General features: G+C 49.7%; 1 long non-coding RNA gene across 1 annotated transcript; it reads left to right on the top strand.

Annotated features, from left to right (window-relative positions):
• Nucleotides 1-17,493: 17,493 nt before the first annotated feature.
• LOC132384017 (uncharacterized) lies at nt 17,494-56,984 on the top strand. The gene is made up of 4 exons (XR_009508829.1): nt 17,494-17,569; nt 38,229-38,310; nt 39,078-39,173; nt 54,627-56,984. It is a non-coding gene; the product is annotated as an uncharacterized LOC132384017 (long non-coding RNA).
• Nucleotides 56,985-72,089: the final 15,105 nt, after the last annotated feature.

Below are 72,089 nucleotides of genomic sequence, written 5' to 3'. Positions count from 1 at the left end.
TGACAATACCGAACCTGCCTCTACCACTTCTACTGGAAGCTCATTCCACACAGCTACCACTCTCTGAGTAAAGAAATTCCCCCTCGTGTTACCCCTAAACTTTTGCCCCTAACTCTCAACTCATGTCCTCTTGTTTGAATCTCCCCTACTCTCAATGGAAAAAGCCTATCCACGTCAACTCTATCTATCCCCCTCATAATTTTAAATACCTCTATCAAGTCCCCCCTCAACCTTCTACGTTCCAAAGAATAAAGATCTAACTTGTTCAACCTTTCTCTGTAACTTAGGTGCTGAAACCCAGGTAACATTCTAGTAAATCTCCTCTGTACTCTCTCTATTTTGTTGACATCTTTCCTATAATTCAGTGACCAGAACTGTACACAATACTCCAAATTCAGCCTTGTACAAATTTAACATTACATCCCAACTCCTGTACTCAATGCTCTGATCTATAAAGGCCAGCATACCAAAAGCTTTCTTCACCACCCTATCCACATGAGATTCCACCTTCAGGGAACTATGCAACAATATTCCTAGATCACTCTGTTCTACTGCATTGCTCAATGCCCTACCATTTACCATGTATGTCCTATTTTGATTAGCCCTACCATAATGTATCACCTCACACTTATCAGCATTAAACTCCATCTGCCATCTTTCAGCCCACTCTTCTAACTGGCCTAAATCTCTCTGCAAGCTTTGAAAAACCTACTTCGTTATCCACAACGCCACCTACCTTAGTATCATATAACCATATCACAATCACAGCACGGAAACAGGCCATCTCAGCCCTTCTAGTCCGTGCCGAACTCTTAATCTCACCTAGTCCCACCTACCCGCACTCAGCCCATAACCCTCCACTCCTTTCCTGTCCATATACCTATCCAATTTTACCTTAAATGACACAACTGAACTGGCCTCTACTACTTCTACAGGAAGCTCATTCCACACAGCTATCACTCTCTGAGTAAAGAAATACCCCCTCGTGTTTCCCTTAAACTTCTGCCCCCTAACTCTCAAATCATGTCCTCTCGTTTGAATCTCCCCTACTCTCAATGGAAACAGCCTGTTCACGTCAACTCTATCTATCCCTCTCAAAATTTTAAATACCTCGATCAAATCCCCCCTCAACCTTCTACGCTCCAATGAATAGAGACCTAACTTGTTCAACCTTTCTCTGTAACTTAAGTGCTGAAACCCAGGTAACATCCTAGTAAATCGTCTCTGCATTCTCTCTAATTTATTGATATCTTTCCTATAATTCGGTGACCAGAACTGTACACAATATTCCAAATTTGGCCTTACCAATGCCTTGTACAATTTTAACATTACAACCCAACTCCTATACTCAATGCTTTGATTTATAAAGGCCAGCATTCCAAAAGCCTTCTTCACCACCCTATCTACATGAGATTCCACCTTCAGGGAACTATGCACTGTTATTCCTAGATCTCTCTGTTCCTCTGCATTCCTCAATGCCCTACCATTTGGACTGATATCCTCCGCCATCAGCTTCCAGGGAGCTCACGTCCGCATCTGTGCTCCTTCCTGGGCCAGTGGCTCATTTCTCTAATCGTTCAGCTGAGCGTCGGAATCGGTAATTTGCAGAAACAAACCCCTGGTGTGGCCACGTGTTGATTAGCATTTTAAGTGCAAGTCCCTGTCATATTCCCAATATTCTGCTGATTCATGAATATGAATGCGCTTGTCCTGTGCTGCTTTGTGGCGTCTCTGCACATTGATAATTTTCAGAGAGCGGAGAGAGAAGTAGCTTAGGTAACAATGGCCCTGGTAAATGAATTGGAATAGAGGTAAGCAGGACCAGCATTTTAATCTGCAATTTCTGGCAGTCGTGAACTGCAGATCAAAGTATTCAGTCCCCGACCTCATTAGCAATCCCTTTGTCTCATTTCCAATGGAAGGAACTCTGCATAAGCTGTAGATACGAACCAATCCATCGGGGTAACGCCCTCCCCACCATTGAGCACACCTGCAGGTACAGCAGGCAGTGAAGAAAGCTTCATAACAAGGGCAATTGAGTACCGGAGCAAAAAGGTCCTTCTGCAGCTGTACAGGGCCCTGGTGAGACCCCACCTGGAGTATGGTGTGCAGTTTTGGTCTCCAAATTTGAGGAAGGACATTCTTGCTATTGAGGGAGTGCAGCGTAGGTTCACGAGGTTAATTCCTGGGATGGCGGGACTGTAATATGTTGAAAGATTGGAGAGACTGGGCTTGTATACCCTGGAATTTAGAAGGATGAGAGGGGTTCTGATTGAAACATATAAGATTATTAAGGAATTGGACACTCTGGAGGCAGGAAACATTTTCCCGATGTTGGGGGAGTCCAGAACCAGAGGCCACAGTTTAAGAATAAGGGGTAGGCCATTTAGAGAGGAAAAACTTTTTCACCCAGAGAGTTGTGGATCTATGGAATGCTCTGCCTCAGAAGGCAGTGGAGGCCAATTTTCTGGATGCTTTCAAGAGAGAGTTAGATAGAGCTCTTAAAGATGGCGGAGTCAAGGGATATGGGGAGAGGGCAGGAACGGGGTACTGATTGTGGATGATCAGCAATGATCACAGTGAATGGCGGTGCTGGCTTGAAGGGCCGAATGGCCTACTCCTGCACCTATTGACCATTGACAGGAGAAGACAATGTCCATCATCGGGGACCCTCGCCATCCACGCGCTTCCTTCTTCTCACTGCTGCCATCAGGTGGGGGGGGGGGTAAGGCGCCAGACCACCAGGTTCAGGAATGACTATTACCCTATAACTACACAGAACCGAGCGCTACCATTACAGGGGAAGTGCAAGGCTGGTGGATATCGAGGGAGAACTTTAGGTCGGAGGTTCACCTTTTTTGGCGCGAGGGGACCGTTGATAGAATCTGCCCTCGAGCCTGGCGGTTCGCGCTTTCGGGCTTCGGCACCTTCTGCCCGATGGGAGGGAGGGGGAGAATGGGATGCCTGGGTTTGATTACACTGGCTGCTTTACTGAGGCAGCGAGAAGGGCCGACAGAGTTCACGGGCAGGGCGGGGGGCTGGCTTCTGTGATGTGTGCGCGACTCCCTGCAGTTGTTTTGAAGATGCGATGCCCCAGGATAGGGCATGCCTTCTGTGGCGCGCCGATGGAAGTGTATTTTTTTTTATTGAGATAAAGCGGGGAATCGGCCCTCCTGCTCTTCGAGCTGTCCCTCAATTCAATCCTCGCCTAATCACGGGGCAGTTTACAACCACCAGGCTCCTGAACCGGTGTGGATAACTTCTCTCGCCTCAACTCTGAACTCAATCCGCAACTGACGGACTCATTTTCAAGGACTCGACAACTCACCTCCTCGCAACTTTTCTTTCCTTTTTCTGGGACCTGCCTGGCAAGCCTGTTAGATTCCTTTGAGGAGATTACGTGCAGGACAGATAAAGGGGGCGCAGTGGATGTTGTATACTTGGACTTTCAGAAGGCCTTTGGTGAGGCTGCTTAGCAAGATAAGAATCCCTCCCTATCTGACATTCCAGGAAAGTTATCTGCATGGTTAGGGCGTTGGTTGATTAGTAGGAAGCAGCACAGTTATTTCCCATGGTTGGGGAGTCTAGGACAAGAGGGCACAACTTCAGGATTGAAGGCCGTCCATTTAGAACTGAGATGCGGAGAAATTACTTCAGTCAGAGGGTGGTAAATCTGAGGAATTTGTTGCCACGAGTGGCCGCGGAGGCCAAGCCATTGGGTGCATTTAAGGCAGAGATAGATAGGTTCTTGATTAGCCAGGATATCAAAGGGTATGGGGTGAAGGCAGGGGAGTGGGGATAGCTGGAAGAATTGGATTAGCCCATGCTTGAATGGCAGAGCAGACTCGATGGGCCGAACGGCCTACTTCTGCTCCTATATCTATGGTCTTATGGTCTTATGTGATCATACCCTGCTTCACATAAGAACTTAAGAAATAGGAGCAGGAGTTGGCCATCCGGCCCATCGAGCCTGCCCCGCCATTCAATAAGATCATTGCTGATACATAGAAGTGTAGAAGCATAGAAAAACTACAGCACAATACAGGCCCTTCAACCCACAATACTGTGCTGAACACGTACTTATTTTAGATCTAGCCATAGACTCATCTCCACCCTCCTGCCTTTTCCCCATAACCCTTAATCCCGCTACTATGCAAAAATCTATCCAGCCTTGTCTTAAATATATTTACCGAGGCAGCCTCCACTGCTTCACTGGGCAGAGAATTCCACGGATTCCCCACTCTCTGGGAAAAGCAGTTCCTCCTCATCTCCGTCCTAAATCTACTCCCCCAAATTTGAGACTATGTCCCCTAGTTCTAGTCTCACCGACCAGCGAAAACAATTTTCCTGCCTCTATCTTATCCATCTCTTTCATAATTTTATATGTTTCTATAAGATCCCCTCTCATTCTTCTAAATTACAGAGAGTAATTTCTTCTAAATTACGACCCAGGTGACTCAATCTCTCCTCATAGGTTAACCCCGTCATCTCTGGAATCAACCTGGTGAACCTCCTCTGCACCGCCTCCAAAGCCAGTATATCCTTCCTCGAGTAAGGAGACCAGAACTGCACACGGTACTCCGGGTGCGGCCTCACCAGTACCCTGTATAGTTGCAGTACCCTGTACAATTACTCTGTACTCCCTGCTCTTAAATTCAATCCCTCCAGACATTTCATTTACCTTCCTGATAGCTTGCTGTAGCTGCAAGGAAACAAAGGCAGTACACAATATTCCAGGTGTGATCACACCCTGCTCCATTGCGTTTTACTAGTTCAATTTAACATCAGAGAATTTATACAGTATACAACCTGAAATTCTTACTCTTCACGGACATCCGCAAAGCAGAACAAAACCCCAAAGAATGAATGACAGAGAAACATTAAAACCCCAAAGGACCCCTCCCCCTTCCCACACGCAAATGGCAGCAAAGCACCAACTCTCCCCCCCCCCCCACCACCTGCCTCGGTAAAAGCATCAGCCCCCTCCCTCACCACCATGCAAGCATTAGCTCCCGGAGAGACCACGATCGCAAGTCCATCAAAAACCTCCATTCATCCCAGCACTTCGACATGCCGCAGGCTCTCTCTCGCTAACAAGGGAGAGGTATCACCTCTGCCACAGCGACGCTACGGCCTGCAGCGTTGCTAACTTCGACAGCCGCGTACACCGCAGTCGAGATGTCTCGATCTCCTGCGACGCTTCGGCGAGGAACTGGGTCGCCCGCACGGCCGCGGGGCCGCACCCTGAGGGTCCGCTACCTTCCAGGCCGCTCCCGGAGATATCGAATATGCTGGGCTGCTCCGAGAGTGGGAACCCGCCGCCTCAAAGTGAACAGCCTCACTTTGAGAGCAGCTGTAGATCACGGACTCCGACGGGACCCCCGCCACCTTGGAAAGGAAAGGAGAGATAGTACAGAGAAGAACTTAAACTGTTCCACGGATGAACTGGAAGAAGTCACCCTCTGGCCCCATTTTTAAGCTCCTCCCACTTTAAGACATAAAACAGACAGTGGGCCTAATCCGGGAATACCTTCAGTATCACCTTCACCACACAGAAAGCAGTGGTTCAAGGCAAAAGCCAATGCCACCTCCTCAAGGGTAGGTCCACGTGGGCCAGCCTCATAGCGTTGCCATGGCTCCCAAGGACACATTATCAGCACTGGGGAAAGGAGCTGGATAATTCAAGTTTCAAGATTCAGATTTCTTAATCAGATCTCCATCGCTACGTAGAGTGAAATGCGTCATTTGTGTTGACCACCTACAGAGTCTAAGGAGCTGCTGGGAGCACTGTTCCCTCTGGGCTGGGCAGGTGCATGGCCGCGCAGTTACCGCAATACCCCCACGCACATCGCCTTCGTTGCCAAGCAGCTGGTGCTCTCCTTTATGCAATGTTCACCTAACTTTGAAATTACACTCATATAATTTGAAATCTATGCTAATATATTTGTGAAATAGCAAATCATTTATTATGTGTTAAAGAATATAATCCATGCCGTTTATTGGAGTGACAAAGTGGAAGATCAGCTTGCATCGATAAGTACTGATGTCGATACTGCTCCTATTACTCGATTCATTCAACCTGTGTGTAATCACTTGGATAATAGATTTCCTGACGATGAGTTAAGAGAATGACAAGCTTTTGACCCTGTTTTGCAAACGCAACCAATTTTGAATCTGGAAAAGAAACTGTTGTACAACTGACAAAAATGCTCAGCTACTATTACGGACTATGACGGGAGAGTGTCGCAGCAATACTGTGATTTCAAATTTGTTGCTTCTGAGAAAGTCAAGACTGGTTCGATTAAGATGTTCGCTGATATTTTGTGAAGAATGTCCTCAGAAATGAAAGAGTTGAAGAACCATCAATTCTTGGTGCCAGTGTTGGAACATTTCAAGCTTCCAGTGCTGACTGCAAACGTGAGTTCAGTCTTATGAATTCAACCAAATGGAAATCCAGAAACAGACAAGAAGTGGAACATTTGGATGAACTAACGAAGATTAAGGTGTATCTTGCATCTGGATGTGAAATTAATCTGGATTTTTTTACAGGCAATGAATTTATAATAAAAACCGAGACATGAAAGATTTTCTCTGTTGTACTATATTTCATTATACTCTTTAATTAATAAATAAAATCAAAAGTATGCGATTTTTCGGGTTTCAGTCAAAATATTTGTAGCATGCATATTACAAAAAAAAAGATATTTAAAGTGCCATGCGGTTTTCAGGCCATATAAAAATTTCCGACTCAGAGCAATGGTTGGTCCGTGCAGCTGTGAAAAAAACTTAGAGGGAACGTTGGTTGGGGTCTTAATAAAGACAGGTCGTGTGGGTAAACAGACGAACATTTTATTTATAGAATGGCTTCAGTTCAACACCAAGCGTGTGCGACCAGCTTACCATCATCATTTCCGGTTCCGGGTTGCCCACTAGGAATGGAAGTTCTTTATTATGAATGTCGACGGCTCCTCAGTAGAGATCGTTAAGAGCACCAAATTTCTTGGTGTTCTTTTGACGGAGAATCTCACCTGGTCCCTCAACACCAGCTCCATAGCAAAGAAAGCCCAGCAGCGTCTCTACTTTTTGCGAAGGCTGAGGAAAGTCCATCTCCCACCCCCCCATCCTCATCACATTCTACAGGGGTTGTATCGAGAGCATCCCGAGCAGCTGCATCACTGCCTGGTTCGGAAATTGCACCGCCTCGGATCGCAAGACCCTGCAGTGGATAGTGAGGTCAGCTGAGAAGATCATCAGGGTCTCTCTTCCTGCCATCACGGACATTTACACTACACGCTGCATCCGCAAAGCAAACAGCATTATGAAGGACCCCACGCACCCCTCATACAAACTCTTCTCCCTCCTGCCATCTGGGTAAAGTCTCCGAAGCATTCATGCTCTCACGACCAGACTATATAACAGTTTCTTCCCCCAAGCTATCAGACTCCTCAATACCCAAAGCCTGGACTGACACCTTACCCTGTTTATTATTTATTGTAATGCCTGCACTGTTTTTGTGCACTTTACGCAGTCCTGTGTAGGTCTGTAGTCTAGTGTAGCTTTCACTGTTTTTTTTATTACCTAGTTCAATCTGGTTTTTTGTACTGTGTCATGTAAACCATGGTCCTGAAAAACGTTGTCTCATTTTTACTATGCACTGCACCAGCAGTTATGGTCAAAATGACAATACAAGTTGACTTGACTTGACTTGACACGTCCCCCTTTAAAAAAAAACAAACACAATACTATGCCTTTGAAACCCAAAAGGAACAACAATCCTTTCCAACAAAGACATCTGCATTAACTTCAATTGTAATGTGCAAATACAGTCCTTTATTCACTTCTAAACTTTCAATCAGTCTCTGAGGTGGCTTGATAATCCTTGTTGGTCTGCTATTTGTTTCCACAGATGTATTGCTTTCATTAATATTAGTGTCTCTCGAATCTCCAAACTCACAGGACTTACTCGGTGTGCTGAATCTCCTTGTTTCTGGTCACTGGAAGAGAACTTAACTCTCTTAAACATGATGCTTTTACTTGGGACAAAATACTCCTCCCTTTCAATTTTTCGTCAGCCCTTCCCACTCTGCTAGCCACTAAATAAATATTAACTCACTTTTTGAAGCATTATCAGTGTTACGATCCGGCAACAATGAATATAGAATTGAGGCAGGTTTTTTATTAACAAAGAAACATTTATTTAAACTCAGCTCAACAACAAATGAAAAGTAAACAAACCACTGACTTAACTGGAAGTTAACTGCTATACAGCAACTCCAACAGTTCTTAAAGTGATAAATGTGAACACAGTCTTAAAGTGATCAATGGGATAGTCCAAGTGATTTAAACAGTCAATTAAGAGAGACTTTCCTGAAGTAACAAGTTCCTCGACGGTATGACGTTACTGCTGATCCCAGCCGAAATATGCCTTGCCTGAAGGATTTACGACGAAGGAAATAAAAACGGCCTAAAGGAACTGACCTTTTCCCTGGCGAATAACACTGAGCCCAACCTTTTCTGCTTTCACAATGCAGGGGCTATCTCAGATGCAGGTTACTAATTCCTGAGCGAAGATTCAACAAGGTCAATCCTGTATTACCGCCGACGACACCAACTTTACTCGATCCTTCAAGTGGCCGCACTTCGGCAAATCTTCACTCTCCAATACTTAGACTTTAAAATTAAAATCAAAGATACATTAAGCACAACTGGCAATGAGTTTAAAAACTGCCGGTACAACTTGCAGTGGAAAGTAAAACTCCACTTTAAAACAAAACTACATCATGAGGTGAATACGCAGCATAACAGAGTAACTGACGAATTAAACAGCGAACTAGCCTGCGTCACAGCAAGTTGGAACAGGTCATCACATGACCTCAAACTGGCAGGAAATTACATCACCCCACCGTCACAAGCCCATTACATCATCTCAATTACATCATGGTCATAAGACAGCCACAAGATACCATCAGTTAGACTGCCAGTAAGCTGTATCGCTATGGGAGGACTCAGATTATCTGTGATGGGAATTTTTGGCCTCTCACCTGAATTTGTTTTGGGTAATTCGGGAACAGCGTTCTCTTTTACCTCACTGGCTGTCTTTCCTTCCACCATGCGAGCTAGCGTCTCTTTTCAGTTGCTCACGGTATTCATTTACGCTGTGTTTAGACCTCACACCAGGTTATGTTTGTTCTTAATAAAGACAAACAGCGTGGGCAAACTCTAGAACATTTTACTTACAGAACGGCTCCAGCTCGACGCCGAGCACATGCGACCAGCTAACCCCAACGTCATTTCCAGTTCCGGGTGAACCACCCGCATTGACCTCTGGGAAATGAAGTTCTTTGTTATGAACGCACATAATCACACAAGTCGCCGCACAATCTGGCCCCAGCAGCATACCCACTATGCTCGGCTGGACGGAATGCTGCAGCCCACAGCAAAAATGAGCAAAACACGCCTCATTCCTCCCTCCCACCCACCCACCCATTCAGATGCACAGTCCTCCACCAAGCCAGCTTCAGCCTCCAGACCCAGTGGGCCTTCGATGTCTCCAGCGAACTCACAGAGATTTGTAGGCTTGGATCTCCGGCCGTTGGCCTCCAGAATTCCTATCGACCTTTGGTGTCAATCCCAGGACTTGCCCATCACCGAACGTCGGACCTAAACCTGTGGGCTCGCAGAGGACGGAACCCCAAAAACTAGGCCTCAAACTCCGGTCTCACCAAGTTGTGTACCTGGGGATCACCGGCCCTCGTCTCCCCCTGCCCACACCGATCTCCGAATTGTCTTCTGCTGAAGAACTTCATTCCAAAAGGGAAAACTAGAAGGGAAAAAGTACCATGTTGTTAAAAGGCTCGTTGTAAAAGCACAATTGTTGAAGGGAGTGGCATGGTGAAGGGGCCAGCAGTCCAGGTGTTGAAATTTGAGCCCTGACAGTTCTCCTATTAGCGTGGGTGTAACCAGGTTAGCCGCGATAGATTCTGAAGCTGCTTACAGCATTCTTCCAGACAAACACGCATCGATTTGTTTCTCATGAGGATAGTTCCTTCCTGGTATCGATGGCTTTGAAACTGAATGGGAGATAAATCTGCCTTGCAACTCTCGGTAGAACGCTTAGTGAGATAAGTGGATATCCTTCGAACTTGTTTTTAAAGCTGTTCCGTCCACTGAGATTGCTCGGCAGGGGAAAACTCTTACAAAGCGCCTCCAGCTTTGTGAGGACTCGCAGGCAGCGGGACTTGGCCTTCCCCAGCAGGCTCGTGGAGAGTCTCGGGTCTCGGGCCAAATGGCAGCCCGATACTCTCTGATCTCTCCAGTCCTGATGAAGGCTCTCGGCCCGAAACCGTTTATTCCTCTCCCATAGAAGCTGCCTGACCTGCTGAGTTCCTCCAACATTTTGAGCGTGTTCCAAGATCTCGTGGGCTTTCGATTTCTTTTTTTTTTGATTGAGAAGTAGTGTGGGATGGCCCCCTCGGGGCCTCCGAGCCGCACCGCCCACCAATCCCCTGATTTAATCCTAATCTAATCACGGGATTGTTGCAGGTGGGGCTCGGAAGGCAGCCCGCCTGGGAGAAGGAAAACTCTTTAAACCTCCGCTGCCTCATACCCACCCGCGGGAAAGGCTTCAGGAGTAAACCCCGAGGAAGAAATCCGGAGCCTACAACTTCACTCTGGCGACCTCTGTGATGACCCCGGTGCTTGCCCCTCCCCTGGACTACATCAGTGACGTGGAGGCAGGGAACCCACTGCATGCGCAACAGCCGGTTCTTCAAACCTTCCACAGTCCACCTGAGACGCAAGCCCATGATCCCCTGGGATCAACAGCTGCCTTCCCTCTAATGAAGGCCAACATTTCATTTGCCTCCTTGATAGCCTGCTGCACCTGCAAACCAATCTTTCGTGATTCATGAACAAGCACTCTCAAGTCCCTCTGCACAGCAGCATGCTGCAATCTTTTACCGTTTAAATAATAATCTGTTTTTCCTTCCAAACTGGATGATCCAAATGCTGATGACACAAAGCTGGGAGGCAGTGTGAAATGTCAGGAGGATGTTATGAGAATGCAGGGTGACTTGGACAGGTTGGGTGAGTGGGCAAATGTATGGCAGATGCAGTTTAATGTGGATAAATGTGAGGTTATCCACTTTGGTGGCAAGAACAGGAAGGCAGATTACTACCTAAATGGAGTCAAGTTAGGAGAAGGGGAAGTACAACGAGATCTAAGTGTTCTTGTTCATCAGTCAATGAAAGCAAGCATGCAAGTACAGCAGGCGGTGAAGAAAGCTAATGGCATGCTGGCTTTTATAACAAGAGGAATTCAGTATAGGAGTAAAGAGGTCCTTCTACAGCTGTACAGAGCCCTGGTGAGACCCCACCTGGAGTATTGTGTGCAGTTTTGGTCTCCAAATTTGAGGAAGGACATTCTTGCTATTGAGGGAGTGCAGCGTAGGTTCACGAGGTTAATTCCTGGGATGACGGGACTGTCATATGTTGAAAGATTGGAGCGACTGGGCTTGTATACCCTGGAATTTAGAAGGATGAGAGGGGTTCTGATTGAGACATATAAGATTATTAAGGGATTGGACACACTGGAGGCAGGAGGTATGTTCCCGCTGATGGGTGAGTCCAGAACTAAAGGCTACAGTTTAAGAATAAGGGGCAGGGCATTTAGAACAGAGATGCGGAAAAACTTTTTCACCCAGGGAGTGGTGGATATGTGGAATGCTCTGCCCCAGAAGGCAGTGGAGGCCAAGTCTCTGGATGCATTCAAGAGAGAGTTAGATAGAGCTCTTATAGATAGCGGGGTCAAGGGATATGGGGAGAGGGCAGGAACGGGGTACTGATTGTGTATGATCAGCCATGATCACAGTGAATGGCGGTGCTGGCTAGAAGGGCTGAATGGCCTACTCCTGCACCTATTGTCTATTGTCTATTGACCCCGCATCTACCAACATTGTACTCCATCTGCCAGACCCTTGCCCACTCACTTAACCTATCTATATCTCCCAGCAGACTGTCTGTATCTTCCACACAATTTGCTTTTCCACTCAACCTAGTGTCATAGCAAACCTAGATACACTACACTTGGTCCCCTCTTCCACACCGTTGACGTAAAGAGAAGCAATTCCGTGAAACAGATGTTGTAATCAAAATCCACCAGTTTTATTCTCACTATTACCCAAGATTAATTTTTGTTTAATATTTCATATTATTATTTATTACCGGTTCAATATAGCATTTACAGTGTTGGCGCATGGCCTAGTGGGCAAGGCATCAGACTAGTCACCTGAAGGTCACTGGTTCGAGCCTCAGCTGAGGCAGCGTTTTGTGTCCTTGAGCAAGGCACTTAACCACACGTTGCTCTGCGACGACACCGGTGCCTAGTGCCCTTCCCTTGGAACATCGGTGGCGTGGAGAGGGGAAGGCCTGCAGCTTGGGCAACTGCTGGTCTCCCACACAACCCTGCACAGGCCTGCGCCCTGGAAACTCCAGGCGCAGATCCATGGTCTCTCGAGACCGACGGATGCCACCACATAAGTCCCCAGATCAATTCCAATATTTCATGTTATTTCTAATTCCTGACGAGACACACTCAACATTTCAGGACCAACAGCTTCCTCCCCCCCCGTTGTCAGATTTCTGAGCCAACTCACGAACACTACCTCACTATTTTTTTGCACTACCTATCAAATGCTCCCAATGGCGTGCACCTCAAGTAGCCTCTGACAACTGGGTTCAGTTCCCGGCCTTCACGTGTGGCTCAGCTACCAAGCCTGGCGGAACCGTTTCTACACTCGGAAGGGGCGAAGGCGGGTTACCGGCGCCTTAAAACCAGTCGCTTCGGGCAGTTGGGGCTCGTCAGCCAGGGTCAGCAGCTCATCTAGGAGAAGGAAAACTCTGATCTCAAACCTCCGCTGCCTAGCGGCTGTGCCCACTCACGGGGAAGGCTTTGAGAGTAACCCCCCCCCCCCCCCATCCCCAAGGAAAAAATTATATATATATACACACACACAAGGGGTGATTGTTATGTTCATGGCCTAAGGTAAAAGGAGTCAATTTTAGAAAACCTACCACATTTATTTTTCCTACATTTACACACTTAGTCCAACGGTCATGGAGCGTACGGATCTTGGACCTCCAGAAAGTCTCCACAGATGGGTGATTGATAAGATTGATGAGTCATACAGCTCTTGTTACGTGCATATGCACTTCAACTCTTTGAGTGATTATGCAGAAAGTTTGAAGTTAATAACTCATCTGGGCTGATGGATAAGTTTGTGGCCTCAGGCAGAAGGAGATGAGGTATTAACTTCAAAATTTCTGTGGGATGTGGTAACTGCGGGCTCACTCTTAAGTTTTACGAATAAATTGGATAGATACAAGGATGGGAGAGGTCTGGAGGGTTATGGACTGGGTGCAGGTCAACAGGACAATCAGAATAAAGTTTTGGCACAGACTAGAGGGGCCGAATGGCCTGTTTTCTGTGCTGTGGTGTTCTATGGTTCCATGGAAATGAGGAAAAAAGCAGCTCAGGACAGTAGTCCCATCTTGCTTAACCTTTTGATTCCTGATTTTGTTTGTCAGCTTAACAACATCTTCCTCCACAGCCGCTCCACTACCTGTTCTGGTGCACTGGTTCCCATCTCCTTGCACCTTACGATTAATCCCCCAGTGTGCAGCATTAGTAGCCCCCTCCCTCCAGTTCCGGTAACAAGGTGTCCCCCTTCTGTGCAGTTCCCTCTGAGAGAGCTCAATGAACCAGAAATCCAAAGCCCTCCGTCCTACAGCATCTCCTTAGCCACCCGTTAAACTTTAGTACCTTCCTATTTCTGCCCTCACTAGCACACGGATCCTGAGATCCCAACCCGGGAGGCCCTGTCCTTTAACTTCGCACCTAACTCCCTGAACTCACTCTGCACCTCTCCAACCTGCCCTACCCATGTCAATGGTACCGAGGTGGACCACGACCTCTGGCTGCTCACCCTCCCGCTTAACAATGCTGTGGTCCCCATCCAAGATGTCCCAGGCCCCCGGGAGGCAACAAACCATTCGGGAATCTCATTCTCATCCACAGAAACTCCTTTTGGTTCCCCGAACCAATGAGTTCTCCATCACTGCAGCTCATCCCTTCTCTCCACCTACCCTTCTGAGGCATAGACCCAGCCAGAGTGGTATATAGTCGGCCCTCCTTATCCGCAGGGGATTGGTTCCGCGACCCCTCACGGATACCAAAAAACACGGATGCCCAAGTCCCTTATTTAACCTGTCTCAGTGCGGTGGACTTTAGGACCCAGCGGAGCTCTGAATCCGCAGTGTTTCTGTCACGAAAATAATCACGAATCAAGTGCAAATAATAAAGCGATTGGAAAGAGGTGTAACCCCATCAGTCATTTGAATAACATCAGGCTACAGTCTGTCAATGATTGGATCAATTTTAAAGGATAAAGTGAGAAAGGACCTGTCCCGATGAAAGCTACAATTATCACTAAGCAACGCAGTGGTTTAATTATTGAAATACATACGTTTTATGTATTATATGCATGTTTTATATGCACAGAAAGGTGAAATATATACTACATACTAAGACAAACGTTTGACTAACTGACACTAAATAATACCAGATGTACCCGTTCTAATTTAGAGAACTTCCGTCTTTCTTTCCGATCCCAATCCGCGGTAACCTACGCACATCCTCCCGTATACTTTAAATCATCTCTAGATTACTTATTATACCTAATACAATGTAAATGCTATGTAAATAGTTGTTATACTGTATTGTTTAGGGAATAATGACAAGAAAAAAAACTCTGTACATGTTCAAACAATGAGTGCTGGAGAGAGAACTTCCGGGTTACGCATTGGTTGAATCCGCGCATGCAGAACCCGCGGATAAGGAGGGCCGACTGTACCTATTTTTGAGGAGAATGGCCACTGGACTGGCTGCCTTTCCCTTTTCCCCCTTCCTGACAGTCCCCCGGTTACCTGTGTCCTGCACCTGCTGTGTAACCAGCTCCCTGCATGCCGCGTCGATCCACACCCACCCCTTCAGCCCGCTCCGACCGATCCGGAGTTCGTCTAGTTCCTTAACGCGGACTGTCAGGAGCTGCAGCTGGATGCGTTTCTTACAGCTGCAGTCATCGGGGACCCCAGAGGACTCTCTGCCCTCCCGTACCCCACGAGGGGGGTGTTCTGCTGTCCTGCTGGGCACCCCCACCATTCTAAATGTGTGATAAGAAAGAAAGATTAAATCACGGGGGGGGGGGTGGAGAATGGACCTAGAATCCTTGCCTCTGCTCGCCAAAGCCTCAACTCCCCACTCTAACACTGGTCCACTCACACAATGGCCGCTCCATGTAAGTCAAACTTCCTTTTATTGTTCTCTGCCAAGTACCCAGTTATGCACAATACAACGTCTCCTCGGACCTGTGATCCGACTGCCCTGGCTCGTTTCTTTTACGTTCCCTTTCCCTCCACGCATGTCTCCTTGGGATCAGGCCAGGCAACACTTACGTTCGACGTTTCAGGCCAAGATCCTTCTTCAGGACTGGAACGGAAGGGGAAGATGACAGAGTGAAAAAGGTCGGGGTGGGAGGCTAGCTAGAAGGTGGATTGTCACTTTGTCGAGGTGGAGAAGCTCGTGTGGCCCTGAGGTCCCGAGAGCGATGCTCCTGGTAGGGTCGCCCATGGCGGTGAGGTCCCTGACAAAGAACAATCCCACCAAGATCTCAACGGCGGAACAGGCGGACAAAGTTACTTCGAACTCGACGGCTGTGAAGGCGGGCGAAGGCTGCGACAAATCCATCAGCTCCAATCGTCGTGGTTTCCATGCCATTGGAATCGGTTGGTTGATTGTGAAATATCGTGTGCTTCTTGGAATGCAACATCAAGTACACATTAAACAAATACACGCATAGGCGCCTTCTCTCTGTGATAGATCAACGGAACGAAGACCGTCATCCTCGACCTCGAAGGGTAGCCATGACGATGACGAGAAGGTGATAGGTGAAGCCAGCTGCGTGGGAAAGGTCGAAGGCAGGAGAGGAGAGTGGACCATAGGAGGAGGGGACCCAGGGGGGGTGGGGGGGAGTGCTAGGCAGGTGAGAAGAATTAAGAGGCCGGAGCGAGGAACGGAAGAAAAGAGAAGGGAGGGAAAGAAGTTCTCCGCAAGGGGACAACTCCTTACAGACAACGGCGGAAATCAAACTTAATCGGTTATCGCTGGCGCTGTGAAGTGATTGCGGGAACCCGCGACACTACCAGGCCACGTCGAATGAGAGTAATTGACAAAAGAACTGAGAGTGATGCAAGGAATTTTACTTTGATGCTGTGAGTTATTACGCTCCAGAATACACGGAGACAGATTCAGAAGGGGGGCTTGGTAAACGTCCAAAGTTAATTTATTATCAACGTATTTACACATTGGACAACCTTGAGATTTGACCCCTTGCCAGCAGACACAAAGCAAAGAAACCCAATAGAGCCTATTTAAAAAAGACCTTCAAACACCCAATGCGCAGAGAGCAAAATTAAAAATCATGCAAGCAATTAAAGTAAGCAAACAGCATTCAGAGCTGGAGTTTTGAGAAAGCCGGGCCTCACTGCGGCCGGACCAGGCCATGGCCTCAGTTCGGCGCAGAGCCGAGGAAACATCGCAGAGCAGCGAGCAGAACCGTCCTGTCCCTCTCCTCCCGTCCTGACGCCCTGCCCTCCTCAATCTGGCCCCGAGCTTAAATCGGGGCGTCCCTCGCTCCCGCCTCCGCTTACCCCCCGGCATGCCTCGCCTCCGTTCGCCTCCGCACGTCCCTCCGTTGTTAGCGGTGACTGTGATTCTCCCTACTACCTGTTAACGCCACTGGTGTCCCACGCAGCGGCGAAGGTCCTCCATCCCGGCGTTTCCTTCATCGTGCCGGTAACTCGGTTTCCGCTACTGTCAGTCCTGCAAGTCCCAGATGGAGACTCGGGAATACCGTCACACTCGGACGTGGAAGGACTCTTCATGGCTGATTCCGTAACAGTTTTGTTTGACCAGTCAGAGTTGTTAGCCCTGAGCGAACCTGGAGGACTGGTGGATCACTCTTAGTCTGACCTCTACCCTTTGACCTGTCTGACATGGGTGACCCCACCAAGAGACAAAGCACAAAGCCCTGACTCCAGCCAACATCGCTCTCCAGGTCATTGAGGCATGTAAGCCTCCAAACCCTACGGCGAGGTTGTGGTCTCCTTGGAGGAGTGGTCGTTATTAATAAAGGTCATTAATAAGGTGTTTTAGTAGTTTCCATTATCTTGTATCTTGCCACGCCATAAGTAATCGCTGGGCACACCAGCGCCATCTTAAACTAGGAAGGAGAGAGAGTCTGAAAAGATGTCGGAGAAGTGAGGATGGGGGTAAAAGGGGCCTCGAGCTAGTAGGAACTTGATGGGCCGAACGGCATCCTTGTTGCAAACACTTGGGGTTCTGCAGAACGCGTGACAAACTGCTTTTATTCTACACGCAGGTTATCCCAACGGGCAAGCTGCAGAAACCGTCTTAAAGACTGTCAGACATTATCTGGAAGAACACAGGAACTCGGTGAGTATCCAGACAGCTCGGCTAATAAGTTAGATCAATGGTACAAGTGTTTTCCCACAGGCACCTTCCTCCGCTGCCTTAGCAGCTCGAGCACTGAATTTGCAGACACAGGGGACTGTTACCCATGTATAATCCATAAAACTGTGAGGCAGGGTTAGGCCATTCAGCCCATTGAGTCTGCTGCTCAATTCTATCGCGGCTGACTAATTTTCCCTCGCAAATGCTTCAGTTTAATGTCAGAGAACGTTTACAGTGTACACCCTGAAATCCTTACTCTTCACGGACGTTCCCGAAACAAGAAACCTCCAAAGAATGAACGAGAGTATTGTCGGAACCCCAAAACCCTCTCTCCCTCCCACACACAGAAGCACCAACCATCCCACTCCCTCTCCCCACATTTACACCAGCAGAATCATGCGCCCCCCCCCCAAACAATCAATAGCAAAAAGCCCCCAGAGAGTCCTTGAGTTAGAGTCCATCAAAAACTACAGTCCATAACCCAGCACGTCGGTATCTCAGACAGGTTCTCTCTCTCTCTCTCTCCGTCAAGGGAGGGAGTGAGGTCACCCCTCCAACAACGAGAGCGGAAGACCAGCAACTCGGCCGTTCTAATGTTACGACCCTCTGCTTCGCTTCTCCGAGCCCCCCTGACTCAAGGGCTCACATTCGAGACAGAGAGAGAGAGTGGTGGGAAATCGCTGGAATCCAGAGGCCTTCTTCCCTCAGCAGCGCCACACCGCCTGACGTCCCGACGTTTCAGTCCCCCACCCCGGCGACACTTCAGGAATCGGGTCGTCCATAGGACCGCGCTTTCCACCCCCCCACCCCCCACCCCCCGAAGGGGCACGTCTTCCTGGAGATATCGAAACGCCAGGCCGCACAGCGGATGCGAAATCACGCCGCCCACAGGGAATCGCAGGCCGAACTGTAACCGTAACCACGGTTTGAGCTGTAGATCAGAGCCCCGGTCACCTCGGAGAGAAAAGGAAAGACCTAAGAGAAGGAGAATAAGCCGTTTCGCGGACGAACTGGAAGAAGTCGCCTGGGAGTCATCTTTCCTAGTTCCTGCTGTCAACCCCATTTTCCGGCCTTCCCTCCCCATAACCTTGGCCTCCCTTGTAATTAAGTAATCAACTTCCGCTTGGAGACCCAGTGGCTTGGTCTCCACAACCATCTGTCGCAAAGAATTCCACAGATTCAACACCCTCTGGACTCTCTCCCAATACCATGGGCCCTTTAGCCCATCCTGGTCCTGCTAGCCCATTTTGTTGTCTTATCCCTCTAAACCTTTCCTACCTATGTACACTGTGGGGAAGGACCCTTAGAGGGGGAGGGGGCGTGTTGGGGGACTGCCAAGTGCCTAAACTTGGGAATTCTCTCCCAATACCTCACCTTGCTCTTCATAACCTATCTCTCTGACCAGGCTTTAGGTCGCCTGACACAATGTCCAGTTCAACGTCACCATGTTTTTTGTTTGATATGAAGTGATTTACAGCTGGAGTATTGTGTGAAGTTTTGGTCACCTACCAACAGGAAAGATGTAAATAAGGTTGAAAGAGCGCAGGGAAAATTTACAAGGGTGTTGGCAGGTCTGGAGGACCTGAGTTATAAGGAAAGATTGAAAAGGTTAGGACTTTATTCCTTGGAACGTAGAAAATTGAGGGGAGATTTGACAGAGGTATACAAAATTGCGAGGGGCATAAATAGGGTAAATGCAAGCAGGCTTTTTTTTCCACTGAGGATGAGTGGGACTACACCCAGAGGTCATGGGTTAAGGGTGAAAGGTGAAAGGTTTAAGAGGAACATGAGGGGAAATGTCTTCACTCAGAGGGTGTAACGAGCTGCCAGCGCAGGTGGTGCGTGCGAGTTTGATTTCAACGCTTCAGAGAAGCTTGGGTAGATAGGTCAATGGGCGGAGACCGTTTAAATAGTTCGGCACGGACTAGGTGGGCTGAATGGCCTGCTTCAGTGCTGTACTTTTCCATGACTGAATTCTGCTCCAACGAAGGTGCCACAGAAATGGGATTTGTACCGACACCATGGGAGAACCGGCCCAGCCCCCCTCCCTGGGAACAGACCCGCGGCTTTGCGAAGAGGGCGCCGGAGGAGGATGCGGGGGGGCCCGTGTCGCGGTTCGTCCCGAGCAGCTGCGCGAGGGCTGCTCCTAGGGACGCACCGAAACTCAGCACAGCCACCTCGAGGGCTCGGTAGGGAAGGACTGTAGAGCAGAGCTCCTCTCCTACTGGAGAGGGAAGGGCCAGGTTGGGGGAGGAAGCCCCGGAATTATTTTAACAGGACACCACCCCAAGGGACCGCTTGAGTGGCAGCAAGCTATTGACTGGGATGTCGGAGTGTAGGAAACAGAACTACATTGACATTAAAAGCCGGTTTAGTGGCACCAGCACCAGACAGACAGACAGACTTTATTGATCCCGAGGGAAACTGGGTTTCGTTACAGTCGCACCAACCAAGAATAGTGAAGAAATATAGCAATATAAAACCATAAATAATTAAATAATAATAAGTTAATAATGCCCAGTGGAAATAAGTCCAGGACCAGCCTATTGGCTCAGGGTGTCTGACACTCCGAGGGAGGAGTTGTAAAGTTTGATGGCCACAGGCAGGAATGACTTCCTATGACGCTCAGTGTTACATCTCGGTGGAATGAGTCTCTGGCTGAATGTACTCCTGTGCCTAACCAGTATATTATGGAGTGGATGGGAGTCATTGTCCAAGATGGCATGCAACTTGGACAGCATCCTCTTTTCAGACACCACCGTCAGAGAGTCCAGTTCCACCCCACAACGTCACTGGCCTTACGAATGAGTTTGTTGATTCTGTTGGTGTCCGCTACCCTCAGCCTGCTGCCCCAGCACACAACAGCAAACATGATAGCACTGGCCACCACAGCCTTGTAGAACATCGTCAGCATCGTCCGGCTGATGTTAAAGGACCTCAGTCTCCTCAGGAAGTAGAGACGGCTCTGACCCTTCTCGTAGACAACCTCAGTGTTCTTTGACCAGTCCAGTTTATTGTCCATTTGGGACTTAGAGGCAGGTGGTCCCCGGTTCGAATCCGGCCGGCTCCTTTACACGCTTTAAATCTGCAATGGGTTGAGCGTCGAGCTGGCAATCGGCCCCATAAAACAAAACAACCAAATGCTTTTAAAAAAATCAGCAAGTTTGCCACACGCAGTGGAGAGAAGCACCAACCATATTGACTTTGAAGGTAAATAATCAGAAGGCCATGGTTTATTTTCGAAATACTCTTAATGATGTATTTTGGGGCACCTCGGAAGCCAGCGGTTAGCGTTAACACCCATTACTACTTCTGTTCGGGAGCTCGGCGCCATCTAGAAGCAGCTTGTACGTCCTCCCCGTGAGCACGCGGGTTTCTTCCGGGCGTTCCGGTTCCCTCCCGCTAGCTCCTGCTGGTTCGTAGATGAACTGCTCCATTGTAAACTGCCCCACGATTAGGCCAGGGTGAAAATCGAGGGTTGCCGAGACAGGCCTGTTCCGCGATGTGTCTCGAAGTAACTGGGAGTAGGCAGTTTAAGTGGTTCGGCATGGACCAGATGGGCCGAACAGCCTGTTCCGGTGCTGTACTTTTTTATGACTCGAAATAAAGATAACTGTTAAAGTTTATTTTGTTTGACAAAAGGGTGGTGGGAGCTCGGCTAAAGACACGTAGACCAGAACTCCCAGTCGGCTGCAGGAAGGAGACTGCCCATTCCCAAATGGTCCTTAAACGTCTTCAGGGGAAAAGAGTGAACGGGGAATCCTCACTTGGCAGTTTGTTTCTTTCTAGAAACGGAAAAATAAATGAGACTGCAATTGTGACTGACAGGCTGAAACTATGTCTGTAACAATAGAGAGGGCAAAGCGTATAGAACTCGACATTATGTCAGCCTTTGAATCAAACATTTCTCATTATCACGCTGTGAAAATGACTTTTTTTTCCCTCGGGAAGGCTTTATTTGAATATAAATGGGTGCTCTAATACGATAACAAGCAGATCTCGAGAGGGAGCCGTGGGGAAGCTTCATACATTCCTGGTCTGCTTTCATCCCTGGAGGCTGTGCTCGATTTAAGGATGATTTATGCCTGTGCGTACGGGCTACGCTGTAGCCCTGATTCTCACTTCTACGTCGCTCTACGCCGTCGCGAGCATGCGTTGGTGTGCGCCAAAACGCGAGTTGGCGGTTGGGGTTTCTACGCCGCTGTGTTGAGTTCCTTCATGAATACAGGCTACGCTGTAGCCCTGATTCTCACTTCTACATCGCTCTACGCCATCGCGAGCATGCGTCGGTGTGCGCCAAAACGCGAGTTGGCGGTTGGGGTTTCTACGCCGCTGTGTTGAGTTCCTTCGTGAGAGGCACGGGCGAGGAAAATGCATTTCAAACATCTCCGCGTGCCGGCAGGCAGATTTGACGATTTGGTTCATCCATTTCGCGTCGGTGTACAGACGTGGCGGAGAAGAAGCAACCGGAAATGCGTGGAAGGAAATGCGACACTACCAAGCGGACCGATCACAGTTGTCGCGGTCTGCGGCTCCGTGAGGCCCAAGTTGCTTTTCCGGAGAGGTGCCCGTCACCCTACGGTGTATGGTACGCGTTACCTACGGCGCCGATACGACGCACGAGTATAAATCAGCCTTTACTGACACCCAATGTTCAGACCGCCCCTCCCGATGGTTCCCACTTCATCAGGCTCCCGGGTTCTGAGTCTCTGTCAGGGCAAACTGTTAGGCTGATTGGGCCTGAGTTGGTGGCAGAAGGATCCTGAGGGAAAGTGCCAGACTGGTGTGAACCGTCATTGCTCGGTTACCTAGGGAACTGCCTCCTTTAGAGGGGAAACAGAGACATTCATCCCATCCGAAGCAATGAACGTGCAGATAGCTGGCCAAGATCAGTATATCCACCTCCTTTATCCCACATGAGATCATCAATAAATTTAACTCTGTGCTTTTCACGCCGTCGCCATTACGTGTCGTGTGATGTCATCATTACGCGCCCTGTTGGATGATGTGGGTGATCATGGTCTATGGCCATGATTGCCCTTGGGAAAGTTTACCACAGGAGTGGCCCGCCATCGCCTTCTTCTGGGCAGTGTCGTCACAAGACGGGTGACCCCACCCCAGCCAGTATCAATACTCGTCAGAGTTTGTCTGCCTGGCATCCGTGGTCGCATAACCAGGACTTGTGATCCGTACCAGCCGCTCGTACGACCGTCCACCACCTGCTCCCACGGCTTCAGGTGACCCTGACCCTGGGGAAGTCGGAATGCTAAGCAGGTACTACACCTTGTGGCGCGTGGCCTAGTGGATAAGGCATCGGTCTAGTGATCTGAAGGTCGCTGGTTCGAGCCTCAGCTGAGGCAGCGTGTTGTGTCCTTGAGCAAGGCACTTAACCACACATTGCTCTGCGACGACTCCGGTGCCAAGCTGCTTGGGTCCCAGTGCCCTTCCCTTGGACAACATCGGTGGCGTGGAGAGGGCAAGGCCTGCAGCCTGGGCAACTGCCGGTCTCCCATACAACCCTGCCCAGGCCTCAGTCATCATCGAAAATCGATGGACAGCCGAAGAAGGAGAGGACTACACCCTGCCCACAGCAAGCACTGTATAGAGTCACAGAACACTACAACACATCTACGGGCCTTTAGGCCCGACCAGTTTTCCTTCCCCATTCTCTCTGCCCACCAATTCCATAAGACCATAAGACAGCGAATCCGGGCCCAGGGCCATCAAACGTGCCTCATATGACGAGCTTTTCAATTCCAGAATCGTTTTCGTGAGCTTCTTTTGAACCCTCTCCCATCTCAGCACATCCTTTCTTCGATAAGGGGCCCAAAACCGCTCGCAATACGCCAAGCGAGGCCTCCACCAGTGCTTTGCAAAGCCTCAGCGTTACATCCTCGCTATTAGGTCCTTCTGAATCTCTCGGCGGCCTGCGGTTCCAGCTCCCCTCCCCGTCGCCACGCCGACGTTTCCGTCCTCGGCTTCCCCCACCGCCGAGGGAAGGCTCGCCACAAACCAGAGGAGCAACGCCTCGTATCTGCCGAGGTGGTCAACCATTTGCCTCTGAATTCTCCGATTTCCTCGAATCCACTTCCCCTCCTGCCCCTGTTCTCATTTCCCTCTCCTATACCTAGCCACATCGCCATTTCTCTTTCTCCTCTCCCCTGCCCCACCCACGCACTTCATCTGCCCATTTTATATTAACCCTTTAGATCATAGCACGTAGGAACTGAACTGGGCCATTCAGTCCATTGAGTCTGCAGTGCCATTCCATCATGGCTGATCCATTGTCCCTCACAACCCCCATTCTCCTGCCTTCTACAGGTAAACTTTGTCGCCCTGATTGATCAAGAACCTGTCATTGGTTGAAATTTACCCAATGACTAGGCCCTGACAGCTGTCGGTGGCGATGAATTCCACACATTCACCACCCTCTGGCTAAAGAAATCCCTCCTCATCTCCACTCTAATGTGACATCCTTCTATTCTGAGGCAATTTAATATCTGACCTAAATTGCATCTGGTTGCTGCTAAGGGCAATACTTGAGGCAGATACATTAAGGATATTTAAGATCATAAGATAGAAGAGCAGAATAAGGCCATTCAGCCCATCGAGTCCGCTCTGCCATTCCATCACGGCTGATTTATTATCCCTCTCAACCCCATTCTCCTGCCTTCTCCCCATAACCTTTAACCTCCTTACTAATCAAGAACCTATCAGCCTCCGCTTTAAATGTACCCAATGACTTGGCCTCCACAGCCGTCTGTGGCAACGAATTCCACAGATTCACCACCCTCTCAGGCTGAAGAAATTCTTCCCCATCTCTGTTCTAAAGAGATGTCCCTCTATTCTGAGGCCATGCCCCTCTGGTCTTAGACTCCACCGCTATAGGAGAAGTCCTCTCCACGTCCACTCCATCTAGGATTTCAGTGAGATCCTCCCAACATCCCCACCCCCACTTCCCCTCATTCTTCTAAACTCCATGGCCCAGGGCCATCAAACGCTCCATGTATGTCAGCCCTTTCATTCCTGAAGTCTTCCCCTGGGCCTCCTCTGGACCCTCTCCAACTCCAGCACATCTATTCTTTGATTAGGGGCCTTTTGCGAATCATATGCTAGTTCACTTCGATCCCTCAGAGTCCTGCAAAAATGAACAATGTCACATTTATCTGCATCGCACCCTATCTGCCAGATGTTTTCCCACACATTGAATCAGTTTATAAATCAGAATTGGGCCATTCGGCCCATCGAGTATGCGCTGCTATCCCATCATGGCTGACTTATTGTCCCTCTCAACCCCATTTAAACCCCATAATTTAAACGGCTGGTAAACATTTTATACTGTGGAGTTGTTTCCCTTCAAATTTCAGGAATACATTCACTAACCTGAGGGACTTTCGTGCTGAAAAATTGGACAAATCCCACGTATTTCGCAGGGTTAGCTGAGGACCTTTTAGCTTCTCAGAGCTCACCCCATGATCTTTCTAAAGATCATTTAACGATGTTGGTAGCCCGGTGGTGTAGTGCGGTGTGCGGGATCGCCTGCCGGCCAGACAGGATGGAGACTCTCTCAACTCGCTTACGGGAACGTGGACTGGCGGCAAGGAGACGCGATCCGCCATCGTCGATCTCGGTCCGTGAAGACCGAGAAGGACGCCGCCGTAACCGGGGCTCCGCTGATACCGCGGCGCCGGCAAACACGGGAATTTTTACGAAGCGTGGCTCTCTTCCGATGACTCTGTAAACAAGCATTTCGAAAGAGACGCCATCTTCCGAACCCCTGGGAGCCAAAGAGAAAGGCGAGCCAATAGAATGCAGAGGTCAACTGAAGGGTTAGTCAATCAGGACCCAGGCAAGCGAACGGGGTGTGGGGGAGGGGCAATGTGGGGCCTACATAAACGCGAGCACTCCCAGAGAGTAACACCAACAACTGCTCACTCAGGATGTCACCTTGACGGGTGAAAAAACGTCAGCAGCCGAATCGCCAAGCCTGGTGAACGCCCCAACGTCAGGAGAAATTTTTTTTTTACCTAAACCAGCCCGAGTTTTCCCCAGCCTTTTCATTTCCCCAGCCTTCAATATTTGTTCTAGGCGCACGAGTGAGTCTGCAGATGCTGGAAGTAAATAAAAACACAGAATGCTGGCAGAACTCAGAAGGCCAGACAGCATCTATGGGAGGAGGTAGTGACGACGTTTCGGGCCGAAACCCTTCATCAGGAGTGAAGTAACGTGGGATGGTCGAGGGGGGATAAGAAGTGGGGGGAGGGATGAAGTAAAGAGCTGGGAAGTGATAGGCTGGAGGGAAATCGACTAGGGGGAAGGTGGAGAATTATGGGAAATAAAAGAGAAAGAAAGGCAGGGCTGGGGGAAGATTATAGTGAGGGGAGAATAAAGAGAGAGAAAGAGAACCAGACTAAAATTATAGATAGGGATGGGGTAAGTGGGGGCAGGGGTATCAACGGAGGTCTGTGAGTTGAATGTTCACGCTGGCAGGTAGGAGGCTATGTAGGCGGGAGATAAGGTATTGCTCCATCGACCTGCGTGTGGCCTCATCTTGTGGAATTGAAGTGTGTGTGCTACCTAGGCGTTCTAGTATAGGTCAGTGGCCAGACAGGCCTTGGAGAGCATTCCCCACTAAAAACCGTCTCTACGAGGTTGCTGGCACCCATAAGGTGGTGGTGGGGCGGCGGGGTGAGGGGGGGGTGGGGCGCAAAAGTCACAGCCTTAACTGTTCAACTCCAGCGCCATCTATTGGTAATTCAATATATGGCAAGGCGTTGTTTTGCTCAAGAAGGGAAGTTGAATTGAAATAATTCAATTATTGATAAATTCGTGTCCTTAGGCAGAAGGGGTCAATTTTAGAAAACCTAGCACATTTAGTTTTCAACACAGTCCCCCTCCTACATTTACACACTTAGTCCAGCAGTCGTGGAGCGTACAGATCTTGGACCTCCAGAAAGTCTCCGCAGATGGGTGATTGATAAGATTGATGAGTCATACAGCTCTCGTTACGTGCATATGCACTTCAACTCTTTGCGTGGTTATGCAGAAAGTTTGAAGTTAGTAACTTATCAGTTAATAACTCATCTGGGGTGATTGATAAGTTTGTGGCCTAAGGCAGAAGGAGGTGAGTTATACAGCTCTCGTTACATGCACGTGCAGTTCAACTCTGTGTGATTATGCAGGAAGTTTGATGTTAATAACTCATCTCCTTCGACCTCGGACCACGAACTTGAGGATGTCAGAACACCAGAAGCAGAAACAGTTTCGCGGACGAACTGGAAAAAGTCGCCCCAGACTTCAGAAGCCGCTGGCACCGTCTTTAGCTCCTCCCACTCCTCCCACTTGAAAGGAAGGGTGCAAAGTGTTCAGGAAGGTGGGGTTAAGACCTGCGTGGGAGAGTTTTTCAAGTGGAAAAGCCTTTGGACTGGGGCAGTCCTGCTTTCTCGGTCTCGGAAGTCCAGCGGGTACGAGCAGTCGGCGCAAACCGGGGCCTTCCCGGGTTGCAGCGTTATGACGTCTTCCGCACCTCGCCGTGACCCTCACCCTCCACGGGGCACGGCAGTACCGCCTTATTGACCGTTGGACCTCACTATCGATCTCGTCCGCCCAGCCCGCCGAAGGCGACTTCGCGTGCTCCGACAGCCACTTCGCTACCCCCACCTGGTTCCGTCCGCCTAGCGAAATGGGGCATGGCTGCTCTCTCGTGCAAAGAGCTACTCGGAGCCTCAGGTGAGGCGAGGATGCGTTTCGATCAAACGCAAGCGAGATACGCCAGCCAGCTGAGCGGCGTCGCAGCAACAATCAGTGTCGGTAAGGCCAAAGAGCTGATTGTGGACTTCTGGAAGGGCAAGACGAGGGAACACACACCAATCCTCATGGAGTGATCAGAAGTGGAGAGAGTGAGCAGTTCCAAGTTCCTGGGTGTCAAGATCTCTGAGGATCTCGCCTGGACCCAACGTATCGATGCGGATACGAAGAAGGCACGACAGGAGCTATCTTTCATTAGGAGCTTCAGGAGATTTGGCTTGTCAGCAAAAACACTCGCAAATCTCACCAGATGCACCATGGAGGGCATTCTGACCGGCTGCATCGCCGTCTGGGATGGGCGGGTGTGGGGGTATGACCGCACAAGATTAACGCAAGCTGTAGAGAGTTGCAAACTTAGTCAGCTCCATCCTGGGCAGGAGCCTCCATAGTACCCAGGACATCTTCAGGGAGCGGTGCCTCATTAAGGACCCCCACCACCCAGGACATGCCCTCTTCTCATTGCTACCATCAGGGAGGAGGTACAGGAGCCTGAAGACACACACTCGGTGATTCAGGAACAGCTTCTTCCCCTCTGCCATCAGGGAGGAGGTACAGGAGCCGGAAGACACACACTCAGCGATTCAGGAACAGCTTCTTCCCCTCCGCCATCAGGGAGGAGGTACAGGAGCCTGAAGACACACACTCAGCGATTCAGGAACAGCTTCTTCCCTGCCATTAGGAAGGAGGTACAGGAGCCTGAAGGCACACACTCAACGATTCAGGAACAGCTTCTTCCCCTCTGCCATCAGGGAGGAGGTACAGGAGCCTGAAGACACACACTCAGCGATTCAGGAACAGCTTCTTCCCCTCTGCCATCAGGGAGGGGGTACAGGAGTCTGAAGACACACACTCAGCGATTCAACAACAGCTTCTTCCCATCTGCCAGCCGATTCCTGAACGGACATCGAACCCACGCACACTACTTCACAACACTTTTTTATTTCTATTTTTGCACCACTTATTTAAGTTAACTATTTAATATCAATATACTTGCTGCAAATCACAGTTTTTCTCTCTGTTATTAAGTATCACATCGTACTGCTGCCAACAAGTCAACAAATTTCACGGCATATGCCGCTGACAGTAAACCTGATTGTGAAATGTGATCCTATTAAATGATAGGCTAGGATTAAGGGGCCGAGTGGCCCAGCCCACTCCTGATTCCAGTGTTTCTCTGTTTATACGAACTGCTTTTCCATGGTTAAAGGGGGCTTATATAAGCTGTTGTTCTGAGGAAGAACGTTAATTAGTAGGAATTCCTGAAACATGTTGGAAACCCGTTCGCTTGCTGCTGGAGTTATTTTTGCTGGGCAGCTCGCTGGCTGAAAGATCAGCGGGCAGGTGGGCAACTGGACCGCTTCTGACCGGCCGCGGCTGTGGAGAGGACGCCGGCATCCACCCGTTCCCAGAGGAAGCAGGGGCAGGGAGACGGGACTTTTCCCACTTCGGCCGCGTCAGGACGCTGGTTCCGTGCTTGTTGCAAACTCAAGGCCGAATCTCTAGTTCAAAACCAGAGAAGCTGTCCAGCGGGACAAGGCCCCCCCTCCCAACCTTTCACCTGCCCGTCAGACCAGGAGCACGTCCGCTTCCCGAAAGCTGCATCGGGGAAGTTGGTCCCGGTTTTACTCTTGACCGCAATGATGGAAAAGCAATCATCAGTAAGCAATTTTTAAATATTAATAACTGTAGATATCGCAGTGCAAGGTCATTGCTCCTTAAAAGAAGAAACGTTAGATTCATCGAAACACAGAGTGAAGTACGTTGTTCGACGTTAACGGCCAGTGCAAGCCCATGATTGCTCAGAGTCATAGAAACTTAGAAAACCTACAGCACAATACAGGCCCTTTCGCCCACAAAGCTGTGCCAAACTTTAGGACTACCTAGGCTTACCCATAGCCCTCTATTTTTCTAAACTCCATGTAGCCATCCAGGAGTCTCTTAAAAGACCCTATCGTATCCACCTCCACCACCGTCGCCGGCAGTCCATTCCACGCACTCACTACTCTCTGAGTAAAAACCTTACCCCTGACATCTCCTCTGTACCTACTCCCCAGCACCTTAAACCTGTGCCCTCTTGTGGCAACCATTTCAGCCCTGGGGAAAAAGCCTCTGACTATCCACACGAAAGATGCCTCTCATCATCTTGTACACCTCTATCAGGTCACCTCTCATCCTCTGTCGCTCCAAGGAGAAAAGGCCGAGTTCACTCAACCTATTCTCATAAGGCATGCTCCCCAATCCAGTCAACATCCTTGTAAATCTCCTCTGCACTCTTTCTATGGTTTCCACGTCCTTCCTGCAGTGAGGCTACCAGAACTGAGCACGGTACTCCAAGTGGGGTCTGACCAGGGTCCTATATAGCTGCAACGTTACCTCTCGGCTCCTAAACTCAATCCCACAGTTGACGAAGGCCAATGCACCGTATGCCTTCTTAATCACACAGTCAGCCTGCGCATCACTTTGAGTGTCCTATGGACTCGGACCCCAAGGTCTCTCTGATCCTCCGCACTGCCAACAGTCTTACCATTAATACTATATTCTGCCATCATATTTGACCTACCAAAATGAAACACTTTACACTTATCTGGGTTGAACTCCATCTGCCACTTCTCAGCCCAGTTTTGCATCCTATCACTGTCCCGCTGTAACCTCTGACAGTTGGCTTCCGGCACCAACATGGAACGCCCATGCACCCCTTCGGAACGTGGGAGAAAGCCGGAGAACGCCCACGCGGTCGCGGGCGGGGAGGGAGTGCGCAGCCTCCTTCCGGTCAGTGGCGGGAGTCGAACAGACGCTCGGCAATTGCTGGCGCTGTGAAGTGACTGTACGGACTTACAGACTGCAACCCGTTGCTCAAGGAGCGGCCTGGGGAGGGAATGCGCCCGAACCTGAGAGGACGGTGTCCACGTAGCAGTAGCGGCCCCTCATGATTGTTCTGGGATCGAGCGGAGTCCCAAACCTGAGCTGACAGAGGTGTACAGGTCTCCCCCGCTTTCCGAAAGTAGAACGTTTCTACTAAACCGTTTGTAAACCATAATGTCGTAAATCGAAGAAGCAATTACCATTAATTTATAGGGGGGAAATTTTTGAGCGTTCCCAGACCCAAAGGTAACCGACCAAATCAAACCAAATAACACATAAAACCTAAAATAACACTAACATAAAGTAAAATCAGGAATGATATGATAAATATACACCTTATATAAAGTAGAAATATTGTATGTACGGTGTAGTTTCACTTATCAAACTCAGAAAACAGCGAGCCAAAATCAATTTGGAGAAAAAAATCAGCACGTACACGCCAACGCACGTACACACACGCGCACACAACTGCCCACACAAGGCTTCATGGTCATGGTAGTCTTTCTCGGGGTAAGCACACGTATGAAGCTGGCGTCTTTTTCTCGTAAAAGCGAAAATCCTCTTTGGTTAGCGAAAACAGGTACTAAGGTAGGTCTTTCGTAACAGTGAGCCGTCGTATAGCGAATGTTCAAAAAACGGGGGCCGCCTGTATTCAAGACACGCAAGACAGCAGCTGTAGCTCATTAGGAGTTTGGGGGGGATTTGGTTTGTCGCTAAAGACACTTGAAAACTTCTGCAGATGTACCGTGGAAAGCACCGACTGGCGGCAGCACCGTCTGCTGTGGTGACGGAGAGGCGGAGTTACTGCACAGGATCGAAGTAAGCTGCGGAGAGTTGTAAAGCTCCATCTTGGGCACTGGCCTCCACAGTATCCAGGACATCTTCAAGGAGTGAATGTAAGAATGTACAAATTAGGAGCAGGAGTCGGCCATCTTGCCCGTTGAGCCTGCTCCGCCATTCAATAAGATCATGGCTGATCTGGCCATGGACTCATCTCCACCTACCTGCCTTTTCCTCACAACCCTTAATTCCCCTACTATACCTCTAAAAGGCAGCATCCATCATTAAGGACCCCCACCACCCAGGACATGCCCTCTTCTCACTGCTACCATCGGGAAGGAGGTACAGGAGCCTGAAGACACACACTCAGTGATTCAGGAACAGCTTCTTCCCCTCTGCCATCAGGGAGGAGGTACAGGAGCCTGAAGACACACACTCAACAATTCAGGAACAACTTCTTCCCCTCTGCCATCAGGGAGGAGGTACAGGAGCCTGAAGACACACACTCAGTGATTCAGGAACAGCTTCTTCCCCTCTGCCATCAGGGAGGAGGTACAGGAGCCTGAAGACACACACTCAACGATTTGGAACAGCTTCTTCCCCTCTGCCATCAGGGAGGAGGTACAGGAGCCTGAAGACACACACTCAGTGATTCAGGAACAGCTTCTTCCCCTCTGCCATCAGGGAGGAGGTACAGGAGCCTGAAGGCACACACTCAGCGATTCAGGAACAGCTTCTTCCCCTCTGACATCTTATTTCTGAATGGACATTGAACCCATGGACACTACCTCACTACTTTTTTAAAATTTCTGTTATTGCGCTACTTATTTAATTTAACTACTTTATAGTTTAACTGTTTATAGTTTTATAGTTTGCTATTGCTATAGTTTGCTTTGCTATTGCTTGCTTGGAGGATGGAGGGTGCTGGTGCTCTTTTACTAAAATAAGTGAGGAGGGGGGGGTCGTTGCTTTGTTGCTGCCTTGTGTGAGGGAAGTAAGAGGGCTTTGGGGTTCTAACGTTTTTACTGACACTCCATTCTTTGGGGTATTCCTCTTCGGTTTCGTGGATAACCATGAAGAACAAGAGTTTCAGGTTGTAAATTGCGTACAATTTCCAATATTAAATGGAACTACAGGTGCCCCTCCCGCAGCCCCCCCCTTACGAAGGTAGAGCGTTCCTATGAGACCTTTCTTAAGCCGAAATGGCGTAAAGCGAAGAACCATTCACTTATACGGGAAAAATTTTCGTAAAAGCGAAAATCCTCTTTGAAATGCGAAAACAGGTTACTGACGTAGGTCTTTTGTAAAAGCGACGTGGAGTAAAGTGAACGTTTGTAAGGCGAGGGGGGGCCTGTGTCGAACTACTTCACACATATCTGTCAAATCAAATTGGCGAAGATTGAGCCGGGCGGGCCGCAGGCGTCGCCGCACTTTCGGCGCCAACCTAGCAGGCCAACAGCTCGCTGACCCTAACCGTACAGCTGTGGAACGTGGGAGGAAACCGGAGCACCTGGAGGAAACGACACCCGGTCGGGGGGAGAACATACAAACTCCTTACAGACAGCAGCGGAAATCGAGCCCTGGTGGTTGCCGTGAAGCATTGCGCTCACCACGATGATGCCACCCCACATATATATAAGGTGAGATTAAAAGCGAGCGATCGGCTTCGACTTGCATCAGTTTTGCTTGGAGAAGGATAAGCAGACAGGTTGGGTTGCGCTGTGGGATAGGCACTTTTGGAGACATCGTGCGACAGGTAGGTTTGATTATTTAGATTATATATTATTTATTATTATTAGATTATACTACTTCAGGTAGATCTGACTACATACACTTTGCTACCCTCAGTGCCCACTTAATTAGGTACACCTGCTCATTAATGCAAATATCTAATCAGCCAATCATGTGGCAGCGACTCGATGCGTAAAAGCGCGCAGACATGGTCAAGAGGTTCAGCTGTCGGTCAGACCATCAGAATGGGGAAGAAACGCGATCTGAGCGGACTTCGACCGGGAAATGATTGGTGGTGCCAGATGGGGTGGATCGAGTATCTCAGAAACACAAAAAAAAGCAAAACCATTCCAGTGAGTGGCAGTTCTGTGAGCGAAAGCGTCTTATTAACGAGAGAGGTCAGAGGGGAACGGATGGACTGGTTCGGGCTGACAGGAAGGCAACAGTAGCTCAAATAACAACAGTGGTGTGGAGAAGAGCACCTCCGAACGCACAATACATTAAACCTTGAAGTGGACGGGCTGCAGCAGCAGAAAACCACACCGGGTTCCTCTCCTGTACCAAAAAAAGAGGCCACTCTCAGTCTATATACTTGGTAATCGGTCAGTAAATTTTCTGGTCAATTTTCTGGTCAAGTTTTCTGCAAATGCTGTATTTTTCTAGAAACTTCCGGGTTTCAGCTGCACTCCGTGGCCACTTTATTAGGTACACAGGCTCGTTAACGCAAATATCCAATCAGCCAATCACCTGGCAGCGACTCAGCGCATAAAAGCATAAAATCTCCAGATGTTGGAAATTCAAACAACACACACAAAATGCTGGTGGAACGCAGCAGGCCGGGCAGCATCTATAGGGAGAAGCACTGTTGACGTTTCAGGCCGAGACCCTTCGTCAGGACTAACCGAAAGGAAAGATAGTAAGAGATTTGAAAGTACGACGGGGAGGGGGAGATCCGAAATGATAGGAGAAGACCGGAGGGGGAGGGATGAAGCTGAGAGCTGGAAAGGTGATTGGCGAAAGTGATACAGAGTTGGAGAAGGGAAAGGATCATGGGACGGGAGGCCTCGGGAGAAAGAGGCGGGGGGGAAGCACCGGAGGGAGATGGAGAGCAGGCAAGGAGTGATTGTAAGAGGGGCAGAAAGAAAGAAAACAAGAGAAAAGGAAAAGAGGGGGCATAAATAACTATGGGGTAAGAAGGTGAGGAGGGGCATTGATGGAAGTTAGAGAAATTGATGTTCCTGCCATCAGGTTGGAGGCTACCCAGACGGAATATCCAAACTCTTCCAAACTGAGTGCGGTCTCATGGGGGCAATAGAGGTGGCCACGCCTGCTGAGTTCCTCCAGCATTTTGCGTGTGTTTTGCTTGGATTTCCAGCAGATTTTCTCCTGTTCCAGCCGGGCGAACGCCCCCGACACCAAGCTTCAAAGGCTCTTGAATGAGATCGGCAGGGGAAACAACTGGGCCAGGCGTCCTGCCTGTTGTCGCCAGCAATGAAGATAACAATGGGAGGCTAAATGGCAGTTTGTGTCGTCTTGATGACAGGGGAGCTGGGAAATTAATTCAATTCCCTTTTGAAGGCAGAGAGATACAGTTAAATACAGCGACCTCAAAATATGTCCTTATTTGAGTGTTTTGTGCACCGTAGCCGCATCCTTTTCATTGTATCTGAGGCCAAATGAAAGCCAGTTTAATTATAATGAGTCTTTACAGTTCAATCTCTGAACGCACGAATATCATTTTGTGGGTCTTTATTTCCCTTCCCATCTCAGCGCCGCCGAGATAAAGCCCTGTCACTGTCAGCAGGAGGCCGCTTCAAATTGCCGGGCTGTAAATTTGTTTTTTAATTGAAATTTCGCACGGCGTATAAATCTCTCCCTGAAATTAATTCCGCAGCCGGCCGGCGCCGAGTGTTGGGCTGCGATAAGGAACGAGGGCACGCTCTCTGGAGGTGCCCGGCTCCTTCCACGGGGGGCTACGCCGCGTCTCCCCTGGATGGCGAGTGTGCCCTTGGATGCCGCCTCACGCTGTCAGACAATTAAAGGGAGCCCAATTCCTCTGTTGAAATCACAGCTCTATTAAATTCAAAGCAACGCGCGCACAAACTGCTGGAGGGACTCAGCAGGTCGGGCAGCGTCGATGGGAATGAATAGACGGTCGATGCCTTGGGCCGAGACCCTTCTTCAGGACTGGGGGCGGGGGGGGGGGGGGGGAGGAGGGGAAGATGCCAGAATTTTAAAAAATGACGGGAAGGGGGCTAGCTGGAAGGTGATAGCTGAAGCCAGGTGGGTGAGAAAGGTCAAGGCCTGGTGAAGAAGGAATCTGATTGGAGGAGAGGGGATCATAGGAGAAAGGGGGGGGGTGAGCCAGGGGATGTAATAGGCAGGTGAGAAGAGGTTAAAGGTCAAGATTAGTTCTTTCTAAGTAAAATTATGTTTCTCTTGTTTCCATTCTAGCCATTGTTTTATTTCTATTTACTGATTTAGAGATACAGCACAGTAACAAGCCCTTCCGGCCTAGTGAGCCTGCATCCGTCCCCTCACACCCTGACCAATTCACCTAGCAACCCGTAGCAACACGGACAAAATGCTGGAGGGACTCAGCAGGCCGGGCAGCATCTATGGAAATGAGCAAACAGTCGACGTTTTGGGCCAAGACCCTTCTTCAAGACTGAGAAGGAAGTGGGGGGGGGGGGGGGGGAGGAGGAGATGCCAGAATAAAAAGGTTGGGGGGGAGAGAGGAAGGAGGATATCTGGATGGGTGAAGGTAAAGGACTGGAGAGGACCGAATTCGATAGGAGAGGAGAGTGGACAGTGGGAGAAATGGAAGGAGGAAGGGATCCGGTTGGGGGTGGGGGGGAGTGATAGGCAGGCAAGAATAAGTAAGAGTGGGGATCGTTGGAGGGGGAGGAGGATATTTTGGGCACTGGAAGAATAAATTAATATTTATGCCATCAGGTTTGAGGGTACCCAGATGATGTTGCTCCTCCACCCTGAGGGTGGCCTCGTCTCGGGAGGTTACGGACAAGTCAGGACAGGAATGGGAATCGGAATTTAAATCTCCGGCCACCGGGAAGTCCCTCTCGTGCCAAGATGGTGCGGAGGTGCTCAACGAAGTGGCTTCCCCAACCCACGGCTGGTCTCGCCAACGGAGAGGGGGGCCTCTGCACGTAGACGGGTCTCGCCAACGTGGGCGACCCCCCAGCAGGTTCGCAGCGGGGCCCCGAATGGAGGTGAGGGAGGAGGTGTGGCCCTCAGGGAGGAGGGCCATACCAACCCGAACGGCTTTGGAGCGTGGATCCTCCCTGCCCTGAATGTCTTCACCAGCCACATCACGGCGATACGGAAGGAAGGAAAGGCGACTCATGCGATTCCGCATGGGGGGGGGGTGCATGCGTTTGTGTGCGTGAGGGAGTTTGCTTGCAAGCCGGGCGGCGTGGTCGCGTAGCGGTCAGCGCAACGCCATTACAGCGCCAGTGACCCAGGTTCAATTCCCGAAACTGTCTGCAAGGAGTTCGTTCGTCCTTCTTGTGGCCCCGTAGGTTCCCCCCCCCCACCCCTGGGTGCTCTGGTTTCCTCCAAAGTTCCAAAGGTGTACAGATGGGTTAGTAGGTTAATGGATGTAAGAGGGCAGCACGGGCTCAGTGGGCCGAAAGGCCTGTTGCCATGCGGTATCTCCAAATATAAATTATATTTAAAAGAGAGACTGTATGTATTTCTGTTCTCTCAATGACATCGTGTCTGCCCGTTACCCCGCTGGCGTTTCAGGAGGCGATGAAGATTCTCCATCTGTGGGGGTGTTCAGGGCTTCCATCATCGGGTCAGTAGCTTCCTCTCGGTTTTCACTACCGTCAGCCGTGCAGGTTCTGGATGGAGACTCGGGAATACCGTCGCATTCCGATGGAGAAGGATTCTTCATTGCCATTTCCTTCACTTTTGTTTGATCAGTCAGGGTTGTTAGCCCCAAGCTGAACCCCCCTCCCCCAAACCCGGAGGACAGGAGAATCTGCAGATGCTGGAAATCCAGTGTAACACGCGCAAAATGCTGGAGGATCTCAGCAAGTCAGGCAGCGTCTACGGAGATGAATAAACAGTCGATGATCCTACTGCCTGACCTGCTGAGTCCGTCCGGCAACTTTTGTGCGTGCCACGTAAAATGGGGCTCTCAAAACGGGCCCTTGCAAGTGATTACAGCCTTCAAGGCCGCACTCATAGCTGTGACACCTTAGTGAGTTAAAGCAGACTGCAGGAGACTGCTCCCCCCGCACGGTCTCGTAAACCGAAGCTGGCTTACGTAGGTAGAGGCAAGAACAAAAACACGACTGTAGTCAAATGTACACACACACACACTCACACTCAAACTCACACACTCACTCACGCACACTCACACACACATATACACGCACACTCACACACATGTACACACACACTCACACACACATTCACGCACACACACACTCACGCACACACACACTCACACTCAAACTCACACGCACGCACACACTCACGCACACTCACACTCAAACTCACACACTCACTCACGCACACTCACACACACGTACACACACACTCACACTCAAACTCACACACTCACGCACGCACACACGCACACTCACACTCAAACTCACACACTCACTCATGCATACTCACACACATGTACACACACACTCACACTCAAACTCACACACTCACACACGCACACACTCATGCACACTCACACACACGTACACACACACTCACACTCAAACTCACACACTCACTCTCACACACACACACACACACAAACACACACACACACACACACACACGCAATTTAATTAGGTCTGATTGTGGTCTTCTGCTGCTGTAGCCCATCCTCTTCGAGGTTCGACGTGTCGTGTGTTCAGAGATGCTCGTCTGCACAACCCTGTAACGTGTGGTTACTTGAGTTACTGTCGCCTTCCTGTCCGCCTGAACCAGTCTGGCCGTTCTCCCCTGACCTCTCTCGTTAACAGGATATTTTCACCCACAGACCTGCCACTCACTAAACACTTTTTACTTTGTGCACCATTCTCTGTAAACTCTAGAAGATATTGGGAGATCAGCAGTTTCTGAGATACTCAAACCACCCCATCTGGCACCAACAATCATTCCACGGTCAAAGTCACTTCCTTCCCCACTCTGAGGTTTGGTCTGAACAACAACTGATATCTTGACCGTGTCTGCGTTCTTTTGTGCATGGAGTTGCTGTCGCATGATTGGCTGATTAGGTATTTGCATTAACGAGCAGGCGTATCTAATAAAGTGGCCACCTGGATTATGTAAAAATGTTAATTGAAACAAAGGTCAAAGTGCTTTAAAGAAAAAGTGATGAGTTGCATTTCGAGAGGGGACGTTAATGGGCTGGGCTGAGTGCCAGATATTGGAGCGTCCAGTGTATTTCCTCCTCTTGCAAAGGGGCAATCCAGTCTTCATTCTCTTCCAGTTTGACCGCATCATCTTCTGTGTCTTCTTGAAGATCGACTACATTCTGTACAAAGAGAAGCTGCCGTTTTACTTCCCATTTGGTAAGATCCCCCAGCGTTTCGAGCGCCGTGCGTTTAGAACTTTGATGTGGATGCATCAGGACATCGTACCTGGTGAAGGGTCTTGGCCCGAAATGGCGACTGTCCATTTCTCTCCTGATCACTGCCTGATCTGCTGAGTTAGTGCGACAGACAACGCACGACAGGTCCAGGACCTGCCCCTTGACCCTTCCAAGAGCTAAGCACTCTCAGGAAGTCGGTAAACCACAAGCCCCTCCACTACAACAAGGTGGAGACCAGGGACTCCCTTAATGGAGAGCGGCTGTGCGTGACCTTGTTTAACGTGGGGAGGTGATGCACGGGCAGCCACCGCCCAGTCCTTGAGGCGTTATTCCCCGTTAAGGAAACCAAGCGGGCTTTGGCCTTTGGACAAATTGGGGTCAGGGTCCAGAGGCATGAAATGCAAGACAACTGGGGCCCCTTCACTGCCTCAGCCTGCACCGCCATTGCGATCATCTTCCACCAGCTCCACCACTGGGGTCCTGGTTGGATCGCACTTCGTCCAGAACCCCCTCCCCCTTGACCTCACCACCACGGGTGACCGAGGCAGAGACCGGGCTCACTTACCCACACTGCCTGCACAAGCGTAGCAGGGGCCGGCATCTGAAACTAGCGCCAAAGACCAGCCCAAGGTGACTGATAGAGTCTCAAGCAGCCTCGTGATTGGAAGAGCAATGGGGTGTTGAGGGGAGGTGGGAAACCTGTCTTCCCTCATAAGCTGAACAGTTGCTTTGCTGTGTCACTTTCAGAGGACATTTCTCCCGCGTCTTCAAAGGAAAAGCCCAAGGCTGCTGAGGAAGACGAGAAGCAAACCAAGGATGCGTTAAATCTTGAGGACAACCAAGGTTTGTGTATTTCCTTTCTTGATCTTCAGTGAGATGGTGTTGTCAAGTCAAGTCAAGTCATTTTTATTGTCATTTACACCATAACTGCTGGCACAGTACACAGTAAAAACGAGACAACGTTTTTCAGGACCATGGTGTTACATGACACAGTACAAAAACTAGACTGAACTACGTAAAAATAACAACACAGAGAAAAAAAACGACACTAGACTACAGACCTACCCAGGACTGCGTAAAGTGCACAAAACAGTGCAGGCATTACAATAAATAATAAACAGGACAATAGAGCAGTAAGGTGTCAGTCCAGGCTCTGGGTATTGAGGCGTCTGAGAGCTTGGGGGAAGAAACTGTTACATAGTTTGGTTGTGAGAGCCCAAATGCTTCGGTGCCTTTTCCCAGATGGCAGGAGGGAGAAGAGTTTGTATGAGGGGTGTGTGGGGTCCTTCATAATGCTGCTAGCTTTGCGGATGCGGCGTGTGGTGTAAATGTCCGTGATGGCGGGAAGAGAGACCCTGGTGATCTTCTCAGCTGACCTCACTGTCCGCTGCAGGGTCTTGCGATCCGATGCGGTGCAATTTCCGAACCAGGCAGTGATGCAGCTGCTCGGGATGCTCTCGATACAACCCCTGTAGAATGTGATGAGGATGGGGAGTGGGAGATGGACTTCCCTCAGCCTTCGCAGAAAGTAGTGACGCTGCTGGGCTTTCTCTGCTATGGAGCTGGTGTTGAGGGACCAGGTGAGATTCTCCGCCAGGTGAACACCAAGAAATTTGGAGCTCTTAACGATCTCTACTGAGGAGCCGCCGATGTTCAGCGGGGAGTGGTCGCTCCGTGCCCTCCTGAAGTCAACAACCATCTCTTTTGTTTTGTTCACATTCAGAGACAGGTTGTTGGCTCTGCACCAGTCCGTTAGCCGCTGCACCTCCTCTCTGTAAGCTGACGACTTGAAGCTTTGTACCAGATTCTTTCATCAAAATTCCTGTACCTCCGCCATACCATCCCAGAAAACACTTCTAGATTAGAAGCAACATACAAATTTGGAGTAGTGCGCACAATTCGGATCACCAGCCTATGTTGACTTTCATAATTCAGAGTATTGAGTACATTGAGGCGTTACATTGAAGTTTTATGAGACGCTGGTGAGGCCTAATTTGAAGTACTGTGTGAAGTTCTGGTCACTGGCCCCACAGGAGATATATCAATAAACTCAAAAGAGTACAGGGAAAATTTACAAGGATCAGATTCAGGTTCAGTTTATTGTCATTTGTAAGCCACAAATGCAATGCAGTTAAAAAAATGAGACAACATTCTCCGGAATGATAACACGAAAAAGCACAAAACAGACCACACAAGAAAATCCACATAACGTTTGGCAATCCCCAAATCCAGAGTCCGGAGAGGCTGCTGCGTATTAATATCGTGCTACCGTCTTAGCATGTTCCCCGGAAAGGAGCTCCAAACCCACCAGACAAAACAAGACTACCCAGACACACCAAGTCAGGAGACCAACTCTACCACCCAACAACCCAAAAACTAAAGCTACAAGACCTACACAAAACCACACAGTTACATATAGTTATAGTTAACATGTAGTTTCAACAGTGCAGACAATACCATAATTGATAAAAGACTAACTGACAAAGACCACATAATTAGAACACATAGTTTCAACAGTGCAAAGCAATACTGTAATCTGATAAGGAGCAGACCATGGGCACGGTAAATGAAAGTCTCAAAGTCCCCGACAGCCCGTCATCTCACGCAGACGGTAGAAGGAAGAAAAACTCTTCCTGCCATGAACCTCCAGCGCCGCAGCTTCCCGATGCAGCCTCTGGGAGTCACGACCACAGCCAACTCCGAGTCCGTCCGAAAACTTCGAGCCTCCGACACCGAGCGCCATCTCTGCCGAGTGCTTCGACCCCGGCCCCGGCCGCCGAGCGACAGGCAAAGCCGAGGATTCGGGGCCTTCCTCTCCGGAGATTTCCGATCGCACAGTAGCAGCGGCAGCGAAACAGGCATGTCTGAAGTTTCACCAGATGTTCCTCCGTGCTTCTCACGTCCGTCCCCATCAAATCAGGATTGTGCACGGCTTCCTACTGACAGATGACAGATATTCAATCCCGGAGTGGCTGCGTCGCACCGCCATCTTGCATCATCGATGTTGCCAGGACTTGAGCTATAGGGAAAGGTTGAACAGGTTCGAACACTATTTCCTGTAGCATAGGAGAATGAGGGGAGATTTGATAGAGATGTACAAAATTATGAGGGTCAGCATAAGGATAATGCAAGCAGGCTTTTTCCATTGAGGTTGAGTGAGGCTAGAACTAGAGGTCATAGGTTAAAGGTGAAAGGCGAACTATTTCCTGGGGGGGGGCGGATCTTCTTCACTCAGAGGCTGGTGAGAGTGTGGGACGAGCTGCCAGCGGAAGTGGTGGAATTCAACTTTTTAAGAGAAGTTTGGGCAGTTATGTGGATGGGAGGGGTGTAACGGCTACGGTCAAGGCACGGATGGATGGGACTAGGCAGAATTGGAGGTCGGCATGGGCTGGATGGGCCGAAGGGCCTGCTCTTGTTCTGTAGCAGTCTGTGACTCTGGGCTTCTGATGGTGGGTCACTGAACTGAAACTCAGACTCTCTGTGACCGTCAGGTTAGAGGAATTGATGGTGGTGGAGGCTACCCAGACAGAACAAGGAGCAACGCCTCGTATTCCGCCTTGGCAGCCTCCATGAACGTCGATTTCTCTAGCTACTGGTCAGCTCCTCCCCCTCCCCCTCTCTTTTTTCACTCCCCATTCTCTGCCCATCATCCCCCTCTGGTTCCCCTCCTCCTTCCCTTTCTCCCACTATCCTGTCCTATCAGATTCCTTCTTCTTCAGCGCTTTTCCTCTTCCACCTATCACCTCCCAGCTTCTTACTTCATCTCCCCACCCGCAATCCCCCTCACCTGGTCTCACCTATCACTTTATTTCTTGATTGGCTGATCTTCTGGCCCTTCGAGCCCAGCAATCCCCCAATTTATCCCTGGCCTGATAACGGAACTATTTACAATGATCAATTATCCTACCAACCAGTTCATTCCCCCAACAGTATTACAGTACATATATTACAGTATGTAATATGTAAAATAGTTAAATAAGTAGTGTAAAAAATAGAAATAAAAAAAGTAGTGAGGTCGTGTTCATGGGTTCAATGTCCATTCAGAAATCGGACGGCTGAGGGGAAGAAGCTGTTCCTGAATCGTTGAGTGTGTGTCTTCAGGCTCCTGTACCTCCTCCCTGATGGCAGAGGGGAAGAAGCTGTTCCTGAATCGCTGAGTGTGTGTCTTCAGGCTCCTGTACCTCCTCCCTGATGGCAGAGGGGAAGAAGCTGTTCCTGAATCGTTGAGTGTGTGTCTTCAGGCTCCTGTACCTCCTCCCTGATGGCAGAGGGGAAGAAGCTGTTCCTGAATCGTTGAGTGTGTGTCTTCAGGCTCCTGTACCTCCTCCCTGATGTCAGAGGGGAAGAAGCTGTTCCTGAATCGTTGAGTGTGTGTCTTCAGGCTCCTGTACCTCCTCCCTGATGGCGGAGGGGAAGAAGCTGTTCCTGAATCATTGAGTGTGTGTCTTCAGGCTCCTGTACCTCCTCCCTGATGGCGGAGGGGAAGAAGCTGTTCCTGAATCACTGAGTGTGTGTCTTCAGGCTCCTGTACCTCCTCCCTGATGGCAGAGGGAAAGAAGCTGTTCCTGAATTGTTGAGTGTGTGTCTTCAGGCTCTTGTACCCCCTCCCTGATGGCAGAGGGGAAGAAGCTGTTCCTGAATTGTTGAGTGTGTGTCTTCAGGCTCCTGTACCTCCTCCCTGATGGCAGAGGGGAAGAAGCTGTTCCTGAATCGTTGAGTGTGTGTCTTCAGGCTCCTGTACCTCCTCCCTGATGGTTACAATGAGAAGAGGGCATGTCCTGGGCAATGGGGGTCCTTAATGATGGTCCTCTTTGAAGCATCGCTCCTTGAAGATGTCCTGGATACTATGGAGACGGGTGCTCACAATGGAGCTGACTAATTTTACAAATCTCTGCAGCCCTACTTTGATCCCGTGCAGTAGACCCCACCCCTCCCATAACAGACAGTGATGTGCGACCGGTCAGAATTCTCTTCGCGGTACATCTGTTGGAAGTTTTAGGTGCCACACCAAATTCTCCTCAAACTCCCAATGAAATATCGCCGCTGTCTTGCCTTCTTCGTGACTGCATCGACATGCTGGAGCCAGGGAAGGGCCCCAGAGATACTAATGCCCAGGAACGTGAAATTGCTCACTCTCTCAGGATCCTTATACCCAGATTCCCAATCCTAAACATACGAAGGTGTCGTCTGCCAAGTTACCTGTTTCAGTGCACTTTTAAACAACAAGGACTGCAGGCAAGTCTAACGCCCTCCTCGCCTGTTTCGCATTCAGCTGTTAAGAGCAGAAGCCCAAAAAAAAGCCCTGCTCGGGTCGGCTAGCGCCTGAATGAGCGGTCCGTCGTTAAATGATCAGCGGAGTTTTGTGTCGCTGTGGGTGGTGGGTGGGGGGGGGAAGGTGCTCAGGAGAAAGAGTAAAGGCTGGCAGGCGACGGGGATGAATTGAGAAGCCGGAATGTGATATTGACTCTTCCTTCACTGGCATCTCCTCCATTTCCCCCAGACCCCAGCCCTCACCCCATCTTCCCAGAGCAGAGAGAGTCCCCGTTGTCCTCACCCGTGAGACTCCGCTTTCCAGTACCCCGTTCTCTGCAGCCTTCCGCATCTTCATCAGACACACCCTTACCTCCTCCCCACTCTCGGCCTTCCACGGGGGGGTCACCCTCCCTCGCCCCACTGATCTCCCCCCCGGCACTTATCCCCGCAAGTGCTACCCCTGCCCCTACACCTCCAGTCAGGGCCCCGGACAGGCCTTCCGGGTGAGGCAACACTTCACCTGTGAGTCTGTTGGGGTCATCTACCGTATCCGGTGTTCCTGGTGAGACCCGACGTAGATCGGGGGAACCACTTTGTCAAGGACCTTTGCTTCCTCCACCACAAAAGGCCAGATTTCCCGATGGTCAACCAGCTTGGGGGAGCAACACCTCATAGTCCTGCTGGGTAGCCTCCAACCTGATGACGTGAGCGTCGATTTCCCTAACTTCCCGTAACTCTTGGCCCTCCCCCTTCTCCCATTCCTCATTTTGGATCCACTCTTTCTCCTTCGCTTCTTCTCAGCTGCCTATCATCTCCCTCAGGTGTTCCCTTTCTCCCATGGTCCAATCAGATACATTCTTCTTCAGCCTTTTTGCTGCCTATCACCTCCCTCGGGTGTCCCCTTTCTCCCATGGTCCAATCAGATACATTCTTCTTCAGCCCTTTCCCTTTCCTCCCTATCATCTCCCTCGGGTGTCCCATTTCTCCCATGGTCCTATCAGATTCCTTCTTCTTCAGCCCTTTCCCTTTCCTGCCTAACACCTCCCAGCTTTTTACTTCATCCCCTCCCACACCCACCCACCTTCCTTACCCCTCACCTGTCACCTGCCAGTTTGTACTCCTTGTGAGCAGGGAGGTCTTGGCTCCTCGGAAGTGGTGACACAAGTCAAAAAGGTGGCTTATGGAATGGTTGCTTTGATTAATCAAGGCACTTAGTTCAAAAGTCAGGAGGTTATGTTGAAACTTTATAAAACTCTGGTTGGGCCTCATCTGGAGTATTGGGTAGTTCTGGTCGCCCCTCTATAGGAAGAATGTTGGTGCTCTGGAGAGGGGGCAGAAGAGGTTCACCAGGACGCTGCCTGGTTTAGAGGGCGTGTGCTATCACGAGAGGCCGGACAAACTCGGGTTGTTTTCTCTGGAGTGTCGGAGGCTGAGGGGAGATCTGATGAAGGTTTACAAGATCATGAGAGGCACAGACGGAGTGGACAGGGAGTATCGGTTTCCCAGGGTTCAGATGTCGAATACCAGGGGGCATACACTGAAGGTGAGAGGGGATAGGTTCAAGGGGGATGTGAGGGCTAAGATTTTTACTCGGAGAGTGGTGGGTGCCTGGTATGGGGGTAGAGGCAAATACATTAGAGGCTTTTAAGGGACGTTTGGATAGGCACACGGATGTGTGGAAGATGGAGGGATGTGGACATGGTGCAGGGAGGAGGGAATAGTGTTTGGGTGTTTTTGATTTTTAGCTGGTACAGCACAACCTTGTGGGCTGAATGGCCTACCCCATGTTTCCCCACGGCCAATCTCCTTTCCAAACCCGATGAAGGGTCTCGGCCCGAGAGGTCGACCGGTTATTCCCCTCCACGAATGCCCCCTGACCCGCCGAGTCCCTCCGGCACTCTGCGCGCGTTGCCCTGGATCTCCAGCATCCGCAGGATCTCTCGTGTGGAGCGAGGCAGGAGAGGGGTGGTCTTTCAGCTGGCGCACTTTAAGGACGTTATGAAGGAGACATTTTAATTTAAGCAGAACAGGCTGAGTCAACGGAAACATTTACAACATTAAGTGCCGTCTTGATGAAGTTTATTTTGCAGCCTCCCGTACTATCTCGCAGGTTGCTCAGGTGAAACAGATGTTTAAATAGTGCGGTGGGACACGCAATTCGTCAGAGAGCTGCACATAAATGACAGCTTTATCCCTCTGCATCTGTTTTGTTTTCCTAACTGCTCATTTTGCACTGATTTGTGCCTCCGATGAGGGGGGACAAACAGAAGGTTAGGACTTTTGCTTCTTTCGTCATCGACTGGTAGCCGCCTTGGAGCGGAGGACAGCTCAGGAGTGGGCCCTTCGGCCCACAGTGTCGTGCTGGCCCGGTTTGAAGGGCTCCCTGAAGGCATGTGAGTTCAAAGGTCAGGGAGTGACGTGGCGGCTGTATAGAACTCTAGCTAGGCCACATCCGGAGAATTACATTCAATTTGTTCTGGTTGCCCCGTTAGAGGGAGAAGAGGCTCTGGAGAGGGTGCAGAAGACGTTTACCAGGACGCTGGCTGGATTAGAGCAAGAGGCTAGACAAACTTGGGTTGTTTTTCCCTCCTGGAGCAGCGGAGGCTGAGGGGAGACCTGATAGAAGTTGTTATGCTTACGAGAGGCACGGATAAAGTAGACAGACAGCGCCTTTTTTTCCCCATGGACCCCAAGTCCGTGGATGCTGGGGAAATCTGCGGTCGGCCCCGCTACAGAGCCTGCCTTCAGCCGAGCGGACACTGGGGGGGCAGCACCGACCCCAGCATGGACGCTGCGCCACAGCGCCCCCAGGTGGAGCGCACCGGCTCCTGCGCCTCTCTTCTGGCGGCAGTAAGCGGGTTTGAGGCCTGGTCCGCACTACGACGGTCACGCAGCTTCCCCAACGACGCCACCCCCAGCCTCTCCCCCATGCAGTCAGCCTATAACTCTGAAACCGCGGCATTCCGCATTTACAACGCCCAAGGGGATCTTGCGCCCGCAGGAAAAGAGGCTGAGATGGCCACTTGGCCACTAGGCCGCACGCCTCCTCCGTGCACTGACACCTCCGACGCACGCAGCGGCGCGATCTGCACCAAGACCAGCTCTTTCAGTTTCTCCGCCAACGATCAACTCGCTGATGGGGCGGGCCTGCGGTGCATTAAGTTCTTGGTGTCTTGTCGACGTCAAAATCGATGGACAGCCGAAGGAGAAGAAGAAGGGTAGTGTCTTGCGATCATAACGAGTACGTTTTAAAAAAAAAGAGAGTAGCGCCCTTTCTTGTCCCCATAGAAGCAGCTGTGGTCGAATGCGCCACCATCTTGGCGGAAGTTAAACCTGTGGAACCTTCTGCTCCACACAGCCAGACATTGTCATTATCTCCGGGCCTCTGCTGGTCTCCCCTCAATTAAATTAAATTTTACATCTGGCCGCCAATCGGGAGTTGTAAAATAGGATTTCAACTTGGCACGGTAGTGCAATGGTTAGCGTAACGCGGGTACGATGCTATTTCAAGGCGTTAAAGTGATTGCTGTGACGCGTCCGGTGTGTCGGTGCAGTGTGTTCATCGAGCCTGTAAGGGGCGCCAGAGAGCATCGGCCTCTGAGGCTTTTCGAGCCGCTGAATTGGCTGATTGCCGTTTAACGAGAGTCGTTAATCATTTAGAGTTGCTTGTATTCCAGCGTGTGTCAAAATGGTTGCTGTGAGGCGCCGCGTGTGGTCGTGTAGCAGGTCGTGCTTGTCGCTCTCACTCTCGGCTCCCACCGCTGGCCAGCCGTCTCGCTGAACGCTGAATGTGTCAGTCTCTCCCGCCAGTACACGGCCTCTCCCACAGCGAGCCTCGCCGGCGACACACACTCAGCGATTCAGAAACAGCTTCTTCCCCTCTGCCATCAGGGAGGAGGTACAGGAGCCTGAAGACACACACTCAACGATTCAGGAACAGCTTCTTCCCCTCTGCCATCAGGGAGGAGGTACAGGAGCCTGAAGACACACACTCAGCGATTCAGGAACAGCTTCTTCCCCTCTGGCATCAGCGAGGAGGTACAGGAGCCTGAAGACACACACTCAACGATTCAGGAACAGCTTCTTCCCCTCTGCCATCAGGGAGGAGGTACAGGAGCCTGAAGACACACACTCAGTGATTCAGGAACAGCTTCTTCCCCTCTTCCATCAGGGAGGAGGTACAGGAGCCTGAAGACACACACTCAGTGATTCAGGAACAGCTTCTTCCCCTCTTCCATCAGGGAGGAGGTACAGGAGCCTGAAGACACACACTCAGTGATTCAGGAACAGCTTCTTCCCCTCTGCCACCAGGGAGGAGGTACAGGATCCTGAAGACACACACTCAGTGATTCAGGAACAGCTTCTTCCCCTCTTCCATCAGGGAGGAGGTACAGGAGCCTGAAGACACACACTCAGTGATTCAGGAACAGCTTCTTCCCCTCTACCATCAGGGAGGAGGTACAGGAGCCTGAAGACACACACTCAACGATTCAGGAACAGCTTCTTCCCCTCTGCCATCAGGGAGGAGGTACAGGAGCCTGAAGACACACACTCAACGATTCAGGAACAGCTTCTTCCCCTCTGCCGTCCGATTCCTAAATGGACATTGAACCCATGAACACTACCTCACTACTTTTTTTGCACTTCTTAATTAATTCAAATACTTTTATCTGTATATATATTTACTGTAATTCACTATTTCCATTATTATGTATTGCAATGTACTGCTGCCGCGTGACCGTGAGCTTCACGACATAAGCCGGCGATGTTAAACCTGATTCTCACTCGTCGAGTAACTTCGCTCCATCCGCCACAACGGGGGGCTGTCCCTTTTAATTCTCCTTCCTGTTCCCACTGTCCTGCCCCACAATGAGGGCACTCTCAGGCTGGGGGAGCAATGTCTCGTATTCCATCTGGTTAGCCTCCGACCTGGCAGCGTGAACTGTGGGGAGTTCAGACAACAGGGACAGTGTGATGTTCTTCCCTTTCTCTCTCGGATTTCCCGTCGCTCCCTCAACACTTGGACAGCCGCAGCACCCCCTCCCCCGATTCGTTCTTTCCCCTACTTTGATATTAAAACCTCCCAGCCCTGAATCTCAGCCGATATCTGTACGTCCGGTCCTGCCGAAGGGTTTTGGCCCCAAAAGTCGATGGTTTACTTTTTCCCACGGACGCTGCCCAGCCTGCTGAGTTCCTCCAGTGTTGTGTGTGTGTGTGTGTGTGTGTGTGTGTGTGTGTGTGTGTGTGAGTGTGTGTGAGTGTGTGTGTGTGTGTGTCTGTGTGTGTGAGTGTGTGTGTGAGTGTGAGTGTGTGCGAGTGTGAGTGTGTGAGTGTGAGTGAGTGTGTGTGTCTGTGTGTGTGTGAGTGTGTGTGTGTGTGAGTGTGAGTGTGTGTGAGTGTTGTGTGTGTGTGTGTGTGAGTGTGTGTGAGTGTGAGTGTGTGTGTGTGTGAGTGTGAGTGTGTGCGAGTGTGTGAGTGTGAGTGAGTGTGTGTGTGTCTGTGTGAGTGTGAGTGTGAGTGAGTGAGTGTGTGTGTGTGTCTGTGTGAGTGTGAGTGTGTGTGTCTGTGTGTGTGAGTGTGTGTCTGTGTGTGAGTGTAAGTGTGAGTGTGTGTGTGTGAGTGAGTGTGTGTGTCTGTGTGTGTGAGTGTGAGTGTGTCTGTGTGTGTGCCTGTGTGTGTCTGTGTGTGAGTGTAAGTGTGAGTGTGTGTGTGTGAGTGTGTGTGTGTGTGTGTCTGTGTGAGTGAGTGTGTGTGTGTGTCTGTGTGAGTGAGTGTGTGTGTGTGTCTGTGTGTGTGAGTGTGAGTGTGTCTGTGTGTGTGTCTGTGTGTGTGAGTGTGTGTCTGTGTGTGAGTGTAAGTGTGAGTGTGTGTGTGAGTGTGAGTGTGTCTGTGTGTGTGCCTGTGTGTGTCTGTGTGTGAGTGTAAGTGTGAGTGTGTGTGAGTGTGTGTGTGTGAGTGTGTGTGTGTGTGTCTGTGTGAGTGAGTGTGTGTGTGTCTGTGTGTGTGAGTGTGAGTGTGTCTGTGTGTGTGCCTGTGTGTGTCTGTGTGTGAGTGTAAGTGTGAGTGTGTGTGTGTGAGTGTGTGTGTGTCTGTGTGTGTGAGTGTGTGTGTGTGTGTGTGTGTGTGTGTGTGTGTGTGTGTGTGTGTGTGTGTGTGTCTCTCTCTCTCTGGATTTCCAGCCTCTGCAGCTGTCCTCTTGCTTGCTCAGCCTATTGTACACATTTTGTACGGCGCCCTGAGAGAGAAGCCAGGAAATGACGGTATCAATCCTATCCTGAGGCGACCCGGAACGGAACGAGCGGAGTTGCCACGCTACCTCACGGCTCCTGAACCTAGTCCCCCCAGCTCAGGAAGGCCGACCTCGAGGGGTCTGTGGACGTTGGCCCATGTAGGATGGAAGGGTTAGCTTGATCTTACGGCCGAAGGGCCTGTTCTGTGCTGAGGTGGTCTATGTTCTCCCAGCAGGTGCGAAGGGAAGCAGAAATCGACTTTCTGCTCGAGGATCCTCCACCTCCCCCTGACAAAGATTTGTCATGCGTACATCGACACTCGTGGTGAAATCGCCAAATCCAATCGGCAAGGATTTTGCTGGGGGGTGGCCAGCCTGCAAGTGTGGTCACACTTCCAGTGCCAACATAGCTCGGCACACAACTCCTTAACCCTAACCCTAACTGCTGCCAGTCTTCGCTTATAATTAGTTTTTCATGAACTCGACTGTACTCTCAAGTTTGTCCTTTAACGATATATATGTATATAACCGTATAATGTATAGAGAAACGAGACGACATTTCTCCAAATCAGCACAGTAATACACATAAAACACACAAAAACTTAGATAAAATCTACAGATGAACTATGTATAAAGAAAGTGCATAAATTAAATATCGTAAAGTCCGGAACAGATTAACCGGTGACACCTCGAATGTGATGCGGCAGGGAGTTCAGAAGCCTGATGGCCCGAGGGAAGAAACTGTTTCCCATCCTGACCGTTCCTGTCTTTATGCATCGGAGTCTCCTGCCTGATGGTAGAAAGTCAGAGAGGATGCTGGATGGACGGGTGGGATCCTGGATAATACTAAGGGCCCCGCGTAGATCATTATTTCTTTATTTTCCTGTGAATGCCTGCAAGAAAATGAGTCTCAAGCTGGTACGTTATGTATTATTGAGCTACCACGCAGAATAGGCCCTTCTGGCCTTTTGACTGCGTCCGCCCAGCATTCCCCTGATTTAACCCGAGCCTAATCACGGCACAATTTACAACGGCCAAGTGGTACGCCCTCAGCTGGGCGGTGACGTAGCGGACTTCAAGCCACGCGGTCCCGGGTTTCGAATCTGGCCGGCACCTTCCACACCCGAGCCGGCGACTCGGCCTCGGGCGAGGCAGAGAAGAAAACGTTCCTGAGCGGGCAGGATTGCCGCCCCCCCGGAAAGGAGCCCTGGCCGAAACCCACGCGGCGGCGTGAGCCGGCGGGGGAATCGGACCTCGACCTGTAAAACGATTGCGCCAACTGCAGTGCAACTTTGCCGCTATCTTACTATCGCATTCAAAGCCCGTGATAAATTACCTTTCAAACCTGCCTTGCACTTGGGGGTTTCTTCTCCCTCAGTCTTAGTAAATGGCGGTAAAACCTGACCCAGTAATGAGTAATCCTGACTCCTCTCTCCACTGAACAGCAGCTTTGTGTCCTTTAAAATCAAGTCGATTGCGAGGCGTAAAGAGTATAATTCATACTTTAAAGCCTAGTTAATGGACAATCAATTCTCATCAGCCAGGAATGGTATTTAAGTAAATTTAATTCAGGCTGAAATTGATTTGCCCTCAGATGCACGGTCTTTCAAATTTAGTAATTACATACCAACAAAAAAATGCATGTGTTATCTGATTGTTCACCGTAGGTCTTTGAGTGACACTGGACGACAAAAATTTGGCATCCTGAATATTTTTTGGGGTTTCTTATGGATTTTGGACTGCTGTTCATGAAAATCCCCATCATGCACCATTTTTTTTTGGATGTCGCCTATATTTGTTAGTTCACCTCCTCACAGCTGAAAATATTTTCCATCTCGCATGCAGGGCAGGTACTGCTCGGCAGAACAGGTTTTAGAAAGGCTATCAATTTCTGTGAAAGATTTTGATAGTTAAGGCAGATTTTTATTTATTAAGGAACACTCTTATTTATTGAGATGGCCCTTCAAACATTCCCCTAATCTAATGCCGCCTGATCACGCACTCAGGGGAAACCCACGCAGTCACGGGGAGAACGTGCAAACTCTTTACAGGCAGTGGCGGGAATTGAACCCAGGTCGTCTCTACTATAAACCGCCGTGCTAACCACTACACTGCTGTGCCGCCCCCCCAAGACGTTATTCCCAGAATAACAGGTGCCAGGATTAAGGAAGGTCCACAAATCAAATGGGTCATCAATGACTGGCGATTCAAAGAGCTTCTGGTGGGACCGGAGAAAATCGCATGGAATGCATTGTTGAAGATTTTCTTGGCAACGACAGAGCACCAAACTACGTGCAGCTGGTTGACAACGTGCTTCAAGCAGACAAAACCGTGAAGTGCAACAGGTCACTAAAGATTCATTTTCTGAATTCCCATTTAGACTTCTCCCCTCCCAATCCTGGCGCTGTCAGTGACGGGCACGGTGAAAAGTTTCACCAGGGCATTGAGGTCATGGAGAAACGGTATCAGGGCAACTGGAATCCATCAACGCTGGCTGATTATTGTTGGACACTTAAACGAGAAGCCTCAGACACTGAGCACAAATGAAAATCATCAAAGCATTTAGCTTAGTTGAAATATTGCAGATCAATGCCTTATGGAATTAAACAATTATATTCATTAAAAGTTAATTTCGAGTTTCTCCAAACTCCTACGTGGTACAAGCAGTCTGAAATTACGTTCGTGTTCAGCTTCAGGGGGTCTAGCATAAACAGCAAAAAATTCTGAGGAAGCAAGACTGAGGGGAAAAATGTTGTCCAGTGCGATCAGCACTTTAACAAGAGAGAGTGAATTTAATATAACCATGTAACCACATAACAAATACAGCACGGAAACAGGCCATCTCAGCCCTTCCAGTCCGTGCTGAACGCTTACTCACACCTAGTCCCACCGACCTGCACTCAGCCCATAACCCTCCATTCCTTTCCTGTCCATATACCTATCCAATTTTACTTTTAATGACAATATCAAACCTGCCTCTAACACTTCTACTGGAAGCTCGTTCCACACAGCTACCACTCTCTGAGTAAAGAAATTCCCTCTCGTGTTACCCTTAAACTTTTTCCCCCTAACTCTCAACTCATGTCCTCTTGTTTGAATCTCCCCTACTCTCAATGGAAAAAGCCTATCCACATCAACTCTATCTATCCCTCTCATAATTTTAAATACCTCTATCGCCCCCCCCCCCTCAACCTTCTACACTCCAAGGAATAAAGACCTAACTTGTTCAATCTTTCTCTGTAACTTAGGTGCTGAAACCCAGGTAACATTCTAGTAAATCTCCTCTGTACTCTCTCTATTTTGTTGACATCTTTCCTATAATTCGGTGACCAGAACTGTACACAATACTCCAAATTCGGCCTCACCAATGCCTTGTACAATTTTAACATTACATCCCAACTCCTATACTCAATGCTCTGATTTATAAAGGCCAGCATACCAAAAGCTTTCTTCACCACCCTATCCACATGAATTTAAAATGGCTAGGTCCCAATCAAAGTCATCGTGGGTGATGGAGTCCACCAGACTCCTTCATAAGGGATGTCTCTTTAGAAAAATATCTTTGTGTCCATGGAGTGGAGTAGCAGTTAGCATAACACTTTTGCATGGTACTGTAGTACTGCGCTGTACAGCTGCCACAAAAAAAGCAAATTTGATGACGTATGTGTAACACTTACCCAAAAGGCTGGTATATGTCTAGGGGAAACGGAGTTCCAGCCACTCACCAACCCCACCTCCCGTGCTGTGAGAATCGAGTTTATGCCTCGCGCCCGCCAACAGTATCAAACCCACAACAAATACCGTTATGAAATACACTTTAAAGAGTTTACTAAAATTAAAAGAGTAGTAGGCAATACAATATATATATATATAAGGAAAAAAACAAAAGGCGCCAACTTATCAAAGTTCAGTCTGTTTAGTGCACTCGTTGGAGCTCAATCAACGAACCAATCGACCCATCCGGCCGTCGCGCCTGGGACCACCCCAGTACACGTCCACCTTCCTCGGCCTCCCCCTCACACCAAAAACCCGCGAAAACCCCTCCCCCAAGTTCCCAGCATCACAAGACACAGTAACATTCCCCATTGATTAACAAATGAATACAATTACCATATCAGCCATTCTAAAGCGAAACAACGGCGAGAGAAACGCATTCCTGCTCGTAACAAACCAAAGAAGCCATTTTGAGTAACATACACAGGACATTGTACATATGTGAGTGATGATAAACCTGATTCTGATCTGGGTCTCTGTTGTGGACTGAGATTGGGAAGGGGACAGGGAGAGGGGAATCTTGACTGGGAAAAGGGGAAGGGAAAGGGAAGCTCTGGAGAGACATTCTGTGATGGTCGATAAACCAATTGTTGGGAATTAAATCACCTTATATGGGCCCTCAGGACTGGGTGTGTCCGTGACTGCACCAGCCCCCCCCCGTCACCCCTGGCACTCCTTCTCTGCCACCTGTCCCGCACCCCCACCCTCGCCAGTCCCGACGTCCCTCGCTCCCGCCAGATTCACAAACTCGGCGACTCTATTTCGCACGGTACTGTGGTGCAACGGCGGCTCCTCGGGGTTGGAAGCTTGGCCTGAAAGCTCACGTGCCCGCTCAGTCCTGCCCGGCCCGGAGGAGTTTGACACCGTTGGCGAGAGTGTGGAAAATGTGGCCTCATCTACATTCGCGCAATAGTATCTCTTTGAGGAATGGGGAACAAGGAAAGAAGTCAGAGCAGTTAGATTAACCTGATCCGCCCATTCCCAGTGGCCAACACGCCTCGGCATTCATTAACGTTTAACTTCTGTCTTTGATGGATTAGGTGCCAAGACTACCCGCCAGCTTTCAGAATAGCGTCACTGAAGGATGAAGCTGGGACTGAGGACGCAGCACGAGATAGATTCCTCTTGGCCTCCATTTTAATTCCTCTCTACCGATTTCTGATTTACAAGCGGAAGATTTACGCAGCATGAAAATTATATCAGCGGTAAATTCTGCATTATGAAGCACGCTCACTGTTGAAATCAATACACTGATAGCAGGAACTGTCTAAAAGGGTGATTACAATGATTTTTTAAATTCTCGCTGTTATCCCCTGGTGTCTTTCCAGGGTGTGCATTTTTGTCCATTTATATTTCTTCAGCTCCAAAGATTCAAAAAGTACCTTTATTATCAATGTAGGCAGTGTACAACTCTGCGATTCGCCTTCCCCACAGACAGCCACAAAGCCAAGGACCGCCACAGGACTCGTTCAAAAAAAAATCAAACACCCAACCGGTTAAAAAGAAAAGAACAAATTAGCATGTGGCAAAAACATTCAAAAAGTTTATTTGACCGGTCAGGATTGTCAGCTCTGAGCTGAACCCCTGAACCTGGAGGACCGGTGGACCACTCTTAGCCTAACCCCTACCCTTTGACCCTGTTTGGGTGACCCTACCAAGAGCCAGAGCATAAGGCCCTGACTCCAGCCAACCTAGCTCTGTGCGTCATTCAGGCAAGCAGGCCTCCAAACCCTACGACAAGGTTGTGGTCCTCTTGGATGCTGAGGTTCGAAGTTCAAAGGTAAACTTATTAACGCAGGACGTATATGTCACCATACATTGCCTTGAGATGCCTTCTCTTGGACGTCTTTGGAAGTAGGCTGCCCTCCCATGTCCGATGGCAATGCAGTCGGTTAATTGCCCCCCTGTAAATTACCCCCCAGATCACATGGGAAGGAGAGGGGGAGAGTCAGGGTGGAGTTGAAGAGGTGTGACTGGACGTCTCCAGGGAGTAACGCTCGCAAAATGTTGGAGGAACTCAGCAGGCCGGGCAGCATCTGTGGAAAAGAGTGAACAGTCGAAGTTTTGGGCCGAGGCCCTTCGTCGGGACTGGAAAGGACGAAGAGAACTCAAGAGTAAGCTGCTGGGGGAGGAGAGGAAGATGTACAAGGTGGCATGTGATAGGTGGAACTTGAAGAGAGGAGGGGCTGGGAAGTTGATTGGCGGAAGGGATAAAGGAATGGAGAAGGGGGAATCTGATGGGAGAGGAGAGAAGTACATGGAAGAAGGAGAAGGGGGAGGAGGTAACGGCTATCACCTGCCACCTTGTACTTCTTCCTCCCCTCCCCACACCTTCTCACTCCGATTCTCCTCTTCCATTCCAGTCCTGAAGAAGGGTCTCGGCCCGAAACATTGACTATGTACTCTTTTCCACAGACGCTGCCCGGCCGGCTGAGATCCCCCAGCATTTTCTGTCAGTCGCTCTGGATTTCCGGCACCGGCAGAATTTCTCCCGTCTGCGATACCGGGGAGTAAGCTGGGGGCTGGTGGGAGGGCGGGGGGAAATGGGAAAGGTGAGATTGATCTCAGAGCCGGCGGAAACAATGGCCTCCCCCCGTGCGCGAACAAGAACATTTCGGTGTCCACTGTTCTCTGAGCAACGGCCCCCCTCCGTCACGTCATCCATGCAAGGTCGGTCACCGTCAATGCTGAATGGCGTAGATCGCCATTACAACGGTCACAAGATGGAGGCTGGCTACTGTTTGAGATCTCATCTCAGTCGTGGATAAATTGAGAGAATCCCCAAACCCCATTTCATGGCCCATCTCCCTTGATAAACAAAGAATGCTGGAAATACCCAGCAGGCCAAGGCAGCGTCTGTGGAGAGAGAAACAAAATTAACATTCTCCAGATACTACTGAAAGTTTAATAGTTAACTACTCCCTGTTACGCCACTTAGGGCAGCAATGAAGGACCTCCATTTTTTTTAAACCAAGTCAGGGTTGTTAACCCTGACTTGAACCCCTCGAACGTGGAGGACTGGTTTGTCCCTCTTAGTCTGGTGCCTACCGAGAACCCAAGTCCCTGACTCCAGCCAACGTCCCTCTCCAGGTCATTGAGGCACGCAAGCCTCGAAACCCTACGGCAAGGTTATGGTCCTCTTGGGGGTGAAAGGTCACTAGAAATCTTTTTTCCCCTTCTTTCTCATTGGATATCTCCAGCATTCTGTTTTTATTTCAGACTTCCATGCAGTATTCTGTCTGATTTTCATTGAATGCTTCTTCATTAAAAACAAATCGGTGAGATATTGTACTCCTTGGCTAAAATGTAGTTCTTGCTTGGATTGTTATTGGATTTTGATCTTATTGTAGTTAACGGTTTGATTCCACGTTGATAAAGTGATTCTTGTGAACCTCGTTTCTATTGGTCTATTTATTTATTGAGATACAATGCGGAGTGGGCCCTTCCAGCCACACCACACAACAATCCTCCGATTTAATCCTATCCTAATCACGGGGCAATTTACAATGATCAATTAAACTACCAACTGGTATGTATTTGGACCGTAGGAGGAAACCTACGTGGCCATCTTTAATAGTTAGCCATCTTTAACGGTCAGCCATCTTTAATGGTAGACATGACCTGTATTGATTGAACGCAGATTAGGCCCGTCCAGCCCCTTTAAGCAGCGCTAGCCACCAACAACTGATTTAACCCTAGCCTAGTCACGGGAATTGAACCCTAGATCTCCTCTACTGTAGAGTGTTGTGCTAACCACTACGCTATAGTGCCACCCCTCTTTAAATGGCTTTGTTCTCATTTGCTCAGGCACCGTGGGCCCAGCGAGCATTAACTGTCAGGCTTAGATCCTGAGTTATTGTTCACAGACTTCGATTTCCGTGAAGGTGATGGGCTGCTCTCCTTGTCTGGACAGTTGTCTTCATGAGGGGGCGGTTTACGGTGGCGTAGCGGGTAGCCCTTCGCTTGACAACGCCATCGATCACTGGTCAGGGTTCCATTCCCGCCGCTGCCTGTGAGGAAGGTGTCCATTCCCCCCGTGACCGGAGCGTGCTCCAGTTTCCTCCCACGGTCCAAAAATGTGTGGGTTAGGGTTAGTGAGTCGCTGCGACACTAACACAAACCTCACTGATTTGATTTGACGCAGACAACGCATTTCACTGTGTGTCTTAATGTACATATGACAAATAAAGCCAATCTTGATCTTTGAATTAAGAGCAGGAGCAGACTACTTGGCCCTACAGATTATTCAGTCGGATCATAATCGGTCCCTGTAGCTGTTGCCCGTGTAGCAAGCTCCTCCCCTCCACGCATCTGATGAGCCCGAAGGAACGGCAGAGACCGACACAGTTTGGCGCCAGTCAGCATTGAACTGTTGGCATAGGACTGTCATAGCAACTCCAGCTCCACATCTTTCCCTCAGGCTTTACTCCCGGACCCTTCCCCGTGAGCGGGCACAGCCGCAAGGCGGCGGAGGTTTGAGATCAGAGTTTTCCTTCTCCCAGATGAGCGGCCGACTGTGGCCAATGAGCCGATGAGGTTAAGGCGCCAGTGACCTGCCTTTGCCCCTTCTCCTCTCAGTAGAAAAGGTTCCTCCGGGCTGAGTAGCCAAGCCACACGTGAAGGCCGGGAGCTGGTTGCCAGGTTGCCTGAATGCCAGAGTCCATTTGAGGCGCACGCCATCGGAAGCATTTAATATACAAAAACCTAACCCAGGTATTGCATTTACTGCTGCAAAGTTAACAAATCTCACAACGTTATAGGCGTCCGTTAGTCTCGTGAGACCATGGATTTGCGCCTTGGAAGGTTTTTCCGCAGGGCGCAGGCCTGGGCAGGGTTGTGTGGGAGACCGGCAGTTGCCCAAGCTGCAAGTCTCCCCTCTCCACGCCACCGATGTTGTCCAAGGGAAGGGCACTAGGACCCAAGCAGCTTGGCACCGGTGACGTCGCAGAGCAACGTGTGGTTAAGTGCCTTGCTCAAGGAAACAAACACGCTGCCTCAGCTGAGGCTCGAACCAGCGACCTTCAGATCACTAGGCCGATGCCTTATCCACTAGGCCACGCGCCGACACAACGACAACAATAAGCCAGTTCATTAAGTGCCAATGTACGTCATCCACCCTGTCCCCGTTAGTCAGTGCTGGGAGCACGGAGACAGCCTTACGGCACTTTGAAGGCACAGGTATGAAACCTGAGGAGAGTGGGCAGGTAAAACCCCGCACACCAGACCGTCTGAGTGCTCGTAGCAACCGGCCGAATCAAATTTCTGACAGCGAGGCAGAGGCGGCCGGACAGCACCTGCAGAGTGATTTTAGTCTCAGTGGAGAGTTAATTACCGGCACCCAGCTTCCGGATTCCAGGAATGACTCTCAAGGTTTTCGAGATGCAGAATCTGGTTACATGGTACTGTATAGCCTTCCCCTTCATGTTGGCGACTGCGTGTGATTTGGCACTTATTCTCGCAGCCTGAAAAACACGTTAAAGTTAAAGAAGTCCATCCCAAGCCTTATAGGCTCATCGGGCCGGTGCTAATGACGGTTTCCGTGGCGCGAAGCGACTAAGAGTACGAGACTCCCCCCCCCCGGATAGGACACCAGTGTATCACGCTGAAGATCAAGAGTGGGGGAATAAGCTTGTTTTGACTGAAGTTCTTCCGAATTCAGTTTTATTTTTAGTTTAGTCTTAAACACTCCAAATTTGGCCTCCTGTCCCATAATCCTTACCCTTCTCCAGCTCTGTATCCCTCTTGCCAATCACCTTTCCAGCTCTCAGCTTCACCCCACCCACCTCCGGTCTTCTCCTATCATTTCACATTTCCCCCACTACTTTCAAATCTCTTACTATCCTTCCTTTCGGTTAGTCCTGACGAAGGGTCTCGGCCCGAAACATCGACAGCGCTTCTCCCTGTAGATGCTCCCTAGCCTGCTGCGTTCCACCAGCATTTTATAACCATATAACAATTACAGCACGGAAACAGGCCATCTCGGCCCTTCTAGTCTGTGCTGAACGCTTACTCTCACCTAGTCCCACCGACCTACACTCAGCCCATAACCCTCCATTCCTTTCCTGTCCATATACCTATCCAATTTTACTTTAAATGACAATATCAAACCTGCCTCTACCACTTCTACTGGAAGCTCATTCCACACAGCTACCACTCTCTGAGTAAAGAAGTTCCCCCTCGTGTTACCCCTAAACTTTTGCCCAACTCTCAACTCATGTCCTCTTGTTTGAATCTCCCCTACTCTCAATGGAAAAAGCCTATCCACGTCAACTCTATCTATCCCCCTCATAATTTTAAATGCTTCTATCAAGTCCCCCCTCAACCTTCTATGCTCCAAAGAATAAAGACCTAACTTGTTCAACCTTTCTCTGTAACTTAGGTGCTGAAATCCAGGTAACATTCTAGTAAATCTTCTCTCTACTCTCTCTATTTTGTTGACATCTTTCCTATAATTCGGTGACCAGAACTGTACACAATACTCCAGGTTCGGCCTTACCAATGCCTTGTACAAATTTAACATTACATCCCAATTCCTATACTTATAAAGGCCAGCATACCAAAAGCTTTCTTCACCACCCTATCCACATGAGATTCCACCTTCAGGGAACTATGCACCATTATTCCTAGATCACTCTGTTCTACTGCATTCTTCAATGCCCTACCATTTACCATGTATGTCCTATTTGGATTAGTCCTACCAAAATGGAGCACCTCACACTTATTAATTCATGCTTATTAATGTCATTTAAAGTAAAATTGGATAGGGATATGGACAGGAAAGGAATGGAGGGTTATGGGCTGAGTGCAGGTCGGTGGGACTAGATGAGAGTAAGTGTTCGGCATGGACTAGAAGGGCCGAGATGGCCTGTTTCCGTGCTGTCATTGTTATATGGTTAAACACAAGAAGGCCTGCAGATGCTGGAAACAAGCACACCAGGTGCTGGAGATGCTCAGCAGGGCCGGTCGGCAACATCAAATAAACTGTTGATGTTTTGGGACTGGGGAGGAAGCGGGAATTAAAAGGCGGAGGTGGGAGGAGAGGAGGCTAAATGGAGGGCGATAGGTGAAGCCGGGTGGGTGGGAAAGGTCACAACGGCTGGGGTGGAAGGAATCTGATAGGAGAGGAGAGGCGACAGTAGGAGAAAGGGAAGGAGGAGGGGGACCCAGCGGAGGTGATAGACAATAGACAATAGGTGCAGGAGTAGGCCATTCGGCCCTTCGAGCCAGCACCGCCATTCAATGTGATCATGGCTGATCATCCACAATCAGTACCCCGTTCCTGCCTTCTCCCCATATCCCTTGACTCCACTATCTTTAAGAGCTCTATCTAACTTTTTCTTGAAAGCATCCAGAGAATTGGCCTCCGCTGCCTTCTGAGGCAGAGCATTCCACAGATCCACAACTCTCTGGGTGAAAAAGTTTTTCATCAACTCCATTCTAAATGGCCTACCCCTTATTCTTAAACTGTGGCCTCTGGTTCTGGACTCCCCCAACATCGGGAACATGTTTCCTGCCTCTAGCATGTCCACTCCCTCAATAATCTTACATGTTTCAATCAGATCCCCTCTCGTCCTTCTAAATTCTAGTGTATACAAGCCCAGTCACTCCAATCTTTCAACATAAGGTGAGAAGAGGTGTAAGGTCAGAGTGGGGAGCAGAGGAAGTGAGGGGAAAGGGAAAAAGTTTTTTTTAATCAGAGGGAGAAATCGATATTCATGTCATCTGGTTGGAGGTTAACTAGAAGGAACATGAGGCGTTGCCCCTCCACCCTGAGGGGGGCCTCATCGTGGTACACGTCGGAACGGGTACACGAATGGGAAGTAAAATGTTTGCCCGTTTGGAAGTTCCGCTTGTAGCGGACGGAGCAGAGGTGCCCGGTGAAGACCGTAAGAGTACAGGCACAACGGCACTGCGGTTAGCATTATTGAGTCACGGCCTCGGGTGGGCCTGGTTCAATCCTCACCTCGGGTGTACTCTCTGTGCAGTGCCTGCTCTCTTACCCTCCCTCCCACCCCTTGCCCCACGTCTCCTTGCGTTTCTCCCGGCTATATCTGATAGACATGCTCGTAGATGGATTACCGTTAGCGACGAGGGCAACAATGAAGGTCCACGTCTCTGGCGGTATTCGAGGCTTCCTTCATTGTGTCGGTAGCTTCCTCTTGGTTTTCACTACTGTCCGGGCTGGAGATTCAGGGTCACTGTTGTTATGACATGGCAACAATGAATATAGAATTGAGACAGGTATTTTATAAACAAATAAAACATTTATTTAAATTCAGCTCAACAACAAATGAAAAGTAAACGAACAACTATCTTAACCAGAAGTTAACAGCTGCACGGAAACTCGAACAGTTCTTAAAGCGATAAATGCGAACACAGTTCTCAAAGTTATAAATGATAACACAGTTCTTAAAAGTAGTAAATGCAAAAGTCCCAATGATTTACACAGTCAAGTAGGAGAGACTTTCCTGAAGTAACAAATTCCTTGACGATGTGACATTACTGCTAATCCCAGTCAAATTATGCCTTGCCCGAAGGATTTACGACGAAGGAAATAAAAACAGCTTAAAGGAACTGACCTTTTCCCTGGTGAATAACACTGCGCCCAACCCTTTCTGCTCTTATAGCAGGGATTATCTCGGATGCAGGTTACTAATTCCGGAAAGAAGATTAAATAAGCTTGATCCTGTAGTAAACTGCCGACAACACCAACTTTACTCGATCCTTCGGCAAATTTTCACTCTCCGGTACTTAAACTAAAACTGGCAGCATTGTGGCAAAACTGCCGGCAATAACCTTTGAGACTTAAGATAGAAATTAAAACTCCACTTTGAAACAAAACTGCGTCTTGAGATGAATACGCAGCACAACGGAGTCACTGACGAATTATACCATGAACTGACCTGCATCACAGCAAGGCTTTCCCGTTTTATACCTGTTGGAACAGGCCATCTCATGACCTCCCACTGGCGGGAAAATTACATCATGTGACCTCACACTGGCGGGAAATTACATCACCCCACCATCACAAGACCACTACATCGTGCTCACCAGATACTCAATTACATCATGGTCGTAAGACAGTCACAAGATAGATACTTCATTGTTCTTCAAATGTCCTTCATCGCTGTTTCCATAACAGTTTTTTTTGACCCGTCGGGGTTGTCAGCCCCGAGCTGAACCCCATCCCCTCAAACCTGGAGGACCGGTGGACCACTCTTATTCTGGCCTCTGCCCTTTGACCTGGTTGGCGTGGGTGACCCTAAGCACAAAGCCCAGACTCCAGCCCGCACAGCTTTCCAGGTCATTGAGGCACGCAAGCCTCCGAACCGGATGAGGTTGAGGTCCCCTCGGAGAAGTAGATGGATTGGCTGCTGCAAATTACCCCTACATTTCAGTAAAGGGAGAAGGACTATAAAGGAAGCTGAGAAGTCAATCAGAAAGAATTAGTATGATGCTGCAGGGAAGTAAAGAGAGGCCAATGGAACCGATTGGAGTCAGCATGTAACCAAAGGGCCGAGTGGCCTCTTACTGTGTTTATAATAAGTGGGAAAGGTAAAATATTCCCTCCCTGGTGTCCTAGCAGTTATTGACATCACAAAAGGGGGGCACCACCTCCAAGAGGACCACAAACTCGAGTTTGGAGGCTTGCACCCCCCCCCCCCCCAGAATATGTCAACCAGATTTGGAGTTGCTTAGCACAGTAAAAAGTGTTGATGTATTTGTCGGGGAAAGGTTGGACACCAAGCCGTTTAAAGAGGTATTAGGATGCACAGACGAAGAGTAGGCTGACCCTTTTCATCCACTGGTGAACACCTGGAACAGGTGGAAGGCTGCAAGCAGCTCACACAAAAATTCTGGAAGGAGTCAACCAAGTCAACCAAGCCAAGCTTCTATGGCGGGGAATAATCAGTGAAAGTTCGATCAGAGGCCCCTCATCAGTTCCCCTTCCAACATGTCAGTCAATGGGTTCCTCTTGTGCCAAGACGAGGCCACCCTCAGGGTGGAGGAGCAACTCCTTATATTCCATCTGGGTACCTTCAACCTTTTGGCATGAACATCGATTTTTCTTTCCGGTAAACACATTTCTATCCCCCTCCTTCCTCTCTTCCCCACTCTGACCTTTTGCCTCTTCTCACTGGCCCATCATTTCCTCCTTCCCTTTTCTCCCGTGGCCGTCTCTCCTGTCCTATCAGATCCCTCCCTCTCCAGCCCCGGACCTTTCTCACCCACCTCGTTTCACCTATCACCTTCCAGCTCGCCTTCCTCTACCCCTTTATTTTGGTGTCTTCCCCCTTCCTTTCCAGTCCTGAGGAAGGTTCCTTGGCCCGAAACGTCGAGCGTTTATTCACTTCGTTAGATGCTGCCTGGCCTGCTGAGTTCCTCCAGTGTTTTGTGAGTGTCCCTTCATCAGTTCAAAAATCTGGTGGAGAGGAAGGAATATCATCTGTCCATTGCCCCTTCTGGTTCCCCTCTTTATTTTTCTCCCATCCTATCAGATTCTTTCTTCCTCAGCCATTCACCTCTTCCACCTATCACCTCCCAGCTTCTTAGTTCACCTCCCTACCCACCTTACCCTTCACCGGGTCTCGCCTGTCACCTGCCAACCTTCACTCATCTACTTTCCCTCTTTTTTTATTCTAGTGTAAAGGGGATTTCTTCTTTTTCTTTGTTACTGTATATTAATCAAAATGGCTTCTTTGTTTTGTTAAAAGTAGGAATGCTTCTTTGCTGCGAGAGAGTGCTGGAAGCTTGTTTGGGTTAAAATTTACTGATAACGAGAATTGTATTCCTTTGTAAACCAATTGGGATTAATGTTGTTCTTTCTTCTGAGTCTGTGAGCTATTGTTGTTGGGCTTTTGGGGGAGATCAGCGCGAGGGGGTGAGAGAGAGAGGACATGATGCTGTAAACTGGGTGAGGAATGGACCCAAGCGGGGGTCCAAGGCCAGGAGGTACCCCAAGGAGAGATGATGAAGCTAGATGTGCTTGGTTGACCACTTCGGATGGTCCTGAGCTGTGAGTCGAGGAGTTCGGAGGGGATCGAATGGTGGCCGGAAGACTTCAGTAATTGAGCTCCAACGGTTGTGCACGAAGTGGTTTGGACTTTGATAAGTTTGGCGCCTTTTCTTTATTTTCTTTTCCTTCATATATACTGTATCGTTATTAATCACTTAGTTATAGTAACCTTTATAAATTGTACTCATTTAATCGTGTATGGTGTACTGTCTGTTTTTGGGCGAGGCGGGGACATCACACAGCATCCACACCAGCTGATTACCCAGTTTGGCGGGGCCGAAGGCTGCTCCCCCTAGACGAGAACGAGCTGAGCGAGCCTGAGGTGACCCAGGGGGTTACACTAGCTTCCGCGCCCCCTCCCTTTCCAGTACTGAAGAAGGGTCTTGGCCCAAAACATAGAACACAGAACGTATCAGAGTACAGCACAGGAATGGGCCATTCAGCCCATAATGTTGTACTGTACCAGCTAAAAAGCAAATCCAAAGCACTCAAATACTAATCCCTCCTCCCTGCACCATGTCCATATCCCTCCATCTTCCTCACATCCGTGTGCCTATCCAAACGTCTCTTAAAAGCCTCTAATGAATTTGCCTCTACCCCCATACCAGGCATCCACCACTCTCTGAGTAAAAACTTACCCCTCTCACCTACCCTCTTCTCACCGTCAACGCATGCCCTCTGGCGTTAGACGTTCCAACCCTGGGAAATAGAAACTCCCCATCCACTCTATCTGTGCCTCTCATAATCTTATAAACCACGATCAGATCTCCCCTCAGCCTCCGGCACTCCGGAGAAAACAACCCAAGTTTATCCAGCCTCTTGTGATAGCACAGGCCCTCTAAACCAGGCAGCGTCCTGGTAAACCTCTCCTGCCCCCTCTCCAAAGCCTCGACATCCTTCCTGTACAGTTGAGGGGCAACCAGAACAGTATGCAATACTCCAGATGTGGCCTAACCAGAGTTTTATGAAGTTGCAACGTAACCTCCTGACTTTTGAACTCAGTGCCTCGACTAATAAAGGCAAACATTCCATAATTTATTTACTTCCCGCGGAGCATCAAGAAAGCTCAGGATACTGACGGACTTTTACCGCTGTACATTGAGAGCATACTCACCAACTGCATCTCAGTGTGGGATGGCAATTGTCCCGTATCGGACCGCAAAGCACGCCAGCGTGTGGTGAAAACTGCCCAGCGGATTATCGGCACCTAATTGCCCACCATCGAGAACACCCACCATAAACGCTGCCCGGGCAGGGCGAGAAGCATTATCAAGGATACATCTCACCCTAACCATGGACTTTTCACTCTCCTCCCATCCAGTAGGCGCTACAGGAGCCTCCGCTCCCTCACCAGCAGGCTCAGGAAGAGCTTCTTCCCTGAGGCTGTGACCCAGCTGAACCTCACATCACAGCACTAAGCAGTATTGCCCCCATATTGTACTGTCTCAGGACTTTTATATTTGTGTGCTGTAGCACCTACTTTTTAATCGCAGTTATTTTGGAAATAACACTACTCTTTGCATTTCTGGTTAGATGCTAACTGCATGTCATTGGCTTTGTATCTGTACTCAGCACAATGACAATAAAGTTGAATCTAATCTAATCTAATAAACGTTAATCACCTTATCGACCTGTGACCCACTTTCAAGGAGCTATGAACTTGGATCTCAAGATCTCACTGCTCAGTAACACTGCTAACGATCTTGACCTTAACAGTGTACTGGGTCGAAGGAGGATATTGGTGAGACCTGACGCAGACTGGGAGACCGTTTCACTGAACGCTCGGTCCGCCAGAGAACGCAGGATCTCCCAGTGGCCGCACATTTTAATTCCACGTCCCATTCCCATTCTGATATGTCTATCCACGGCCTCCTCTACTGTCAAGATGAATCCACACTCAGGTTGGAGGAACAACACCTTATATACCGGCTGGGTAGCCTCCAACCTGATGGCATGAACATTGACTTCTCTAACTTCCGTTAATGCCCCTCCATCCCTGACATATTTAGTTTTTTCCCCTTCCCCTTTTTTCTTTCTCTCTCTGCCCATCACTCTGCCTCTTCTCCATCTCCCTCTGGTGCTCCCCTCCCCCTTTCTTTCTCCCAACGCCTCCCGTCCCATGATCCTTTCCCTTCTCCAGCTCTGTATCCCTTTTGCCAATCACCTTTCTGGGTCTTAGCTTCACCCCATCCCCTCCGGTCTTCTCCTATCATTTTGCATTTCCCCCTCCCCCCACTACTTTCAAATCTCTTACTATCTTTCCTTTCGGTTAGTCCTGACGAAGGGTCTCGGCCCGAAACGTTGACAGCGCTTCTCCCTGTAGATGCTGCTTGTCTTGCTGAGTTCCTCTAGTGTGTGTGTGTGTGTGTGTGTGTGTGTGTGTGTGTGTGTGTGTGTGTGTGTGTGTGTGTGTGTGTGTGTGTGTGTGTGTGTGTGTGTGTGTGTGTGTGCACGTGTGTGTGTGTGTGTGTGTGTGTGTGCATGCGTGAGTGTGTGTGTGTCTCTGTGCGTGCATGCATGCGTGAGTGAGTGTGTGCGTGTGAGTGCGCGCACGCACGTGTGTGTGTGTGTGTTGCTCAAGACTTCCAGCATCTGCAAAATCCCTTCTGTTAGCTTAGTGGAAGACTGGGCCAGGATTTCAAAACCATTGCAAGCGGTCCACGGCCTGAGATCCGTCGAAGGCCGGCACACTCTCGGGAGCAGGAACGCAGAACTCTGCTGCCCACGACCTCTCTGCGACTGGCATTGGAGAGAGTCCGGCGGAGCTCCGTAGAAACAATCCTGGGAATGGAGGGGTTAAGACATGAAGAGCGTTTCATGGCTCTGGGCCTGTATTCGCTGGAGCTTAAAAGAATGAGGGGGAGATCTCACTAAAGCCTCTGGAAAGTTGAAAGGCCTAGCTCGAGTGGGTGTGGGGAGAGTGTTTTCCATAGGGGGGGAGTCTAAAGCAAGAGGGCACAAGCTCAGAATAGAAGAGTATCCCTTCAGAAAAGCGATGAAGAGGAATTTCTTGAGCCAGAGAGTGTTGAATCTGTGAATTCTTTGCCACAGATGGCTGTGGAAGCCAAGTTATTGGGTATACTTAAAGCTCTTCGGAGGCTGGAGAATGGGGTTAAGAGAATATGGAACAGCAGGGCAGACTAGATGGCCGAATTCTATTCCTATCTCTTGTGGTCTTAAGGATTGTACAATCGTACTTGCGCTGTTTATCACTTGTCCTTGGGGGAGGGCAGGATTCTCTCCGACTTGCCTCTCAACTGGCTTGCATCCCGGAATCACTTCCCAAGGTCGAGGGGGCAGGCATCGGGGCTGGCTTGGAACCAGAGGCGGACTTAAATAGTTGCTGCTAGCAGCAGTTTGTACTTTAAGGCCCGCGTAAATCAAGCAGCTCGGAGAACACGGACAGCAGGCAGGGAAGAAGATTAATGCTCTGGAGTAATCTCTGTCCAGGCGATGGAGGTTAAAATAACTCGCTTAAATTTATAACCAAACTTACTGAGCTGTGTCCCTGCATATGACTACCCTGCCTAGGCTGATGCAATATACCCCTGCTCTCTGTTCTCCTCTGACTTAAGACCAGAAGATATAGGAACAGAATTAGGCCATTCGGCCTATCGAGTCTGCTCCGCCATTTCATCATGGCTAATCCATTTTTCCCTCGGACTCCACTCTTCTGCCTTCTCCCCATATCCCTTCATGCCCTGACCAATCAAGAGACTTCTGGTTGTCTCTATAAGAAGGATGTGGAAGCTTTAGAGAGGGTGCAGAGGAGATTCACCAGGATTCTGCCTGGATTAGAGAGGGTGCAGAGGAGATTCACCAGGACGCTGTCTGGATTAGAGAGGGTGCAGAGGAGATTCACCAGGATTCTGCCTGGATTAGAGAGGATGCAGAGGAGATTCACCAGGATGCTGCCTGGATTAGAGAGGGTGCAGAGGAGATTCACCAGGACGCTGTCTGGATTAGAGAGGGTGCAGAGGAGATTCACCAGGATTCTGCCTGGATTAGAGAGGGTGCAGAGGAGATTCACCAGGACGCTGTCTGGATTAGAGAGGGTGCAGAGGAGATTCACCAGGATTCTGTCTGGATTAGAGAGGGTGCAGAGGAGATTCACCAGGATGCTGCCTGGATTAGAGAGGGTGCAGAGGAGATTCACCAGGACGCTGACGGATTAGAGAGGGTGCAGAGGAGATTCACCAGGATTCTGCCTGGATTAGAGAGGGTGCAGAGGAGATTCACCAGGACGCTGTCTGGATCAGAGAGGGTGCAGAGGAGATTCACCAGGATTCTGCCTGGATTAGAGAGGGTGCAGAGGAGATTCACCAGGACGCTGACGGATTAGAGAGGGTGCAGAGGAGATTCACCAGGACGCTGCCTGGATTAGAGAGGGTGCAGAGGAGATTTACCAGGACGCTGCCTGGATTAGAGAGGGTGCAGAGGAGATTCACCAGGACGCTGCCTGGATTAGAGAGGGTACAGAGGAGATTCACCGGGGCGCTGCCTGGATTAGAGAGGGTACAGAGGAGATTCACCGGGGCGCTGCCTGGATTAGAGAGGGTGCAGAGGAGATTCACCAGGATGCTGCCTGGATTAGAGAGGGTGCAGAGGAGATTCACCAGGATGCAGCCTGGATTAGAGAGGGTGCAGAGGGAGATTCACCAGGATGCTGCCTAGATTAGAGAGGGTGCAGAGGAGATTCACCAGGATGCTGCCTGGATTAGAGAGGGTGCAGAGGAGATTTACCAGGACGCTGCCTGGATTAGAGAGGGTACAGAGGAGATTCACTGGGGCGCTGCCTGGATTAGAGAGGGTACAGAGGAGATTCACCGGGGCGCTGCCTGGATTAGAGAGGGTGCAGAGGAGATTCACCAGGATGCTGCCTGGATTAGAGAGGGTGCAGAGGAGATTTACCAGGACGCTGCCTGGATTAGAGAGGGTGCAGAGGAGATTCACCAGGACGCTGCCTGGATTAGAGAGGGTACAGAGGAGATTCACCGGGGCGCTGCCTGGATTAGAGAGGGTACAGAGGAGATTCACCGGGGCGCTGCCTGGATTAGAGAGGGTGCAGAGGAGATTCACCAGGATGCAGCCTGGATTAGAGAGGGTACAGAGGGAGATTCACCAGGATGCTGCCTAGATTAGAGAGGGTGCAGAGGAGATTCACCAGGATGCTGCCTGGATTAGAGAGGGTGCAGAGGAGATTCACCAGGACGCTGCCTGGATTAGAGAGGGTGCAGAGGGAGATTCACCAGGATGCTGCCTAGATTAGAGAGGGTGCAGAGGAGATTCACCAGGATGCTGCCTGGATTAGAGAGGGTGCAGAGGAGATTCACCAGGACGCTGCCTGGATTAGAGAGGGTGCAGAGGAGATTCACCAGGATGCAGCCTGGATTAGAGAGGGTGCAGAGGAGATTCACCAGGATGCAGCCTGGATTAGAGAGGGTGCAGAGGGAGATTCACCAGGATGCTGCCTGGATTAGAGAGGGTGCAGAGGGAGATTCACCAGGACGCTGCCTGGATTGGAGAGGGTGCAGAGGAGATTCACCAGGATGCAGCCTGGATTAGAGAGGGTGCAGAGGGAGATTCACCAGGATGCTGCCTGGATTAGAGAGGGTGCAGAGGGAGATTCACCAGGACGCTGCCTGGATTGGAAAGGGTACAGAGGAGATTCACCGGGGCGCTGCCTGGATTAGAGAGGGTACAGAGGAGATTCACCGGGGCGCTGCCTGGATTAGAGAGGGTGCAGAGGAGATTCACCAGGATGCTGCCTGGATTAGAGAGGGTGCAGTGGAGATTCACCAGGATGCCGCCTGGATTAGAGAGAGTGCAGAGGAGATTCACCAGGATGCCACCTGGATTAGAGAGGGTGCAGAGGAGATTCACCAGGATGCTGCCTGGATTAGAGAGCGTGTCTTATGAGGACTGAGTGGTGTGGTGGAGATGTGTCTCTACCAAAGGAGGTGTAAGGTGCTCTTTCCCTCCTCTAGCCTGCAGGTCACCCTGTGTAGCACCTGCTTTGCCCCAGCGATCAGGATTACCTGAACCGACGGTCGTATGAGCAGCCGGTGCAGATCACAAGTCCTGGTTATGAGACCACTGACACCAGGCTAGACAAACTCTGAAGAGTATTGATAATGGCTGGGGGGTTGGGGTCACTCATCTTGGAAAGACACTGCCCAGAAGAAGACGATGGCAAGCCACTTCTGTGGAAGAATTTGCCAAGGACAATCATGGTCACGGAAAGACAGTAAGAAACAGGAGCAGGAGTCGGCCATCTTGCCCGTTGAGCCTGCTCCGCCATTCAATAAGATCGTGGCTGATCTGGCCATGGACTCGTCTCCACCTACCTGCCTTTTCCCCATAACCCTTATTCCCCTACTGTGCAAAAATCCATCTAACCTTGTCTTAAATATATTTACTGAGGCAGCCTCCACTGCTTCATTGGGCACAGATTCTCCATCCTCTGGGAAAAGCAGTTTCTCCTCATCTCCGTCCTAATTTTCAGGCTAGGCCCCCTAGTTCTAGTGTCATACGACAGGGCACGTAATGATCGATTGAACGTCTTTAGAGGAGAGGTTGAGTGAGTTGTGGTTTTCCTCTCTCGAGTGAAGAATCAAAGTACATTTATTATCGAAGTATTGATGTAGTGTACAACCTGAGATTCGTCTTCTCCACTGACAGCCACGAAACAAAGAAACACCATGGAACCCATTCAAAGAAAACCATCAGACTGTCTCCCCGTTCTCCCTCTCCCTCTCCCCTTCTCCCTCCTTCCATCTCCATACATTGAAAATGCATTTGCTGTGAAAGTAGTGATGCAGTATACAAGCGACACACACACAAAATGCCGGTGGAACGCAGCAGGCCAGGCAGCATCTGTAAGGAGAAGCGCTATCGACGTTTCGGGCCGAGACCCTTCGTCAGGATGCAATATAAAACCTGAGATTCGTCTTCTCCACGGACAGCCCCAAAACAAAGAAACACCATGGAACCCATTCAAAGAAAACCATCAGACTGTCTCCCCGTTCTCCCTCTCCCTCTCCCCTTCTCCCTCCTTCCATCTCCATACATTGAAAATGCATTTGCTGTGAAAGTAGTGATGCAGTATACAAGCGACACACACACAAAATGCCGGTGGAACGCAGCAGGCCAGGCAGCATCTGTAAGGAGAAGCGCTATCGACGTTTCGGGCCGAGACCCTTCGTCAGGATGCAATATAAAACCTGAGATTCGTCTTCTCCACGGACAGCCCCAAAACAAAGAAACACCATGGAACCCAGTCAGAGAAAAACGTCAAGCTACCTCCCCCCCACCCCCACCAACGCGGAAGAAAAAAAATCAATTCATGCAAACAGCAAAGAAGAAAATAAACACGGATTATAAAAACCAAAATCGAAAGAGTCCTGGCATATTCAGTTCATTTCAGTCTAACTCTGTGTCGTCCGTTATTTTTCAGGCCAAAATGGCAGCTGAGAAAAGGCGAGTT

Source organism: Hypanus sabinus, chromosome 31 (assembly GCF_030144855.1).
Source record: "Hypanus sabinus isolate sHypSab1 chromosome 31, sHypSab1.hap1, whole genome shotgun sequence".
In the NCBI taxonomy this organism is placed as follows: domain Eukaryota; kingdom Metazoa; phylum Chordata; class Chondrichthyes; order Myliobatiformes; family Dasyatidae; genus Hypanus; species Hypanus sabinus.
The sequence above is the reverse complement of the archived record's forward strand: the minus strand, read 5'-3'. Positions and strand labels throughout refer to the sequence as shown.